Source organism: Oryx dammah, unplaced genomic scaffold, assembly GCF_014754425.2.
Source record: "Oryx dammah isolate SB20612 unplaced genomic scaffold, SCBI_Odam_1.1 HiC_scaffold_23, whole genome shotgun sequence".
In the NCBI taxonomy this organism is placed as follows: domain Eukaryota; kingdom Metazoa; phylum Chordata; class Mammalia; order Artiodactyla; family Bovidae; genus Oryx; species Oryx dammah.
The window spans coordinates 43,982,631-44,054,719 of record NW_024070207.1 but is presented as its reverse complement, the minus strand read 5'-3'; the positions used below and the strand labels follow the sequence as shown (position 1 = coordinate 44,054,719).

The following is a 72,089-nucleotide window of genomic DNA, read 5'->3' as shown; positions in this document are numbered from 1 at the left end:
TACAGATTACTATGCAAAGTATAACCCCAATCTATAATAAATAAAAAATGTGTCCGTGCTATGTTTAGAAAGAGTTTGTTAGTGGGAATTTAGGGGCGTAGGATTATAAGGTAGGAGAAAGTAGACAGTTTCAAAACCTTGCATGTGATTTTGCAGGTTTTTGTGTTTTTTTTTTTTTTTTGCAATGTGGACATACTTTGATAATTCATCTGTATTAATTTTTATAAGAATATTGCTTAAAAGTAGTTTGCATCGTAAAAAGTACAGAATCATATGGAGCAGATTATATGTTATACACATTAGCTATTATATGTGTGCACATATATATAAAACAAGCAAGAAAATGTGAAAAATACAAGGTAAAAATAATGCTTATTTTTATATTGAGGGTAGGGGATCTTAGAAGAAACACTCTTAGTTAGCCATGAACAGTTATCTCTGGGGTTTGGAGTTACAGAGGTTTTTAAATTTTTATTTAATATGTTCTATTTCAACATCATTTGACACTAAGCAGAGGAAAACTGAACCTATTAGTCCTATGGGAATCAATGAGAAGTTCACTGGCCCTGGGAATAAGAACTGGGTTCTGATACCAAGTCTGCCCCCTTGAGTTTCCAGTTTTTATATCTGTTAAGACTGTTAACTCTAGCCAATTTCTAAAATTCTCCCAGTTCTAACAAGCTATCATTTTATGATGGTACATAACTCAAATTTCATTCATTACAAAATAACATTATCAGCATCTGAAAATTGTCTGAAAACGATAACATTTCATAGGGAAAACTTTGAAGAGTTCGCTATTGCCATCCTCAGTTCCTGCTGCACACCAATTTAAAGTCTTTCTCTGAACAATTATCTATATTCTGACAGAAACAGCCAGCAAATAGACACGGGGGTCTGGCACAATAGCATTGACCCCTGGTGGTGTCATATCTAAAAAAGCACAGGTCAAATGAGAAGGTTGTTTTTTGTTATTTTGTTTGTTTGTTTTGTAAATACACAGAAGCTAGATATTCAATTCTCACTCTGACATGGTTCTCTGTATTTAGCACCCCCAAATGCCCCACTTCCACCCCATTCCAACCTCCTCCCTCATAGGTTCCCTTGTTAGCAGCATTCACTTTCAGAGAGATTGTAACGTTACTGAAAGAACACCAAAATACAATTCTACTCACCATTAATCCTTGTCTTCTGCAGTCCTCCACAGTACAATCGTCTCTCTCTTTCATTCACGGCTCCCCCATCTACAACCTGCACGTATTTGCAGTTGATCCGAGAAGTAATTACTTTTGTACTGGTAACACCACAAGCCAACTCTTATTTCCACTGGGCACAAATATCAAGTAAGCATAATGTTCAGTTAAAGACTGAAGTGCTGCAGAACCTCCCACCGAAAAAAGGAAAAAAGCTTGTCTTATTCTTTTACAAGATTTCAGGTTTCATTTGTTAAAAGAGGAAGGGAAAGCAGGAATTCCTTCAAACAGTTTAACTTGTCCAATTTTTTAGTTGTCCAATTGAACATTTTTGGAGCCATTTTCTTGGTTTAAAATCAGATATATATCTGCAAAAATATATCTAGGAAATATAGAAAATAATGTTGCACATTTTTCAGTAGCCCAACAGATGTTCTGTTTAAATCAGATTAAAATTACCATTTGAAGACTATTGCTTGGATAATAATGGCAGAAACATATTCAAAGTAAATGACGGTTGGTAAGAATTAAATCTGTAAAAATAAACCTTGTTCCTGAGAGTGAATTTACTGGGGCCTGCAATCATTTGAAATGCATATATAGAAATCAAATATTGCAAAAAAAAGGTGAACATATATTTCATTACATAAATAATCAAATAATTTATCCTATATTATTATTATTATTGTGTTTCAACTACTTAAAATTAAACAAATGCAAATACGAGAGAAGTCTCCTAAACTAATATTGCATGAGGATATCTTGTCTTGGGAAATGGTCCTCCCCTAACTGTTCCAACTTGTATTATTCTCTTAATGACTTGTGTTTCATTTGAAGTTAGGTGTGTGTATGTGTGTGTGTGTGTGTGTTGTGTGTGTGTTTGTGCATACATCCACCCATACAAAGACAAATGCCCACATACCTGATACAAACAAGAGGGCTGGTCCTTGACTAGTCTGTCTTCCTTCTCTTATTAATATAATTTCTAATCACACAACAGAGCCTATAATCTTGAACTCTGAAAAACAAAATACATTCATCAATGTTTGAAAAGTAACCCCCAAGAAATGCATTCCTAAATCCTTTAAAATAAACAAATTAAAAGTCAAAGAATAGAAATTCAAGGAGATTTAAATTTGAATTAGCTTAACTACTTTTGACAAGTTTACACATGAAAGACACCAAGATTGTATGTACTACTTGCTGCTTTAAGAAGTTTCATTCTGTCTGTCTATATAAAAAGTTTCAGCCAAAGTTAAATCAATCTCCTCTACTGATTTTCAACATTAGACAAATACCCAGCCTTTTTTTTTTTTTTAACCCTGCTTTCAGCCTGACTTTTTCCCCAATTGAAATTCAGGCCCTCAATGGTTGGTTTTTCTTGGTTCAAAATGTTGATAAAAAAGGGTTTTCTCCACTCCCTCAATTTGATGTGACAGGCTTCTGACATGAATAATGGAAGCATTTCTTTCTCAGGCAAATCAACTTAATTTAGCAAGCCTTTATACTCTCAGTGGGCAAGCCACAATCCCCGAGATTCCATGAGAGCCTTTAAGTTAGACGAAATCTTTAGAATTTGCAGAAAATGTATAAAGTAAACAACACTTATTTTGTCACAATACTTGAATAACTTTTATGCAGGAGTTACAGATGAATATATTACTTCCTAATCAGATCTTGATTTACAAGCAATTTACAAGCTCAAGTGAAACTAGCCCTCAGTAAGAAAAATAAGAGAAGCCTTTACACAAATAAATTTTAAAGCCTGAAGACTGAAAACAAAACACAACAAAAAGCTGAGGAAACAAAAAAACCAACATCCTCTCTTTCCGAAAAAACAGATACATAAAAATCAAGGTCCATATATACCTTGTAAGGCTGAGTACAGTTTATAACAGCATTAGAAAAGAATTATTCTGAACAATCCTTTTAAGCCGAATCTGGGAGAACTGAAAGGGTAGCAGCACTTCCTAGCCATCAGATTAAAAGGAATAGATCCTACAGTCATTTCCACTTCCAAATTCAGGACAGTTATTCCCCTGAGAACATTTCAGAACAGAAAGAAGACATGTTAATAATGTATTAGTGAAAGAGGAACGAGGCTCATAAGAATAAAACTAAGACATATGCTTTCTGAGTTGGCCATTGAAGAATGATTAAAAAATGAAGGCAATCAGACTTGGAGTGCAACAGATTTTTGCATTGAAACAGTCTCTAACAGAATATGGCAGTTGGCATTTGCCCCCTGGCCTTTGGTATCATTTATATAAGGGGAAGTTGGGAAGAAAGGAAAGAACACAGGACTGGCAATCTGGAGACCTACTCCCAGCTCAGCCAGAAAATTTCCTGTGACTTTAGACAAGTCCTTTCTCCTTTCTGGGTTTCTGATTCCTCTTTGGTTCAATGAGAAGGTAGAACTAAGTGATCTCCAAGTTTCCTTCAAAATCTAAAATGCTCTATTTCCATAGCCTGGTGACAAAAGTCTAGATGAGTGGTGATTAAAGTACTGAAGTACTACATGTACTAAATAAATCTTAGAGGATGCTTTACAACTCTGGGGGCTTGACCAGGTTTGCAGATCCACCTTGAGTTTCTCTGACAGTTTTCCATCACTTACTGTTACCAAATATATTTTTCTAAACACATGCATGCATCTACAAAGGAAAACTCCAGCAACTGAGTTTCTTGGAGCAAGCACCATTCTTTTTACTCTAAACTTTTTCTTATTATCAACATCTGAGAGTATTTATAAAATGGTAAATCATAATTGAGAAGAAAATTTCACCTACAGGCACACTTTTTCCAGTCCTCAATGTATTATAATTTTCAGCATACAAATAAAAATATAATTCTGTCCCAATAATATATTCTTTTAATAAGGAGAGCTTCTATTTTACTGTGGCTTAAAATTTTTATGAAGCTATGTTCAAGTAAAAAAATAACTGGCTTCCTTAATTGTCAGACTTTTCACATTATATTTCAATCTCAATTTATCAATATGTTTAAGGTTGTGGGATTCATAAATTAGGAGGTAACTATTCCAGTAAAAAAAAAAATGCTCTAAATTTCAAATAGAAATACACCCTTAACTGCAGTGAACTATTTTCACATAAATATTGTTTCAGAGAATAAAAACCTTAAAAAAAAATACATACTACACATCTTTAAGCCTCTCCTCTTCCCTCTCTCAATTAGCTTATCAGCCAATTAGAGGTTCCAACAATTACAAATGTCAGGGAAGGGAGAAAGAAAAGAAAAACGGGAACCTAGTCAAGGTAGAAGAAAATCCTTTATGTTAAAGGGTGTCCACCATTAACCTCTGAAGCATTTTACTCCACCTTGATGGATTTGTTATTCCCAGTCTCGACCCCTCCCACCTTCTTTCCCTATTATAATTGTTAGGTCAGTTAATTGGCTGATTAAGGATACCCTGGAATTTTTATTAACTGGCAATTAGATTCAGACCTGAGGCATATAGGATCCTTTCTTCTTGGGAGTGTCCCTTGAGTTACAAAGATTAATAAAGTCAAACGGGTTTTAAAGTTTGGTTTAGTTGATTTAGCCTTCTTGTATGGAGATTTTAGCATCATCCACAGCTTTAATATCATCTCAGTTGCTTTCAAAGCAAACTGCATACACTGGAGAGCAGCAATCTGGGAATACGGTCAAATCACAAGCCCCAGAAGTGTTTCCATGTGCTGTAATAACAATTCTTATATTTTATTCACAACACTCTTATTTTCTTCTGTCCAGGTCCATTCTAATAGCAAACCCAATTTCTCCATTCAAAAAGCCCACAGGAGTATGATATATGACATCCTTAATCCCCTTGGCCTAGTTAAATCCTCTCAGAGTCTCTTTCCATAACTTCTCTAAGACAAGGTAGCACTTGTGAAGATCCATTACACTAGATGTCCTGTTATGGGCAAGGCAAACGTTCCCTTAAAATCCCAAAACAATTTGTGTTATCATAAGAAAATGGTGCACTTGTATTAAAATTATGATCCAGTGATGCAGAATTTGGCATATCAATAATAACAAGGGCAAGCAGCTGCAGAATGTATTGGGCAGGTTGTCCCAGGAAAATGCTGAAAGCAAGATAAAGGAATAACTAAACCCAAGACCTTTGGCTCATATATGGCTCAAGTAAAAATTATGGCTCTACCAGGTACTCAAAAGTGTGACCTTGGGGGACTTCCCTGGAGATCCAGTGGTTAAAACTCTGAGCTTCCAATGCCATGCAGGGAGCATGGATTCGATCCCTGGTAGGGAACTAAAATCCCACATGCACACACACACACAAAAGTGTGATCTTGGGTTTGTAACTGAACATTGGTTTTTTCCCTTGGTAACATAAACATAATAACAGATGCCATCTCACAGGTGTGATGGGAGGATTACAAGATAACGCCTGCAAAGACTTTTTCTCAGTGCATGGCACGTAGTAAGCGTTCAATAAACAACAGCTGGTCTTTCCTCATTCAATTTACTGGCTGGTTGAGTAAACCAAATGTTTAAGGGAATGTTTGCTATTCTGTAGATACAGTCATAGGACTTGGGAAAACCTACAGGACAGAGGTCAGAGAGCACACAATCGTGGTGTGTGGAGGGTAGAAAGAGTTTGCCCAGGATAGACCCAGGATTGGGGAAATGAAACATTCCTGGGATCTGATTCTGTCAGGCCAACAGAAGCGGGGAGCCATGGGACCTGTCCAACTGCTGAAGCCTGCCACGTATCCACAGAAGCTGCCGCACCTTTGGGGTAAGAGATATACAGAATTACACCAGGCAACTCAGAATCCCGAGCACATAAAGGTTAAAAGCATGGACTGTGGGGGACTTCCCTGGTGGTCCAGTGGCTAAGACTCCATGCTCCCAATGCAAGGAGCCCAGGTTCAATCACTGGTCAGGGAATTAGATCTCACTTGCCACAAGAAAGAGTTAACATGTCACAACTAAAGATCCTGAGTGCCACAACTAAGACCCCATGCAGCCAAATAAATAATTAAAAAAAAAAAAACTCATGGACTGTGGAATTAGACTTTTGGGGTTTTAATCTCTGCTGTTACTAAGCTGTTTCACTTTAGACAATGTAGTTAACCTCTCTGTGGCTCAATTTCTTCCTCTGTAAAATAGGGGACAGTAACAGGTCCAATTTATAATCCATGTTATAAAATTAAATGAGTTAATATTTGTAAAATTTGTAGAAGAGTCAAAAACCCTGGAAAATTTGTTTTACATAAGCTTTTACAGGCTTCCTTCTTGGCTCAGCAGTAAAGAATTGGCCTGCAATGCAGGAGACTCAGGTTTGATCCCTGAGTTGGGAAGACCCCTGAAGGAGGGCATGGCAACCCACTCCAGTATTCTTGCCTGGGAGAATTCCATGGACAGAACTAAATGGGCTTTCGTGATAGCTCAGTTGGTAAAGAGTCTGCCTGCAATATAGGAGACCCCAGTTCAATTCCTGGGTCAGGAAAATCCCTTGGAGAGGGGATAGGCTACCCACTCCAGTATTCTTGGGCTTCCCTTGTGGCTCAGCTAGTAAAGAATCTGCCTACAATGCAGGGGACTGGGTTGGGAAGATCCCTGGGAGAAGGGAAAGGCTACCCACTCCAATATTCTGGTCTGGAGAATTCCATGGACTGTATAGTCCATGGGGTCGCAGAGAGTTGGATACAACTGATCAACTTTCACTAGCAACTAAACAGCAAGTTTTTTTTAAATCAAATTTAATAAATAAAATCTGTAGCAGTATTCACTTCACCCTCATGTCACTGGCATTCTGCCCTCCAAATGGAAAGTGCTTAGGAGACACGATGATGTATTTGATTCTTGTACCAGTTTTGTTAGATGGCACTGAGGTGACCAGAGACCAGAAAGGGAAGACAGTGATGGAGTGAGGAGTTGAAAAGCCAGTACAAGTTTCCCCATGTTGGAAAGCAGAACATTCCTATGAAACTATCTATAAGTCAAAATGGTGTAAAGTGAAGAAGCAATTACCTTAGGATATATCTTGCTAAGAGAGGCACAAGATAAATGGGAAGAAAGCACAGATGCTCACAGACATAGCTCAAAGCTACAGCAGCTGGGTGCTGCAATGCTGACTGTCGAAGGGGAAGGAGCTTGGCCATGACACTCTCATGGCTCCGGGTGCACTGCACGCTGCTGCCATAACTGCTTGTAGCAAAATAAACACTATTTTCGTTTTTCATCTTTTTTTGTAAAAGCAGAAATCCTCTTCAGATTTCTTTGGGTTAGCAAAAACAGGTACCAATGTAAGTTGAAAAAGCAAAGTGGCATAAAGCAAACTTTTGAAAAGCAGGGATACCCATACTCCTTTTTCTTATTTACTGGATTAATACCGCACTGACAAAGTGACATACAGTATCCACCACCTTCATCAGTCCTTTAACCTGAGAGAAAAAGGACATGGAGCAGGTCTAGCACTGGACAAAACTGCAAAGGCAGTGAAGTCTATGTTTGAACCTTAATTCTCTCAAAGCTCCTCTTCATCTTAGAAGTTGCTTTCTCCTTTCCCTTCAACATGCAAATGTTAAATCCAGTTCTTTAAAGAAAAATCCAAATGGAAACACAGACTGTCAAGAGTTGGACAAGTGGGACAAAACTATGCCCAAGTTTTATGCTCTCATTTTATAGATGAGGTCACTGGTGCCCACAGAAAGGAAGTGACTTTAAATGATCAAATTCATACTTTTTTTTCCAATCTCCTCAGATTCAGTATCAAGTTGCATTTAGAGAAGAACAATGGCCTGCTGTCATTCCAACATTGCCGCTTGGATTCTTTGTAGACTGGCAAGCCCTCCAAGAGTTCAAGCCAAATGCCACTTGGTGAGTTCTGATGTACTGTTCGCATGAGGCATTCCAATGCAAATCAAGTGTCTTGGTCATAACATCTTGGTCTTGTTCTTCTTCCAGATTTGCATCACTAATATATGCAAGTGCTGCATAGTCCAGGGGCATCTGGGGGGTAAAACTACATAGGAAATGTTGCCCTTTCATGGTTCTGTTTTCTCAATGGAAATTTAGTTACTATGGCAAGTTTCTCTAAAGTAGCATTTTATTCCAATTGTGAACCTGAAGGACTGTTAATCACATGACCAATGAATAAGTGATGTGGATTATGTGTAGCAGTATGGAAGCAAAGAAGAGGAAGAATTTAGAGATTTAAAAACGAGATTATATGTGGTGACTATGATTGATAACATCATATTGTGTAATTGAGACTTGGTAAGAAAATAAACAATTGTTCACACACACACAGGTAAACAGTCAGGTGATGGACATGTTAATTAACTCAGTGGGGAGGGGGAATCCTTTCACAGTGTGTACATATATCAAATCATCAGGTTGTACACTTTAAATATTTTACAATTTTGCCAATTATACTTCAATAAAGCTGGTAGAGGGGAGTGGAGAAAGATATTGCTGTCTGTTCTTCCCCTCATTTTATCTATGAGGAAACTAAAGTCCAGAGAAGGCAAATCACAGAGTTAGTTAGGACCAGAACAAAGTTGAGAACCCAGTCTCCTAAATCCTGGTCCAGGTTCCTTTTCCTACATGATTCTGTACAAAAGCTTGGTTATGTGGAATTCCTTCAACAATAAATAAAAGACGTGACATGGATATGAACCATGGTATCACAGGGCAGGTTATAGGACTTAGTCTAACAAAGTCACAGTCCCTTCTGTGTTAAACATTGCTTTCTTTTTGCAGGCAGAAAAAATATTATAATTTCAGTTACAATTTTTCCAGAAGCTCTGAGTCTTGGAGATAAATGTTGCTAGGGAATACTAATAATAGGTCAAAATAGCACTCAAAGCCTCTCTGTGTCAGAACAGAAACCCCCTAGAAATATTTACTCAGCACTGCACCTTTCATCATTTGAAAATGCTTGATTGTATTCAATTAAGGGGAGGGCTTTAAGATAACCACACTGCATTTAGAGAAATCCAATCATATAGCATTTTAATAGCACATTTCTTCCCCTAATTTTCTTAGTCATCTGCTGATCTTTATTTGCCAATGGAAACCGTACATTAACATTGCAGTTTGGAAGAAAATGAATAACATTTCTTACTATGTTATAGGTCAACAGTTAACACAGCAGAAGTTTCATTTCTCTCCCATTAAAATTGTTTATTTGCCTCATCTTGACATATATCAAATGAGATTCCCTGGTAGCTCAGTTGGTAAACAATCTACCTGCAATGCAGGAGACCCTGGTTAGATTCCTGGGTTGGGAAGATCCCCTGGAGAAGGGATAGGCTACCCACTCCAGTATTCTTTGGCTTCCCTGGTGGCTCAGCTGGTAAAGAATCCATCTGCAATGCAGGAGACCTGGGTTAGATCCCTGGGTTGGGAAGATCCCCTGGAGAAGGGAAAGGCTACCCACTCCAGTATTCTGGCCTGGAAAATTCCATGGACTGTATAGTCCATGCGGTCACAGAGTTGGACACAACTAAGCAACTTTCAATTTCACTTTCAATAAGAAATGAAATATACAAGGTTGTGACCTATGCCAGTAGATTTTGGTGTTTCTAGGGTTTTATTGTTAATTGGCTGCATTATATGTCAGATCTGATTCTTCCATGCCACTGTTAAGGTTGATGATTCTTCAGAACACCACTGAAAAGAGAAATAGAAGGAATTTCACCAAAACAAGGAACTAGCTCCTATCTATAAAAGATAGTGATTCAGGAGCCTATCAGCATCATTTCATAGAAACACACTTCGCTTGGTACGCAAGAGCCACAGCCAGCTTCTCTGGGAACCTCCAATTAAAAAGCTGAGACCTATTGAAAAAACAAAAACAAGGAACCAGGCACAAAATTTCCTAAGGACAGACCCATAGTTTTTACTTTTATGGTTAGGAAAATAAAATGTATTCCATCCTGAGAAACTCCATGAGTATGAAAAAAAGTGTTTTACCCGGAAGAAAGAAAAAAAAAAAAAACCTACTCAATTGAAATTCTCCACTGATCAGGTTAGAATACATTTCTGGAAATAGAAAACTGACTAATATGAAGAAATTATTCTTGCCAACATCAAGTAAGGACCTGTCCCATGGAGCTGTGTATTTTACTTTGCCTAATAAATGCCCTCTTTAGTGGCTGGGTATAAGATTATTTTTTGGTTAAATTATATGCTAATCTCTCCAGTGGAGCTCACTTTTTGAATTAATGGAATATTGTTTTACAATCTGAATACTCCCTCTCTAATATATCTATTGTTAGTCCAGGGATTTATGTTCATTAAATTGCTAAACAGAGAGCTAGCCTGCATATCCTTATCTCTGGGCACTTGAAGGACAGGACTTGGGGGAAGCAGACAAGCAGGGTAGGAGCATGGTAAGGACACTGGCCAAGAAGTCAAAAGGTCTTGCTTGAATCCAGTTTCACCAGTTACTAGCCAAAGGTCTGGGGCTAAGTCAGCATATCTTTCTGAGCCTCAATTTCCTTACCTGTAATAATGTCACATAAAGAAACTACAAGCATCAAATGTAATCATCCATAGAAAAACACCTGGTAAACTGTAACATGCTCTCAGTCATGTCTGACTCTTGGTGACCCCATGGACTGCAGCAAGCCAGGCTTCCCTGTCCATCACCAACTCCCAGAGCCTACTCAAGCTCATGTCTCTCATGTTGGTGATGCCATCCAAGCATCTCGTCCTCTGTCATCCCCTTCTCCTCCCACCTTCGATCTTTCCCAGCATCAGGGTCTTTTCCAATGAATCAGTTCTTTGCATCAGGTGGCCAAAGTGTTGGAGTTTCAGCTTTAGCATCAGTCCTTCCAATGAATATTCAGGACTGATTTCCTTTAGGATGGACTGGTTGGATCTCCTTGCAGTCCAAAGGACTCTCAAGAATCTTCTCCAACACCATAGTTCAAAAGCATCAGTTCTTCAACGCTCAGCTTTCTTTACAGTCCAACTCTCACATCCATACATGATTACTGGAAAAACCATAGCTTTGATTAGATGGACCTTTGTTGGTAATAATAACTATATGTAAAACAGATAGCCAGTGGGAGTCTGATGTACGATGCAGGGCACCCAATGTTGGTGCTCTGTGACAACCTGGAGGGGTTTGGTGGGGAGGAGGGGTGGGATGGGGGCTCAGGAGGGAGGGGACACATGTATACCTATGGAGAATTCATACTGATGTATGGCAAAAGCCGCCACAATACTGTAATTATCCTCTAAATAAAATAAACTTTTAAATGATATAAAAAACAATACCAATTAATTAAATGCCCTCTACTCCCCCTTCCAAAGCCAACAATGGACATGATATAATCAGTAGCTAACAGGAAAATACCACATCAAAAAACATAATTTTTTATTGAAGTATCATTGATTTACATCATTGTGCTAGTTTCAAAGTGATTCTGTTGTTCGTATTTTTTCAGATTATTTTCCATTACAGATTATTTTTTTTTTTTAATTTTTTTTTACAGATTATTTTATGAGATACTGAATATAGTTCCCTGTGCTATACAGTAAGTCCTTCTTGCTTATCTATTTTATGTATAGTAGCTCATATCTGTTAATCCCAAACTCCTAATTTATTCTTCCCCTCACCTTTCCCCTTTGGTAACCATAAGTTTGTTTTCTATGTCTGTGAGTCTGTTTCTGTTTTGTAAATAAGTTCATTTGTATTATTTTTACAATTCCACATATGCGTGATATCATATGGTATTGGTCTTTCTCCAACTTACTTCACTTAGTATGATCATCTCTAGGTCCATCAAAGAACACAATTTTAATCAAATAGCCTAAGTTTGGAGCCCTGGCTTGAAAAGGAAAAGCCTGCAGTCACAGCGAACATCAGAAAAGGCATGCCAGGATGGAGCTAACTTGGCCTCTGTGGAGTCTCTGGCACCAAGGGTACACTATGGGAATAAAACAAAGCTTCACCCCAGAATGACTCTGTTCAGAAAATGCATGCAGAAAGCCTCAGGGAGTCAGCAAACTTCACCCTGTTAGGATCTATCTCAAATTTGATCCTGTAGAATATGTTGAGAGTAACTCATTAAATTAACTGACCTGAAAATACTGATCCTTTAAGGCCCAGTTTCATTATGTCTTCCATAACCAGCATCTGAATCTCTTCAAATGGAAGTAATTTCTCCCCTAGTCTGTGCCCCAAATAAAAGTGGTACCCCTCTAGTAATAGCACTCAGGCACATTGTGTTTACCTTAGAATTTGTGTGTGTGTGTGTGTGTGTGTGTATTTCTGTACACCTATGTATGCCTACATACTTGTGTACTGCATTACTCATAAGAAGCTGCTTGCAATGCAGGAGACCCAGGTTCAATCCTTGAGTTGGGAAGATCCCCTGGAGAAAGAAATGGCAACCCACTCCAGTATTCTTGCCTGGAGAATCCCATGGACAGAGGAGCCTGGCAGGCTATAGTCCATGGGGTTGCAGAGTCGGACACAGATGAGCGACTAACACTTTCACTTCACTGTCTCACTCACAAGAGTATAATCTAAGCTCATGTCAGGAATCATATAATCCTTCATAGCATCGAGCACACTGCCTTACACATAGTAGTTGCTCAACAAGCACTGCTGACTGTTAAAGGGAATAAAAACTATGCATTTACTATTAAGTATTTTCCTTTTTTCTGTGCCCTGTCTACTTCAGGCTTTAAGGTCTTCCCCTCCTTATCAAATCCTGTGATGAAGGGAAAAAGTCCATAGAATTACAGCTGACTATAGGCATATTTTTAGAAAAATAGAAAAATCAGTATATAGCATAAGAATCATAATCACTGTTCCTGAAGAAAAGTGGTCAATGATCTCAGATCTGAGAGCAGGAATTCTCATTCTGGATGGAGCTGAGTATAGCCCTACTGTTAAACCCCTCAAGGGAGGTCAGTGTCCTTGAATTATCATAAGTCCCCATCCCAACTGTAGCTTAAGTCCATCTAGGATGGCACTGTCCAATACTGGAGCCACTAGCCACATGTGCCTATCTGACCATGTGATGTATGGAGAATGAACTGAGGTATACTGTAGATATAAAACACACAACAGATTTCAAAGACTTAGTACAAGATTCTAAAAATAAGATATCTCATTAGTAATTTTTATATTTGATTACATGTTGAAATGAAAATATTTTCCATATATTAGGTTAAACAAAATATATCATTAAAGTTAATTTACCTTTTTAAATGTGGATACTAGAAAACTGAGAATTACATATGTGGCTTGCATTATATTTCCATTGAACAGCACTAAAATTGGACCCCCTCAAAAAAAATCTATCCTTGAAACAATCCAAATGCTAATAACTAGCATTTCCACCATCTCCTCTTGACACTAACATGACCCTCCAAATCAAAGGACTATGACACAAAGACTACATTTAATACAAGACTACATTTTCATCTTCAAAGTATCTGAGTCTATATCTAAGCTAGTAGTCTATGTTCCAGATAAATGCCTTCCAAGCTGAGAAGAGACTTATAAAATTTTTCAAGAGTTACAAGTAAATAAGAAAAGGCATTGTTGAACTTCCTAAACAATGAAACCTCAATATTTACCAACTCGTGCTGACATGATGCGACAACAAAGCAGAAACATAAAATAAAATCCAAAAGCTTTGCATGAGGTAGCACGGGGCTTGTATCCTAACAATTGTTTGTTGAATTGAACTGAATTTGGAAGAGGCTGTCTAATTGGATTTGATCTTTTTTTTAAACTGAATTCAATGAACCAGGGTATGTCCATACACAACCCTAAAGCTCTCCAGTGAGTCTATTAACATGTATTTAGGGTGGATACTGTGCTTTCTTAGCCCTTTATATAGCAACTACTGGATGCCTGCTAGAGCACTAGCTGCTTTAGGGCAGAATTAGGCATAGGCGTAATCTTCATTGGAATAAGTACCTTCTTACCCTCATGTTTCACCTAAGGTAGGCGAGCACCTGTGGCATGGGCCCTGGGGACAGCATCATAAATGAGCCTCCAACTACTGCCCACACCTGTGGTAGTTAAATTTTATCATCCATAAAGATTTGGGCTCTGTGTATCAGGCACAGATAGCACCTGAAATTGGAGTATTAAAAAGAGACTTTAAGAACTAGGAAGAACTCATTAACTAGGTGGGAGGAACCCTTTCACAATGTACACATACCTCAAATCATCATGTTGTACATTTTAAATTATCTTACAATTTTATTTGTCAATTATACCTCAATAAAAAGGAGAGAAATGGGAAAACCCGATTTTCAAGCAAAGGGAATGTAAATACTGACAGAACAGCCCTGTTAAATTGCACATAATTCCACTTAAAACATGAAAAGCCCAAACCAATATCAACAGGTCTATTCAGTTAATTCAGTGAAATACAAAGAGAAAAACATTCAACCCAGGCATTTGGCACTGTGAAAACAGACTATATGCAGTTGATGGATCAATCTGTTTTCAACAGGTTGTGTGTTCACCCTGTGGGCACAGACTTAGTCTATGACTATTGCCTTAGAAAAGCCAACAGTCTGATCAAATATAGTATTGTGAAGATGGTCACAGTGGTCCAGGAACCCCTGGTCAAACTTTACCCATATTAGGGCACTCTCACACTGGGCTGTTTTGAATGAAACCCAAATCTATTTATGTATTTTCCTAGCCTTCTTTATCACCTCCTTGTGTACCATTGAGCAGTTTTTGAGGAGACAAGCCACTATTACAATGTTGTCAAGGCCCTTCTCGTTTTCTAGTTCAAATCCTTGTTCATGCTGTTTGCTAAGTACTTGTTCCCTGTGACAGCTTTCAGCCAAACAGAACACACTGAATGCTGCATTCCAAACCACTCTGTCCTGCTGGGCTCTGAGTGAAACAAGCTCTTCAAACTTCATCATGTGAACTTTTCACAAGGAACAATCTCCCTCAGACAATTCCATTCAGAGATACTATCCGTGAAACTGGGACTCAGGGAAGGGGTGACATCACAGGCTTCCCTCTCCGATCGGGGTCATGACCACCAAGGTTGTATTCGAGAGGCTCCCACGTGGTGTGGCACGACTTTCTTAATCATCTAACATTTCTCCCAACTTTCCCAGAAGCTTCCAATTTAAGATAGCTACACTTAAACACAAAATTGGGTACTGATGTCAAGAAAGCCTGGGACTTCAAGAAGGGAAGAATGAGAAATTTGCAGCCAGGAACTCTACTAGGGATACGAGAGGAAATGCAAGACACACTATATAATATGTGCCATATGTAGGGGTTTGGGGCAGTGTACTAGGAATCCTAGAAACACAAAGGATTCTATCCAACAAAGAGGCTGGACGGGGGGTGGGGGGAAGAAAAGAAGAAGGTGAGAAAATGGTAGTTGAAATGTCCAAAGCCCAGGTTTAGAGATGAAAGCTTTGACCACGGCAAGAAGGCTTATTTCACTGATGTGGTGAGCCAGCTTGCCGGCAGTTAGACAGGAGGGCAAGCACATGGCTGTAGTCAGCAGAATGTGGGGTTGTTTTCAGAAAGGCCTGCCTGGCAGCTCCTGAAGATGAAGAGAGCAGCTCATGCATTCAGGATGGTTTCTATTTCTGTTCTTGCCAGAGTTGGGCCATGTGGACTCAATGGACTTCCAGGTGCCCCTTTATTAATAGTCCAATGAGTCTATGAACTCATCTCTCTTTGAAACATCCTCCTGCTCGACCTGCTATTTTTGAGAAAGGAAACTGCCCAACTAAGGGGGCATTTGACTCTAATATACCCCTTAAACATTCGATATTGTTTTAACTTCTTGACCTCCTAAGGAAGATGGAACAAAAAGAGAGAGAGAGATAAGCTGCTACATTCCCATCTTACAAGTGGCCAGGCCATTACCACCCAGTGAGTGAAGCTTGGAATTGTGTCAACATGGCAGTCCTGATTTTAAGGAACTCACAGAGCTCAGCTGTTCAGACACTAGATCATTGAAATGAGACTATCACAGAAAGAAGGTCATCACTACCAGTGCCAATTAAACCAGAGATCAGAAAGTGCCAGAGTTTGCGTAGACCTTAAAGATTATCTAATAAAACCAACTCCTTTATTTCATATCAAGCAAAAAAAAAATAAAGGGCTGACTTGTTCAAGGTCAGTTATTAGGAAGGTCAAGGCCTAAGCCAGGATCTTGTGTGCTTGCCACTGAAGCCTGAGACAGTACAATCATATTTATAAGCAAGAAAGAACACTGATAACTTTTTATATGCTACACTTCTTTGGGGAAGCACATTTAATACCTGATTAAAACCACTCCTCCAAAGTTTTGCTTTGAGCTATTCTTCCCACAATGTAATTCTATGATAAAAGTAATTAATTCATTAAAAAAAAAAGTATAGTGTAATGCTGAATATACCTTTTCAGTGTACATGTGCAGTAATGCAGATTCTTACCCACGTCCTACAGAAGAGACCCTCTTGGGGTGAACATTTTAAGTTCTGTTTAACTTTCTGCATACTAAAAAGCAGAGACATAACTTTGCCGAGAAAAGTCCATCTAGTTAAAGCTACTGTTTTTCCAGTAGTCACGTATGGCTATGAGAGTTGAACCATAAAGAAAGCTGAGCAGTGAAGAACTGATGCTTTTGAACTGTGGTGTTGAAGAAGACCCCTAGGAGTCCCTTGGACTGCAAGGAGATCAAACCAGTCAATCCTGAAGGAAATTAACCCTGAATATTCATTGGAAGGACTGATGCTGAAGCTGAAACTCCAATCAATACTTTGGCCACCTGATGCAAAGAACTGACTCATTAGAAAAGACCCTGATGCTGGGAAAGATTGAAGGCAGGAGGAGAAGGGGATGACAGAGGATGAGATGGTTGGATGGCATCACCAACTCAATGGACATGAGTTTGAGTAAACTCTGGGAGTTGGTGATGGACAGGGAAGCCTGGTGTGCTGCAGTCCATGGAGTCACAAAGAGACACGACTGTGCAACTGAAATGGGAATGAACTTGGTGTTTTACGGTCTCCTGGGGCAAAGACAAACTAACAAACACAGTGTTAAGTCCTAAGTGGGAACTCTGGGATAAGGCATTTAATCATAACTTGGAAGGGCGAGGAAGATATCCTAAAAAATAAAAAGGTAATGCGTGAGGTGAGGTGAGCTTTGAAGACTGAGCTGGAGTGAAGTAGACAAAAAGGAATTTAGGGCAGGGCATCAGAGGCCAAGGAAGCAAGAAGGTAAACTGAACCAGAGTCCAGAGATTATAAAAAGTTTAGGAAACTTTAAGTAGTCCAGGTTGGCTGGTGGCTAGAGTGCAGTGGTAGTGGCAAGGGGTGACTTATATTTCCTGAATGCATAACTCCAACAGCTTCCCCCAAACAAACACAACAGATAAAAGAAAGTATGCTTGCCAGGCCAGAGAGGCTTCACAACAGCACAAGTTTCCTAGTTCCACTTGATCATCAACATATTAATTAAAAGGCCCAACACAATATAACTGAGGAAGGTCCAGTGAAGCAAGCAACGGACTGGAACCAGCTAGGGGGTAGCAGTCTTACCAGTAAGTCACTGTGGCCCTCCCTGGTAAGGTCAGTTGTCCCATTTGTAAACTGAATATTGTTAACCCTGCCCAAGATGATCTTTAAGGTCCCTCTTGATCTAAATTTGGGAAGGATTCCAGAGTCCAGAGATGATAAAATGTTTAGGAAACTTTAAGTGGTCCAGGTTGGCTGGTGGCTAGAGTGCAGTGGTGGTGGCAAGGGGTGACTTATAGTCCCTGAATGCATAACTCCAACAGCTTCCCCCAAACAAACACAACAGAGAAAAGAAAGTATGCATATACTACTGGAAGAGGTCGGTAAACCTCCTGATTAACTAACAACAAATCCTCCCCTGACCTCTACTCCATCATCAGTTCACAAAAGGCAAAGTGATCTAAGTGAAATGTTTCCTGTTTGTAATTTTGATTAAGAAGCAGTGGTCTAATGAATAAAATACTCAGCTAGAGGTTAGGAAATCAGAGCCTTCTCTCAGTCTCCTATGAAAGGACCAAATGAGGAAACATCAGTTAATAACGTTTTTCCTCCATCTTCTCAACTGTGCTCCTAGAAGAAAAATGTATGCAATATGCAAAGTCATGATGAAGATAATACGTACAAATGGGGAGATTCACGTTAAGTGGGACACAAGGTTCACCAGCAATAATAATTTAAAACGAGCCCCTTGAATCAATCACAAATCTCACAGTGGGGTCACTGGAGTTTCAGACTTCACTGTGCACCATGACCACCGCCTCCTCCTGAAAGGAGATCACTTCCAGGACCCTCCCACTGAGACTGTAATTCACCGGGAGGGGGCTTCTGAAGTGGCCAGCTTCAGAAGCAACTCAGTGGATTCTCAAGGGAGGTGGTCATGGAACTGACCACACTTTGCAAAATGCTGAATCAAACAGTCAGGAAAAGGCTGCAGAGGAGAATCATCTAGAAATTAGACCATGAGCTTCAGGTGCCTTTCCTGGGCAGTAGATACACAAGAGAAAGAGAGCAGAATAGCTATAACTGGGTCTGGATGAGGGCTTACTCATCCACCAATTAAATGAATATTCATTGTGTGCCCATGGATCAGGCAGTTAGGCTCTGGGGGTTACAGAAGGAAACAAGACAAATGAGGTCCCCGCCCTTGTACTGACATGCCCTCTTGCAACTCTCTAAACCTACCTGTTAAAACTGCTGTGGTGGCTCAGCCAGCCTTGTAGCCCCAAATGCCCCAGTGATTTCCTGCAGGAGGGCTCTCCAATACAAGAAGCAGAAGAATGATAAAAGGCAGGGCTGTTTTGTTTCTCTAAGACTAGCCCATCAAGAGATTCTGCAGCTGGAACTGAAGGCTTCCTCAGCCTAGAAGCAGTGCAGAACACACACGGAAGGTGCCTCCTACCTGCTATAGTCTGAAGTGTGGGAGGTTCTAAGTGAGCAAAGGCTTCCCAGAGAAAGCCCTGTCAAGTCAAACATCTCCACAATCCTGGTTAACCAAATGGCAACTTCCGCAGGAAAGAGCATCCCACGGGAATAGTCTGGTTACCACCAGCTCCAGTGTCTCGCTGCTGGACCAATCTTCCTAAAGCACAGATTGAGTGGTATCACCCTGCCCTAGGACAGAAGCTAAAGCACTAGACCAGGCATTTGAGACCCTCTGCACTTTGGCCCCTATCTACCCCTGCCTCTACATACCCAGCACCTATGATCCCCTGAACACAGTTTACTGTTTTTCTCCTTCCCAAACTTTGTTATATTCTTCCCCTGCTAGGATTACCTGAGCCCTCCCTTCCTACCTGTTCTTCTGGGCACCTGTTTAAACGCCACCTCTTCCACAAGCTGTGACCCTCTGGACAAGGCAGGCCTCTTTTTCTGCAGAGACCTTTGGTTCTTTGCATACAACTAGAAATGCTTTCTGGACTGTATTTTGGCTTCTCAGGTGGCACTAATGATAAAGAACCCACCTGCCAATGCAGGAGATGTAAGAGATGTGGGTTCAAACCCTGGGTCGGGAAGATCCCCTAGAGGAGGGCATGACAACTCCACTCCAGTATTCTTGCCTGGAGAATCCCATGGACAGAGGAGCCTGGCAGGCTACAGTCCATAGAGTCGCACAGAGTCAGACACAACTGAAGTGACTTAGCATGCTGGACTATATTATCTTTCAAGCCAGGATATGATTTTTGAGGGTCAGGATATTTTTTATGTTTTTTAAACATCCCTTCTCAGGGCCTAGCATGGTGCCTCAGTCTGTATTTGCAAAGTGCCTCAATAGCAAGTTTTTAATTCTACTAGGGAATTCACTTTATTTTGTTCTATTATTTCAATGCACTAGTCGATTACAAATCTATTTCAAAGGCCACACTAATGAAACAAAAACTTTGATATGCACCTAAAGGCAAGGTATTACACATCTATATATACTATTTTATGCACTGGTTTGGGGAGAGCCTGAGGAAGATTTGTACATTTTAATTTTCTCCCACCCATTCCATAACCTCACCCCCAACTCCTCCATCCCCATCCCACCCAGTCTACCCTTTCATCACCTCTACTCCACCTCACCCTTATTCAGAACCACTTTGGCCTTTTATGTATCACTAAGACTTTCACTTTCAAATCCTTTCCATCTTTACCCACCTTCTCATAGTCTTCCAGGCCAGAGGAAGTAGATCTTTGACTACTGTACCAGTTGCAAGGTGCATCTCTCAGGCAATTTTAGGAACTACAAGCCAGCCCTAACATCCAGAGTGATGACCCTGAGTACTCACAAGTTAAACACACTTATAATTAATACAAGATCTGGGATATTTAGGCACGTTTTAACTATGAAACAGTAGTTTCCATCTAAAACATAGAGATTCTGTTTTTTTCCTGATTTCTAAACCAATCTTTTTTTTTTTTGCCTTTTGCAAAATATAGTGGATTTTAACATTTTACTGATTTGTATTTATAGAGAAGGGAGAACATTAATGCTTTAGGTACCAGGCATTGTGCTAGATACTTGAAATACGGGCTTTATCTTACCATCACAATGACTTTAGGAGACACATAGTCCCATTTTACAGATGAAAAACTGAGGCCAAAAGACATTAAATGATTTGCCCAAAATCACACAGTGTATCTGTGGAACTACCATTCTACTGTTGATTTTTTGACACAAAGTGTATGCTCTTTTAATTAGATCATGCTATACCCTTAAATGGGGCTTCTCTGGTGGCTCAGTGGAGAAGAATCTACCTGCCATGCAGGAGACCTGGGTTCAATCCTTGGGTCAAATAGATCTCCTGGAAAAGGAAATGGCTACCCACTCCAGTATTCTTGCCTGGGAAATCCCATGGACAGGCTCCCAGAGGAGTCTGGCAGGCCATGAAGTCACAAAGAGTCAGACATGACTTAGCGACTAAACAACAATATAACCTTAAATGGGGCTTCCCCAGTGGCTTAGCAGTAAAGAATCTGCCTGCAATGCAGCAGATGCAGGTTCTATCCCTGAGTCAGGAAGATCCCCTGGAGGAGAGCATGGCAACTCACTCCAGTATTCTTGCCTGGAGAATCCCATGGACAGAGAAGCCTGGTGGGTTATACTCCATAGTGTGGCACAGACTTGGACACCACTGAAGTGACTTCACACACACATACCCTTAAATAAAACCCAGAAACTCATTCTACTTTGTCTTCCACTTCAAAACAGAGATCACCAAAAAGATTTAACCTCAGAAAAAGGGACATTTGATATCCTTAAGAAAAAGGAATACCACCAAGCCACCAGGAATGCCATCTTTGACCTCAGGCTCTCAATTGTTGGCTTAACTTTCCTAAAAAGGGCATTAAATTGACTCAATAGCAACTTATTACCTGTCCAACCATCATAGCACTTTACCTCATCACATAATCACCAAAATGACTATTTTAAGAAAGAAAACTCACAGCCTCATAGGTACACCTTGCACAGTTTCTATCTAGAAATCAGGTTCATGGTACGTGGAGCCAAAACGGAATGTTCCAGATTTCACAAAGATGTCAAGTTTTGCATTCTGATAAAAAGTAACTGAACTAGAAGGAAAAAAACAAAAACGGTTAAAGCAAACAATTAACCAAACAATAAAGGATAAGACTATCCCATACCCAAGCAAACACCTGTTAGTCCTTCTAAGACTTTTAAATAAAGTCACATTTATTCATTCAACAAACATTTATTAAGCACCAGCAACTGTGCTAGATGCTATGGAATATAACTGTGAACAAGATAATCCAGGCTCCCGCTTGACCGGATACTTCTGCATTAAATGGTCTTGCTAACTACTACATGGTACTTGTATTCTGCTAGTATTATAATTCTGGGAAAGTCAGAGTCATAGGAAGCCTCTTCTGGAATACTTTTAAAGTTTTTTTTTTGTTTGTTTGTTTTTTTTTTTTTGTGGCAAACTGATAGAAATCTTTGTTTAACTTAGAGAAGAGATCATCTGGAGGACCCTTTTGACGAGCAAGTTGATGGCCCGGCAAAATGGCAGCTGGCGACCCACGAGGCAGTTCAGACCGGTTTAGGCCATTCGGTTGCGCTTGTGGGTTGGGGAGTCCGTGTCGCCATCACCACACTCGGCCGAGGTGCGCTTGCGGGACCCCCCACTGTCCAGGCAGAGGACCAGTTCTTCACAGTCGATCGGGCTCAAGTCATCCTCGAGGAAGCTACTTCTTCGGCGGCCAGCGCCGGCGACCTCGCTGGCTTGAGGCGGGGAGCCGGGCGCGCCAGATTGCACGCTAATGCTGGCCATGGCGCCGCTGAGGCCGTGAAGGGCGATGGCCTCGTGGAACGGCTGCAGGTCGACGTCCACTGACGAGCCCGATTCGGTGGCGGCGGCCTGGCTGGGGGCCTCTGAGGCCGGCTTCGCGGGCATCCTCGGGGTACGAGGCGGCGGTGGGGGCGCCGGGGGCACCTTGCCACACAGGAAACTGATCAGATCTTCGCGAAGGATGATGCTCCGGCCCTTCTTCACCCATTCCAGCACATCTTTGATGCGACGCTGGTGGCCCACCTGGATGCCCAGGTCAAAACTTCGTTGGTGGGCATGCCCGCTCTCTTTGTAGAGGCTGGTCACGGCCATGGCTGCATTCTGGAAGGGGTCCCACATGGAGAGTCCTGGCTGTTGGCACGCCGCATCCTTGTAGAGCTGGGCCACGGCGGTGGCTGAGGTCTGGAAGAGGTGCCACAGCTTCTGCTGCTCGCTCTTGAGCCCCGCCGTCTCAGGGGCCGCCTCCTCCTGCAGATCCGGGGGCAGCTCCTCTTCCTGCTCCACCTCGGCCAGGCACTGGCGCTCCCACTTAGAGAACCAATGCTCCGCGACCTCGGCCTCGCCCTCCTTCGGCTGCTCCTCCATCCTCCTCCTTCTGGCCGCTCCTCTCCTCCACCTCCACCTCCTCCTCAGCCTCCTCTGGCTTCTCCACCTCACCTCCGGCTCCGAGCTCCCCTCCTCCTTCTGCGACCGCCGCCGCCGCCGCTGCTGCTGCTGCCGCCGCCGCCGTCTCCTCAGCCACCGCGAACACCGCCGCTGCCTCCTCCGCGTGCGCCGGCGGGCGGGAGCGCGGGCGGCGGGGCCCTGAGGCCAACGGTTCCGGCGCGCCGCCCGCGGCCCCGGTGCACGCCCCGCCCCGCCCCGCCCGGCCGGGTCCTCACTACTGCGTGGAGATAACTCCGCAGCCGCCGGCGCCGCCTCGCTGCCCCCTTCCGGCCCCGCGGTGCGCTCCTGCGCCCCCCCCAACCCCCGCCCAGGGCGCCGCGGCCTCCCCGCCGCCGCCGCCGCCGCGGCCCCGCAGCCCGGTCCCAACCCCCGCTCCGCCGCGGCTGCCGCACTGGGAACTCGGAGGGGGGCCGGCTGGAGCGCTACCTCAACGCGGCGCTTGCCTACTGCTTGGCCCCCTTTTCACACATTTTTGAGACTTGTCGGCTTCATCCAATGAGCTGATCAAATTTTACATCCTATGTTGCCAGAGAGGATTATGGGGCAACTTCATGGTGTCGATCACATCCAGGGCGCCGATCCGGGAAGGCCGGGGGTTAGAGTGGAAAGAGCACAGCCCTCGTGAAGTCGGCATCCTGGCAGTGCCCTCCACACAGGAGGTGCCCAAGAGAAATGTTTTCCATGGATCGAAGCAGTCATTTTATGAAGGGGAAAAAAAAAATCAATTCAGGCATTTGCCGCCCCGCCCCTCCCGGCTTTTCCAGCCTCAGTTTCCCCAAGTGCCCAACCAAGCTGTTGGATTTGGTCTCTGGAAAGCACCTGCAGTCGTGATTTAGAACTTTATTGCTGGCCCTGTAAAGCACCTCTTCCAGGCTGGTTGGGTACTTATCAAATTTTAAGAGTTACAGTCAGAAATAGCATTGATTCACTCCTCCCCCCCCATATTCTTTCAAGGTTTTTTTTTTTTTTTTTTGGTCATTTAAAAAAATCGGTTGAGGCGTTTTCTGTGTGGTCTACCTTCAACTATTGACAATTCCAGGATGAAGAAGTGAGAGGAAAGAAAATAGGCAAATGAAATCCCAAACGCGGGATTTTATGCTCTAGTGTAAAATTTAGTACCTTTAAGGAGGTGGTGGTGGTGGGGGGAGTTTATCTAATTTGCAACACTCCAAAAATTCTAGCTAGTTAAAACACCATAATAATACCCAAATTGAGCTAAAATAGTATGCAATACTGAAGTTTTTTCCTTGGGTTCGGTAACAACCTCTTATAATGATGCAGTCCTTTTTTCAGTGCAGACAATTCCAGATCAAACTGTGTTTAAAAAAATATATATCATGAGGTAAGAAAAACTTCAAAAATGGAAGGAACTAACGTAATACTTTTTTTTAATTTAGGGAAAAAAGAGTTTTGCAATTGTTCTTGTAGAATATCTGCTGTCTCCAGAAAGCCTTCCAAAGATAATTGTAGCAAAATATACTTAATAATTCCCAAGTATGAAGATTAGTATATAAAATAAAATGATATAACCATTAAGCTTTATCATCTTCTTTAAAAGAAATACATGTTTCTAAGTTTAATATAAAAGAGAAGAAGACGAGAGGATTGTGCCCTTTCTCTGCAAACCGGGCTTTTTCACGATTCATTAAACCCTTTTTCCATATGTGTAATTGGACTCTTCTCATTTACATAAACGAGGGATGAGGCAAAAGACCTAAGATCAGCCCAAAAGGAGAAATACGTTTCTCATTCTCCTATGTTAAGAAAATATTGTAAAAGAAAACTCCAAGAAGGCAGAGCCTCCTCCCCCCTCCACACCCACATATACTAGCCCTGAAATAGTTCATGGCCAAGGAGATAGCCCTTTGCCAGAGCTTTAGGACTACCCTGAATATGGTGCCTCAGAGTTATTATCAGAGGCACATGTTTTTATTTTCTCTAAGTAAAAAAACTTGGACCGAAATGACCGACAGTAGGTCAGCATATCCTATTTTCTCCCCTCATTTTTGATTGGGTTAAAAAGCAAGAAGAAAGACTGCAGTGTCTTTGAAAGAGCACAACCCTCTGCTTGGGCTTGAGTTGTCTGGCTGGTATCCTCCATTCAGTTGGTTTCAGCACCTGATTAATTAGTTAATTAGTACTTAGAGCTGACTAGCCCCGGTCGGCAATTTTCCTGCCCTGCATGGTGAAATGTTGAATCCAGCATTGAAATTTCTGTGTCGCACGCCCTAATTATTATCACCCCACTACTTTTTAAACCATTGCACCAAATTATTATAATAGACAGAGCCAGACGACTGTGTGGGAATATGTTCTTTCTGAGAAATAATGGTAGACTTAATCAATATTTTTCACTGTTGCCCTTAACACATATAAATAAAACAATTGAATGGGAAAAATTCGAATTCAATTAGCCTCCAACTCCTTCCATAGTGAAAATGATTTTATATGAGAGACAATTCAGAAAAATCACACCAAAAAATTTTTTAATGTTTTATCAGTTCCTCAGATTGCAAAGAGTATGTATGTTTACAAGAATCCTATCTGAGGTTAGTTCTGTCCCTTTATAAGCCTAAAATGCCAGAATTTTTAAGAAAAGTATAGAAAAATGGAAATCAAACTAAAAAACCCAAGATCATTTAAACTAGCTGTAAGGAAGTGATGTTATCTGTGTGTGCTTGGGGTGGAGGTACTTTTAAAATACTGACGTGGCTTAGGAGTGAGTTTTCTATAGGAAAGATATTCCTTAGCTGCTGCCCCATTCTTCCATAATTTTGATGTCGTGGCTAAGGTTAAACATCAACTAGGAAAAATTAGTTTTAGGAAATGTTAGGACACAAACCTAAGAGTCTAATTTTTGGCAGTTCTCAATGTACCATTACTAAAATGGGACCCAGTGTGTCAATGACTTTCAATATTACTCGTAGCTATTTTCACCTGAAACAATCCTTATATATCAGTAGTGGGTTGCCTGTAATTGTAAGAGCTAAATGGTACACAAAACTGGATACACAACCACACAGATCAGTAAATGGGTCGGACTGAAAGCAAAAGTAAACACCAACCTTAGGAAATGAAAGAAGTTAAAAGATAAGTGTTAAGGACCTTATTCTTTTTGGAGAATAAAACAAGATTTAGTAGCTTTCCACTTAATTTAAATGAAAAGAATCACTACCTTACATATTGCAGTGATAATGTAATGGGGAAAGAAAACAAAAAAGTCTTTGTACAAATGACACCTCCTATAGTTGTTGTGAAGAAACTTTTCCCCTTGGTATCTGCTAACAAATTCTAATTAATGCTGCACATTCCTTTACTGAAATCATTTAATGCGTAACAAGGGGGGTAAAAAGAAATGCTGAATGCTCGTGATTGCCCTGTTAGAATTATGGGAGTGAAAGCCTGGGGCCCCAAACTTACTGTCTATTAAAGCCAAGCTTTGAAAAAGAAATGCAACCTACAAAAGCTGTCAATCTCCCTTGCCCCTAAAGCCTGGGTTCACATGGATTCAAGTGACAGCCCTCCTCCCCCATGCACAATACATCAATCTGTCTCTCCCACAAGCACCCACAGCCCATTGTGCTGGCCGCAGGTGCCTATTATGGCACCCATGGCTGCCTCCCACAGCTCCGCCCCTGAGAAACAGGAACTGCAGACAATGGAGCCCTGTGGGAAGACAGAGGTGGGTGTTGGGAGGGATAACAGACAGATGGTAAAGGGTATAGGGTAGTAAGGTAGTTTCAAAACAAATGTCAAACATTCAAAATTATTGCTTTTGCGTGTCTCCCCTTTTGAATTGCCTTTGCTTCAATCACCATCTGCCATAATTATAAAAACATTTACCTGTTATAATGAATATTTGTTCCCCTTTTTGGGTATCTGTGGAGGGGGTGACCTTCAATGCTCTACTTCTGTTTAGCCCTCTAGGTTTCTGAAGGTCATAGACTGAGGAGTTATAGTTAAGTGACACCACTAGACCACAGAGGGGAAAGAAAGGATATTTCCAGTTTTTTGGCAAAGTTTGTCATTTCCCTTCAAGCCTAGTTTTGGGCTCCTTAAGGGGTAAGGGTTATAAAAACTTATTACTTGGGATAATATATTTGTGAAATGAAAGTACTGTAAGACTTCTTACAAATGTCTAATCAGGCAGGTGGAAATTCTTAGGCCATTTCTTTTCTGGCAAGAAGTCACATAAAAGGAGATGAGGTGGATTTAACAATGAAAGTACTGAAGGTTTCTGACTCAGTCTCTTTTCCTATTTCCAAGCATGTTAACAAAGATAAATAAAATTATTTTAAAAATTACTGAATACTATTCACGTCGAGCAGCACTATCAGAAAAAGCACATTTGAAAGATTTCATAAAATGTCACCTGTCTTTGGTGTTTTTAACCTTCTGAGTTATGGACTAATTAAGAAGCAATAAATGGAAGAATTAAAATATATTCCCTGAAAACATATAGTCATTCAAGTAATCTGATTTAGTTGCTTTTACCTTTAATTTATCATCCTAATATACCACCTTATTCCTGCTTCCAAAATAATTTGTCAGAAATCAAAACCAAGCTAACAGTAACTTTATCACCACTACTACTATCTGTCTCAAACAAAAAGCAACCAAGAAAAATCTGGCACAGTTGTAAATCATGGTCAAGTGGATTGGTGACTTGTTGGAATGAGGGTACCACCAAAATAATACCAGGAACTAAAACCAGCCAGTTTTTCTGAAGCAAACAAGAGGGTCTTAGTTTGCTGTCAAAAACTAAAAAACTAGGCTTTAACTAGGGACTGTCAGGGATCCAAGTGAGTTCCTGGCCAGGGAGCTTAATTAGAAGAGTTGGTTTGGGTTTTTAAATCACACAAGAAAAACAACCAATGCAGTATGAAAGCGTGCAGCAGTCTAATGTAGCACAAAATTCACTATTCCATTATGTGTGTGTGTAGTGATTTTCCACATTTCATTAACAATTTAAAGTTAGATTTTAAACATTATTTTTTGTGCCCATTACTAGGACATGTTTCTTTTGTTTTCTTCTTATGCATCCTTTTAGAGATTTTAATGTATTTATTGCCAAATTTGCATGCCCTCTCTTTATACAAGTAGCAACATACTAACATGTTTTTTTTTTTAAAACCTGAGGTATCTTGGGGATCAGTCCATATCAGAACATCAAGAGCTTCTAGGGCATACTTCTTAAATGGGAATAGTTCTGAGTCATCTTTGGTATTTGTAAAAGTTAAGACTCTAGTTCAATGATGGCACGGTATGTCATTCCAAATATTTAGCCACTAAAGTGAACAAGTCATTTAGAGGCTACTCTTAATTTTCCTAACTACAAATGAATTAAGCATTCTATTTCAAAAGCTCAGAAATTAGTACAGCTCATTCCAATTATCCATCAAAATGGAAGCCAGAGAAAATATGGAGCAGGCAGTTACAGATAGCCATAGATACCACCTTTCTTTGAGACGCTTCCATGGAAAAACTTTTAAGATATATATTGGTAGGATTTGTGAATAATTTTTATTGTGTCCAAAATACTCAGAGTTCAAAAGTAATTGTGAAGGTTTCCCACATGACCCACAGTCCATTAGTCATACTTCTGGTATCTCACAAAAATAACCTTGCTTAGTTGATTTAACTGATTAAAAGATGCCAGGTTTTAGCTGTAAAACTAGTTGACAGTACGCAGTCCTAAATCTGTGATCCAACACCAAGTTCTTTTACTTCTCGAGATTTTCCATGAGGCCCTTGGGTCTATCCATTTAAAAATTAACAGTTTGTTGGTTAAATCCAAGATTTGTTGTCAGACAAAACTCAGTTCTGATCTTGTTTCTGGATCTTGAAAGTGGTGTGATTGAACTTTTCTGAACTAAATTTTCTATAAATAGGAATAATAATAGTACCTACCTCACAGGTTTGTTGTAAAGATTAAATGAGACCATGCATTCACTATTAAAACAATGCCTGGAAACATAATGAATCCTCAAAAAACAGTACTTATTATTACTCTTAATAATAATAACAACAGTTATAGGACACTAAGGATAAGCTACATGGGTTCTCAAATATGACTGATGAGCAAAAATTCACCTGGGAGAAACAACAAGGTCCTACAGGTATAGCACAGAGAGCTATATTCAAAATCCTGTAATAAACCATAGTGGGAAAGAATATGAAAAAGAACATATATAAATACATATATATATTTGTACAAATATGTACACTGTATCGGAGAAGGCAATGGCAACCCACTCCAGTGCTCTTGCCTGGAAAATCCCATGGACGGAGGAGCCTGGTAGGCTGCAGTCCATGGGGTCGCTAAGAGTCGGACACGACTGAGTGACTTCACTTTCACTTTTCACTTTCATGCATTAAAGAAGGAAATGGCGACCCACTCTAGTGTTCTTGCCTGGAGAATCCCAGGGACGGAGGAGCCTGGTGGGCTGCCGTCCAATGGGTCACACAGAGTTGGACACTGAAGCGATTTAGCAGCAGCAGCACACTATATATACGTACAAATATAATATATGTACATATATATGTACAAGTGACTCACTTTGCTGTATAGCAGAAATTAATACAACATTGTAAATCAACTATACTTCAATATTTTTTTTTAATCACCTGGAGGAGTTTTTTAAAAAAGCATATACTCCAGCCACACCTACTCCAAGAAACTCCATCTGAACAGATCTGTGGGAATGCCTAAAAATCTGTATTTTAAAGTACTCCAGGGACTTGCCTGGTGGTCCAGTGGTTAAGACTCAGCTCCCAATGTAGGGGCCGGGGTTCGATTGCTGGTCAGGGAACTAGATCCCATATGCTGCAACTAAATTCCATATGCTGCAATGAAAATCAAAGATCCTGCATGCTGCAAGACCCAGAACAGCCGAATAAATAAATATTTTTGAAAAAAGTACTCCAGAGGTGTGCAATTGAAGAAATCCCAAGATGAGAACTGCTAAGCTGACCAAGAAAGCAATAGGTAGTAATTCCCATAAGGATAACAGCTGATCTCTCAATAGAAACTCTTCAGGCCAGGAGGGAATGGCAGGACATACTTAAAGTGATGAAAGAAAATAACTTACAGCCCAGATTACTATACCCAGCAAGGATCTCATTCAAATACGAAGGAGAAATCAAAAGCTTTACAGACAAGCAAAAGCTGAGAGAATTCAGCACCACCAAACCAGCTCTCCAACAAATTCTAAAGGATATTCTCCAGACAGGAAACACAAAAAGGGAGTATAAACCCGAACCCAAAATAATAAAGTAAATGGCAACGGGATCATACTTATCAATAATTACCTTAAACGTAAATGGATTGAATGCCCCAACCAAAAGGCAAAGACTGGCCGAATGGATACAAAAACAAGAACCCTCTATATGCTGCTTACAAGAGACCCACCTCAAAACAAGGGACACATACAGACTGAAAGTGAAGGGTTGGAAAAAGATATTCCACACAAATAGAGACCAAAAGAAAGCAGGAGTGGCAATACTCATATCCGATAAAATAGACTTTAAAACAAAGGCTGTGAAAAGAGACAAAGAAGGCCACTACATAATGATCAAAGGATCAATCCAAGAAGAAGATATAACAATTATAAATATATATGCACCCAATATAGGAGCACTGCAATATGTAGGACAAATGCTAACAAGTATGAAAGGGGAAATTAACAACAACACAATAAGAGTGGGAGACTTTAATACCCCACTCACACCTATGGATAGATCAACTAAACAGAAAATTAACAAAGAAATGCAAACTTTAAATGATACATTAGACCAGTTAGACCTAATTGATATCTATAGGACATTTCACCCCAAAACAATGAATTTCACCTTTTTCTCAAGTGCTCATGGAACCTTCTCCAGGATAGATCACATCCTGGGCCATAAATATAACCCTGATAAATTCAAAAAAATCGAAATCATTCCAAGCATCTTTTCTGACCATAATGCACTAAGATTAGATCTCAATTACAGGAGGAAAACTATTAAAAATTCCAACATATGGAGGCTGAACAACACACTCCTGAATAACCAACAAATCACAGAAGAAATCAAAAAAGAAATCAAAATATGCATAGAAACTATTGAAAATGAAAACACAACAACCCAAAACCTGTGGGACACTATAAAAGCAGTGCTAAGAGGAAAGTTCATAGCAATACAGGCATACCTCAAGAAACAAGAAAAAAGTCAAATAAATAACCTAACTCTACACCTAAAGCAACTAGAAAAGGAAGAATTGGAGAACCCCAGAGTTAGCAGAAGGAAAGAAATCTTAAAAATGAGGGCAGAAATAAATGCAAAAGAAACAAAAGAGACCATAGCAAAAATCAACAAAGCCAAAAGCTGGTTCTTTGAAAGGATAAATAAAATTGACAGACCATTAGCCAGACTCATCAAGAAGCAAAGAGAGAAAAATCAAATCAATAAAATTAGAAATGAAAATGGAGAGATCACAACAGACAACACAGAAATACAAAGGATCATAAGAGACTACTATCAGCAATTATATGCCATTAAAATGGACAACCTGGAAGAAATGGACAAATTCTTAGAAAAGTACAATTTTCCAAAACTGAACCAGGAAGAAATAGATAATCTTAACAGACCCATCACAAGCACGGAAATTGAAACTGTAATCAGAAATCTCCCAGCAAACAAAAGCCCAGGTCCAGACGGCTTCACAGCTGAATTCTACCAAAAATTTCGAGTAGAGTTAACACCTATCCTACTCAAACTCTTCCAGAAAATTGCAGAGGAAGGGAAACTTCCAAACTCATTCTATGAGGCCACCATCACCCTAATACCAAAACCTGACAAAGATACTACAAAAAAAGAAAACTACAGGCCAATATCACTGATGAATATAGATGCAAAAATCCTCAACAAAATTCTAGCAATCAGAATCCAACAACATATTAAAAAGATCGTACACCATGACCAAGTGGGCTTTATCCCAGGGATGCAAGGATTCTTCAATATCCGCAAATCAATCAATGTAATTCACCACATTAACAAATTGAAAAATAAAAGCCATATGATTATCTCAATAGATGCAGAGAAGGCCTTTGACAAAATTCAACATCCATTTATGATAAAAACTCTCTAGAAAGCAGGAATAGAAGGAACATACCTCAACATAATAAAAGCTATGTATGACAAACCCACAGCAAACATTATCCTCAATGGTGAAAAATTGAAAGCATTTCCCCTAAAGTCAGGAACAAGACAAGGGTGCCCACTTTCACCACTACTATTCAACATAGTTCTGGAAGTTTTAGCCACAGCAATCAGAGCAGAAAAAGAAATAAAAGGAATCCAAATTGGAAAACAAGAAGTAAAACTCTCACTGTTTGCAGATGACATGATCCTCCACATAAAAAACCCTAAAGACTCTACCAGAAAATTACTAGTGCTAATTAATGAATATAGTAAAGTTGCAGGATATAAAATCAACACGCAGAATTCCCTTGCATTCTTATACACTAATAATGAGAAAGTAGAAAAAGAAATTAAGGAAACAATTCCATTCACCATTGCAACAAAAAGAATAAAATACTTAGGAATATATCTACCTAAAGAAACTAAAGACCTATATATAGAAAACTATAAAACACTGATGAAAGAAATCAAAGAGGACACTAATAGATGGAGAAATATACCATGCTCATGGATTGGAAGAATCAATATAGTGAAAACGAGTATACTACCCAAAGCAATTTACAAATTCAATGCAATCCCTATCAAGCTTCCAGTGATATTTTTCACAGAACTAGAACAAATAATTTCAAGATTTGTATGGAAATACAAAAAACCACGAATAGCCAAAGCAATCTTGAGAAAGAAGAATGGAACTGGAGGAATCAACCTGCCTGACTTCAGGCTCTACTACAAAGCCACAGTCATCAAGACAGTATGGTATTGGCACAAAGACAGAACTATAGATCAATGGAACAAAATAGAAAGTCCAGAGATAAATCCACACACATATGGACACCTTATCTTTGACAAAGGAGGCAAGAATATACAATGGAGTAAAGACAATCTCTTTAACAAGTGGTGCTGGGAAAACTGGTCAACCACTTGTAAAAGAATGAAACTAGATCACTTTCTAACACCGCACACAAAGATAAACTCAAAATGGATTAAAGATCTAAATGTAAGACCAGAAACTATAAAACTCTTAGAGGAGAACATAGGCAAAACACTCTCCGACATAAACCACAGCAGGATCCTCTATGATCCACCTCCCAGAATTCTGGAAATAGAAGCAAAAATAAAGAAATGGGACCTAATTAAAATTAAAAGCTTCTGCACAACAAAGGAAAATATAAGCAAAGTGAAAAGACAGCCTTCCGAATGGGAGAAAATTATAGCAAATGAAGCAACTGACAAACGACTAATCTCAAAAATATACAAGCAACACCTGCAGCTCAATTCCAGAAAAATAAACGACCCAATCAAAAAATGGGCCAAAGAACTAAATAGACATTTCTCCAAAGAAGACATACGGATGGCTAACAAACACATGAAAAGATGCTCAACATCACTCATTATTAGAGAAATGCAAATCAAAACCACAATGAGGTACCACTTCACACCAGTCAGAATGTCTGCGATCCAAAAATCTGCAAGCAATACATACTGGAGAGGGTGTGGAGAGAAGGGAACCCTCCTACACTGTTGGTGGGAATGCAAACTAGTACAGCCACTATGGAGAACAGTGTGGAGATTCCTTAAAAAATTGCAAATAGAACTGCCTTATGACCCAGCAATCCCATTGCTGGGCATACACACTGAGGAAACCAGAATTGAAAGAGACACGTGTACCCCAATGTTCATCACAGCACTGTTTATAATAGCCAGGACATGGAAACAACCTAGATGTCCATCAGCAGATGAATGGATAAGAAAGCAGTGGTACATATACACAATGGAGTATTACTCAGCCATTAAAAAGAATACATTTGAATCAGTTCTGATGAGACGGATGAAACTGGAGCCGATTATACAGAGTGAAGTAAGCCAGAAAGAAAAACACCAATACAGTATACTAACACATATATATGGAATTTAGAAAGATGGCAAAGATGACCCTGTATGCAGGACAGCAAAAAAGACACAGATGTGTATAATGAACTTTTGGACTCAGTGGGAGAGGGAGAGGGTGAGATGATTTGGGAGAATGGCATTGAAACATGTATAATATCATGTAAGAATGGAATTGCCAGTCTATGTCTGATGCAGGATATGGCACGCTTGGGGCTGGTACGCGGGGATGACCCAGAGAGATGTCGTGGGGAGCGGGGTGGGAGGGGGGTTCATGTTTGGGAATGCATGTACACCCGTGGTGGATTCATGTCAATGTATGGCAAAACCAATACAGAATTGTAAAGTAAAATAAAAAATAAATTAAAAAATAAATAAATAAATAAATTGAGGACTGCTCAAAAAAAAAAAAAAAAAAGGAAGTCAAAGTGCTCAGTAAAGAATATCCCTGATAGGCACAAATTCCATAATCAACTTATATAAGAAACCAGAAGCTATTTATATGTGCTTTTGGTTGACAATATAAATGAAATACAATCAGGAACTCTAAGGAAAACAGAAAGCTGTATGATGATTCTAGTTCTAATAGGAGCCATACTAAGTGTGGCATTGTTGTGAGCCATTGAAGGAGTGTAAGAAAAGATAATCCATTTGGTTTTGACATTTGAAACATTCTCCCATTAGCATCATTTTTTTGTTGTTGTTTTACTGCCACATGATTATGTCTTTTTTATCTGTAAGTACAACCACACTGTTTGGTCCTGGTTATTTGTTGTTGTTGTTGTTGTTGTTGTTCAGTCGCACAGTCATGTCAGACTGTTTGCAAACCCATGGACTGCAGCCGGAGAGGCTTCCCTGTCCTTCACTATTTCCCAGAATTTGCTCAAACTCATATCCATAGAGTCAGTGATGCCATCCAACCATCTCATCCTCTGTTGCCCCCTTCTCCTCCTGCCTTCAATCTTTCCCAGCACAAGGGTCTTTTCCTGATGCTCTTCACATCAGATTGCCAAAGTATTGGAGCTTTGGTTTCAGCATCAGTCCTTCCGATGAATATTCAGGGTTGATTTCCTGTAGGATTGACTGGTTTGATCTCCTTGTTGTCCAAGGAACTCTATAGTCTTCTCCAACACCAGAATTCAAAAGCATCAATTCTTTGGTGTTCAGCCTTCTCTATAGTCCAACTCTCATATCTGAACACAACTACTGGAAAAAGCATAGCTTTGACTATATGGGCCTTTTTCAGCATAGTGATATCTCTGCTTTTTAATACACTGTCTAGGTTTGTGATAGCTTTCTTTCCAAGGAGCAAGCATCTTCTAATGGCTGCATTCACCGTTCCATTGGGAGAATGATGTTTATTTGTTAAATTCTTTAATTGAGCTTCTTATTATGGGATAATTATATGCAGTTGTAAGAAATACTATGGAGAAATCCAGTGTATCCTATACTCAGTTTCCCCCAAGAGCAACATCTTGCAAAGGTAGAAAACAATAGCAAAACCAAAATATTGGCACTGATAGAGCTAAGATGCAGAACAGTTCTATCAGCACAAGGACCCCTCGAATTTCCTCTTCACAGCCATACCTTCTTCCCTTCCACCCCTCTCCTCCCTAATGCATGGTCAACAGTAAACTGCTCTCCATTTCTATAATTTTATTCCAAGAATGTACATAAATAATATAAATACAATCAGACAGCATGTAACCTTTGGGGATTGGCTTTTTCCACTCAGCACAGTTCTTTGGAGATTCATCCATGTAGTTACCTGTATCAATAGTTCCTTCCTTTTTATTGCTGAGCAATAGATTTACCTATAGATTTACCACAGTTTGTTTAACCATTCACCAGTTGAAAGACAATGGGGTTGTTTCCAGTTTGTGAATAAAGCTATTACTAATAAAGCTGCTCTGAACATTTGTGTACAGGTTTTCATGTGAACAGAAATCTTCATTTCTCTGGGATAAGTGCCCAGGAGTACAATGGCTAGGTGGTATAGTGCTTGCACATTTAGCTTTCAATAGAAATTGCCAAACTCCTTCCAGAGTGTCTGTCCCATTTTATATTTCCACCATCAATGTGTGAATGATCTACTTTCATTACATCTTCCTCAGCATGTGTTATTCTCATTAATTTTAGATCCCCTGATAGATGCATGGTGATAGGTCAACATGGTTTTAATTTGTGTATCCCTAATAACTAATAATATTGAACATATTTTATGTGCCTATTTGCCATCTATAAATCCTCCTTAGTGAAATGTCTCTTCACGTCTTTTGCATTTTGTTTTTTTTTCCTTTTTTAAATTAAGCTATAGATAAAGCATACTGAGGATTTAATTAGAATTAGTAAAAACACATTTCATTTTACTTTTAATTTTGCTATTTTATTTTTTAGGTTGACAGTTGAGAAGCACTTACTATGTACCAAATTCACAAAGGCTAACCTAACTTAAGCAAGGAGTTCTGCCAGCAGTTGGCCTTCGGACTTGAACTACAACACTGGCTTTTCCTTGGATCTCCACGCTATTTCCCCAACCAGCCTCCATAATCATGTGAACCCACTCCTTAAAATAAATCTCTCAATTTTTTATTTTTATTTTTCGACTGCACCTTGCAGCTTGCACAATCTTAGTTCCTTGAACAGGGATTGAACCTGGACTCTAGCACCAAGTCCTAACTAAAGGACCACCAGGGAATTCCCTCTCTTTATATATACACATTCTATTGGTTTGTTTCTCTGGAGTACCCTGATTAATACACAAACACACACATACACATGCTCATTCAGAACCAGTCAAACTCATCTTTGTCCTTAACTTATTTTTTGCAAAATATTGTAAACTACTGACTATCCAATCATAGGGAACTGCTTCAATAACTAAATAATATATTTAGTGGTCATATAATGGAATATTATGCAGACATCCAATAGCTAGAGATAATATAAAAAGATATATATATATATGTATATATTAAATGCTTGTATGTATCTCTGAATCTATTCTACTGAAAAAGCAGGTGTAAAACTTTTTGTACAAAGGTGGTCACTATGGTATTACTTGTAAAGATAAATGTTAAAATATAGTAATAAATGGGAGACTAGTTAAATAAACATAGTATACCTATACAAGAGGATATCATACTGTTGTATAAAAGAATAAAGTAGATCTATATGTGAAGTTTGGAACAATCTCCAAAAATATTAATATGTGGAGAAAAGAAGTAGTAAGGAGCAAGATAACATGAAGGGTATATTACCAGTTGTATGTATGTATATATGTGTGTGTATATATATCATCTGAACAGAAACATCCAGAATAATGCTTGACCAGCATTATTTGGCACCATGATCCAGCCAAATTGATACACATAAAATTAACCATCACAATGTGTGTGCATATACAGAGAAGCATATTTAAGGTCAATGGCTACTTAAGAATTTAGAAATTAGACTAATATACACTGGATAATACCCAAAGTATTTGAAAATATACCAAATTCACCATCACTTTTCAACACCAAACTCTAGTCCTTTTTTCCAAATCACAGATACACACTTATACTCTCTTAGAAAAATTAAAGCACCAATAAAATATCTTTTATCTGTTCCCTCAGAGAAACTTAAATTCCAAATTATGCATAAAGCTTTTTTCTGTTCCGCTCCATCCAGCTATAGGTGCTTCACTCAAGTATGGGCTTGGAGTCTGGAACTTTGTTCCCTGGAACTGACATAGATTCTTCAAAATCTTCAGATTTCTATTACTTTAATCCCAGATTTTTCCATCTTTCCAAAGTTCCAAGGAGCTAACAAACCACAGAGAATGTGGTGCCACAAGTTCTGCATCCACAAAGCTCTGAGCAAATGCCATGGTCGAATATGTTTGCTGATATTCCTTACAGTTAGGCAACATTTCTCAACAGCAGCAGTATTTCCACTTCCAATCTGGGTCCACAGAGTTGTTAACAGATAAAGATGGCAGAACTTCACCTCAGTAAAGTACAAGTGTAGAGAGAAAATAGAAGAATTACAAACAAACAAAAAGAAAGAAAGAAAAAAGACAGTTTTTGGAAGAAATGATGCTGAACAACTCAATAGCCACAGGAGAAAATTTTGAGACTTTGCAGTAGACAAAGATTTCTCAGTATGCAAAAAGCATAAACCATAAAAGAAAAAAATGATAAATTAGACTTCATCAAAGTTTAAAACATCTGCTATTAAAAAATTATGATTGGGACTTCCCTGGTGGTCCAGTGGCTAAGACTCCATGCTCCCTATGCAGGGGGCCCAGGATCAATCCTTGGTTGGGGAACTAGATCTCATATGCCATAACTAAGAAGTGGAACACAAAAGAATACACTGGCAGAAAGCAAATCAATGGATGCTTGAGGCCAGGGGTCTTGGAAGAGTATAAAAGGAAATCTTTTAGGATCATGGAACTGTCCTGTAACTAGATTATGGTGATGGTTGTATGACTTTATACAATTACTAAAATTCATCCAACTGTACATTTAAAATGGGTGAATCTTATTGTGAGTAAATTGCAGCTCAATAAGTTGGAAATTTTCTTAAAAAGGAAGATTGTATTATTTCCTCTTCACCAAAGGGCCAATCAATCCATGCTAGTGGTCCAGAGCCCACCTGAGAGAAATCTGTCAAGTAGGCAATCACACTAGAAGGCTACTGCATTTGGGGTGCTGTGAATTCACAACTCATGCAGACTACTTCCTTCGGAGAGGATGGTATGTGGGACTTCCTTTTCTTCTAAACAGCCATCTGAGATGGTGCTGCCTCCAGTCTCTAGGTCTTTTCTGGAGCTTCCTTCCCCACTTCAGAATCTGAGCCATATATATTTAAGCTCCCAATCTCCCTTTCGCTTTTCTCTTGCATCTCTGTGTTTCTCACATCTCAGTCACAAACCTTTTATAGGCTCTACCCAGGGATGTAGCTTCCATTTTCACTTGTTAGCATGGTCCTCTCCACTTACAACATTTGTATATATCCCTCCAACCTCATGCTTTCTAATACCTTTGCCCTCCCCTATACCTATCACTGTTCAAATATTTCTCTCTACCACCTCTTTGAGGAGGTGGAAGGAGAGAGACAAAAGGAGGATAGCATATGCCTAACCCCCATACAAGTTGTTCTCCCAGATAACCTAACGAGCTTAAACATTAAACAGTCCTATGAGGCCACCATTACTCTGATACCAAAGCCAGATGAAAATACCACAAAAAAAGAAAATTACAAGCTAATACAACTAATGAACATAGATACAAAAATCCTCCACAAAATACTAGCAAACCAAATGCAATGATTCATTAAAAGGGTCATACACCATGTTCAAGTGGCATTAATCCAAAGATTACCAGGATTTTCAATATCTACAAATCAATGTGATATACCACATCAACAAACTGAAGAATAAAAACCCCATATGGTGATCTCAATAGATGCAGAAAAAAGCTTTTGATAAAATTCAACATCCATTTATGATAAAAACTCTCCAGAAAATGGGTATAGAGAGAACATACCACAACATAAAGGTCATATATGACAAACCCACAGATAACATATTCAATGATGAAAAGCTGAAATCATTTCCTCTAAGATTAGGAACAACATATGAATGTCCATTCTCATCATTTTTATTCAACATAGTTTTGGAAGTCCTAGCCAGAGCAATCAAAGAAGAAAATAAATAAAAGGAATTCAAACTGGAAAGGAAGGGGTAAAACTGTCACTGTTTGCAGATAACATATTATACATAGAAAATCCTTAAAATGCTACCAGAACACTACTAGAGCTCATCAACAAATTTGGTAAAATTGCAGGATACAAAATTAATATACAGAAATATGCTTCATTTCTATACACTAACAAATATCAATAGAGAAATTAAGGAAACAATCCTATTTACTGTTGCATCAAAAAGAATAAAATACCTGGGAATAAACTTATCTAAGGAAGCAAAAGACCTGGACCCCCCAAACTGTAAGATACTGATGAAAGAAACTTAAGATGACACAAACAGATAGATACATAGTGTTCTTAGACTGGAAGAGTTAATACTGTTAAAATGACCATACAACGCAAGCAATCTACAGTTTCAATGAAACCCCATATCAATATACCAAAAACATTTTTCACAGAATGAGAACAAATATTTTTAAATTTGTGGTGGTTTAGCTGCTAAGTTGTGCCTGACTCTTGTGACCCCATGTAGCCTGCCAGGCTCCTCAGTCCACAGGATTCTCCAGGCAAGAATACTGGAGTGAGTTGCCATTTCCTTCTCCAGGGGATCTTCCCATGCTAGGAATCGAATCTGGGTCTCCTGCATTGCAGGCACATTCTTTTACCAACTGAGCTATAATTCTGTATAGAAACACAAAAGACTCTGAATACCCAAAACAATCTTAAGAAAGAAGAACTCAGCTGGAGGAATAATCATGTTCCCTGACATACAGACTATACTACAAAACTATAGGCATCAACACAGTATGGTACCGGCACAAAAATAAACACACAGGGACTTCCCTATGTGGCTAAGACTCCATGCTCCTACTGCTGGGGACCTGGGGTTCAATCCCTGGTAAGGGAACTAGATCCCACATGGCATAACTAAAGATCACAAGTGTTACAACTAAGACCCAGCACAGCCAAATAAATAAACATTTTAATAATAGGATAGAGAGCTAAGACATAAACCTATACATTCATGGTCAATTAATCTATGACAATGGAGGCAAGAATACACAATGTAGAAGAGACAGTCTCTTCAATAAGTGGTGCTGAGAAAATTGGACAGCTACATGTAAAAGAACAAGAACATTCTCTGACAACATATACAAAATAAACTCAAAATGGATTCAGTTCAGTTCAGTCGCTCAGTCGTGTCTGACTCTTTGCGACCCCATGAATCGCAGCACGCCAGGCCTCCCTGTCCATCACCAACTTCCGGAGTTCACTCAGATTCACATCCATGGAGTCTGTGATGCCATTCAGCCATCTCATCCTCTGTTGTCCCCTTCTCCTCCTGCCCCCAATCCCTCCCAGCATCAGAGTCTTTTCCAATGAGTCAACTCTTCGCACGAGGTGGCCAAAGTACTGGAGCTTCAGCTTTAGCATCATTCCTTCCAAAAACATCCCAGGGTTGATCTCCTTTAGAATGGACTGGTTGGATCTCCTTGCAGTCCAAGGGACTCTCAAAAGTCTTCTCCAACATCACAGTTCAAAAGCATCAATTCTTCGGCACTCAGCTTTCTTCACAGTCCAACTCTCACATCCATACATGACCACTGGAAAAACCATAACCTTGACTAGAAGGACCTTGGTCGGCAAAGTAATGTCTCTGCTTTTGAGTATGCTATCTAGGTTGGTCATAACTTTCCTTCCAAGGAGTAAGCGTCTTTTAATTTCATGGCTGCAATCACCATCTGCAGTGATTTTGGAGCCCCCCAAAATAAAGTCTGACATTGTTTCCACTGTTTCCCCATCTATTTGCCATGAAGTGATGGGACCAGATGTCATGATCTTCGTTTTCTGAATGTTGAGCTTTAAGCCAACTTTTCCACTCTCCTCTTTCACTTTCATCAAGAAGCTTTTTAGTTCTTCTTCACTTTCTGCCATAAGGGTGGTGTCATCTGCATATTTGAGGTTATTGATATTTCTCCCGGCAATCTTGATTCCAGCTTGTGCTTCTTCCAGGCTCCTTCAGGAACCACAATTTCTTGACTCCTCAGTTCTCCAAAGTATTAGAACCATTCCAAATAACCACCTTGGCCGTTTATGAAGCACCAGTTACATCCCAAGTCTTTGATATAAATCAGTGGTTGTCAAACTTGAGGGTGCATCAGAATCACTTGAAGAACTTGTTAAAATGCAGATGGCTGCCCCCCCACCACCACCACCACCACACCAAGCGTGATTCAACAGGTTGTAGAAACACATACAAGTCATGGTGAGTACTGCAACCAAAGGCAAGAAGATGGGGATAAGTGGGACCCACAAGATGGAAACAGTAGGTACACACAATGAAGTTCACAACAGTTACAGCCTCCCCCACAACGCTGCTTCCTAAAACATGGGATCTTATCTCATCTATCCTTGATATGTACCCCCAAGCACACCCAGTCCAGTACTTAGTATTCAGAAGATGCTCTACAGACATTAACAATTCTTTCCTTAATGTCTTCTTTGAGGAGATGAGTCTTGTAAGTAGGGGCATGCCCATTACCCCACTTGACTAGTTTGCTACCTCATTTCGGGACACTTAGGTTGGAGTCTACTAGCACTACCAAAGGTTGGCACTTTTGAGTGAATTTCATTCATTCCTCACATATTTACTGAACACCTATCTGGGTTCTAGACAGATCCCTGAAAGTGATCATGGGTTGTTGCATTAGCCAACATATGCATGCATGCAAGCTCACAGTCACTTAGTCATGTCTGACTCTTTGAGACCCAATGGACTGTAGCCTGCCAGGCTCCTCTGTCCATGGGGATTCTCCAGGAAAGAATACTGGAGTGGGTTGCCTTTCCCTTCTCCAGGGGATCTTCCCAGCCCAGGGATCAAAGCCACACCTGCTGCATTGGCAGGAGTATTCTTTACTACTGATCCCCCTGGGAAGCCAATGCAATGGCCAGACCTGGGTTCAAACACCTGCTCTCCACAGACCATCTCTTTGTACATGGGCAACTTCACTTTGACCTCTTTATCAGGAAAAAGGGGATGGAAATCCTATCAATTTCACAGGATGCTGGTGGGGATGAGATGAGAGGACGAGAGCGGCAGTCTAATGTGGCTGACCACAGTGTCTGGCACCTAGTAAATGCTCCATGGATGTCAGCCATTGTTACCCAAGATTCTTGCCCTCCAGCACTGCTGTGTGAAGAAGGAAGCCCAGGCTCTCTGCAGAGCCACACTTGGCCACTTCCTGATTGGCCAGCAATCAGGGCCATAGGTGGGAGAAGCTTGAGGGGAGGGGATGCTCAAAACCCCATCCTCAGGACCTCTCACTGCTCTAGAAAGAACTAGGTATCAGCCAAGGACCTGGTGGGCAAGCAGAACACCTATTAGGCCAGGGTTGAAACACCTGGGCACCAGAAAGCCTCGTTTTTGAAGGTAAGTAATGGGTTTGCCATGAGGATTCAGTAAATTAATTTATGTAAAGCACTTATCACAAGGCCTGGCCACTGGAAAATGTTCAATAAACATTAGCTACTGTTAGAAGAGCCACGGTTCTCATCCCTTTAGGAGCCAGCTGGTATACAAGCCTGCTCACAAATGGGTCCCTGCCTGGACTTACAGGGAGTGGCCTACAGTGGTGGGATTTGTTGCCAAAGCCTTTGACTGTGGAAAATTCTGAAAAAGATAGGAATATCAGATCACCTGACCTGCCTCTTGAGAAATCTGTATGCAGGTCAGGAAGCAACAGTTAGAACTGGACATGAAACAACAGACTGGTTCCAAATAGGAAAAGGAGTATATCAAGGTTGTATATTGCCACCCTGCTTATTTAACTTATATGCAGAGTACATCATGAGAAACGCTAGGCTGGAGGAAGCACAAGCTGGAATCAAGATTGCTGGGAGAAATATCAATAACCTCAGATATGCAGATGACACCACCCTTATGGCAGAAAGTGAAGAGGAACTAAAAAGCCTCTTGATGAAAGTGAAAGAGGAGAGTGAAAAAGTTGGCTCAAAGCTCAACATTCAGAAAACTAAGATCATGGCATCTGGTCCCATCACTTCATGGCAAAGAGATGGGGAAACAGTGGCCCCAGATGTCACAATCCCACACCATCATTGAATAGATGGCAAATGCATAGCACTTGTTCTGAGAACTCCTCCTCCTTCATGTAGGACAGACATCACTGATGAGGCACTCTGTTCCACCAGCCCACACAAGCATTCTCTACATCGTACATGGGGCAGAAATTGCCAAAACACCTGAGGTGGCCTGGGAGTCCTACCACTTGCCTCTCTGACTTGGAGGTTCTCTCCCATTTCACTTTAAAAAAATTTTTATTTTCAGATTTGGTTTTATAAATATCTATTAATAACATATTTTATTGAAATCTTTATTGAGTAATTGTAGATTTACATGCAACTGTGAGAAATTATTCAAAGAGATCTTATGTATCTGATACCCAGGCTCTCCCAAGGGTAACATCTTGGTAACTATAGTACAAACAACATGTTGACATTAGTACAATCTATTTCTCTTAAGACTCTAAGGTCTATGGTGCCCCCAGTCAGTCCCTCCCCTGTGTGTCTCAGAAAGGTCCATCAGCAGCTCAGGTGATCACAGGGATAGCTGCCTTCCCAATGTGTCTCCTCCTTTCCTTTACTTCTGACCTGTGGGTTTGGGTTAAGAAGCTCATTTTAGAGTCAGGCTCCCAAGCTAAGGATCTTCACATTTCTCTGTTTTTGACACACATATTTTGAGTACTTTGCACAAAGAGCTAGCCTACCTCTATGACACTGAATCTCACATTTTTCTCTTCTTCAAAAGCTTCTCTATTCTGACACCATGGCCCAAATAGTTTTTTGCAATTTTTTCTTAAAACCTATTTGTCTCATTTATTCATATATTTGAAATTTTTATCTTGAGACCCTACTTTTTGCTAAGTACCACGCAAGGCCCTGGGGATAAAGCACAGAATAAGACAGACACAGATTCTGATGTCCTAATGCTTGCATTCTATCTGGGAGAAATTAATATTAAAGAAATTCTTACAGAAATTATCATCAGCTCCAGTCTTGCACCCCTGGAAATTTCTCCTACTTCCACATTCAAACCTGATGCTCTAATGAAACTAAAGTCAATCACCTTTTCCTAAACAGGCATCAGGCTTTCCCTCTTCCCAGCCTTTTCCCATGCTTATCACTCTGGCAATAATTTGTGACCCTATTTCTAGTAATCCTCACTCAGTACGATGTCTATACTGTCCTCAAGGCCCAAGTGAAATCTCACATGGGTTTCTCCACAATTCCTGCTATGTGTCTTTCCCCTCTGTATTCGGAAAGCACTGGGTACCACTCATGACACTACCTATACACACACAGCTTTATGTTCTAGCTATTTTCATATCTATATTGCCTCACATGAAAGACAGTAGAAGCTCTGAGGGCAGGGTTGACTTCTAACATGTCTTCATGCTCTTTGCACATGTGACCATGCCTTGAACACAACAAGCATGAAGTGTTTGCTCAATGGAGGACTGGCTTACCCAGAGCTGTTTGTTTAACAAACACCAGGGTAGCAGTTACTACACACCAGGAATTGCTCACTTAAGTGGTATTTACCAAGTGTCAGACACTGCTTCAACATTTTGACAGACATCAATACCCTGGATGTTGACAAGAACCCTGGGAGGTAGGTACCATTAAGCACCACCTTTGACAGATAAGCAAAAGTAAGAATCAGGGCAGGTCAACATCTTGCCCAAGGCCAATGTATCTCACCTGGTATGTGTCAGAGCCAGCGTTCAGCCTGACCTTCTAATAAGTCCTGGCATGCTTTGCCCAATGTGGAACCTATAGCTGCAGGCCAGCAAATATGGAATTTGTTTTTGGAACTCAAGCTGACTCCATGGACCCAGCTATGATTCACAGGGAAGCACAGTTGGAGGCAGCAGTCATCCATTAGGTCATTCCCATTTAGTTGGGTATATATCTAGCATCCCATAAGTTGTGCTGTCTGTAACACTGTCCTGGCTTCCTTATGGTCTTTGGCCTCACCTGGCTCAAGTCCCACGATATGACCTTCTTATGAAAAATTCAGTCCTCTATTTCATGCCACTTTTCTGCCAACCATGATGCTGGTACCTCAGCCAAATCTTACCTCATGTAACAGTCTGAAGCCAAGAGTCCTAAGCCAACCCCTAGTTTCTTTTTTTTTTTTTTTCCTTTTTGTTGATTTATTTATTTGTCTGTGCCAGGTCTTAGTTGTCACATGTGGGATCTTCCCTGACCAGGGATGGAAACTTGGTCCCCTGCATTGGGAGCATGGAGCCTTAGGCACTGGACCACCAGGGAAGTCCCAAACCCCCAGTTTCTGATGAAGTGTTTTCAGATATGAAAGGGGCAGCAGCACTTTCCCATCTCCACTGTGGCTGTGCCATAGACCTGGGACCAACATGGCCTTGGACTTACCAAGCAAGTTCGTTCCCACTCCAATGTGTAGTGAGGATTTCTCAATTACCCCCTGGGGGTAGCTTGCTGTTTCCATTGAGCCTCAGCCTCTTGGACCAATTCTGGGATATTCGGGTCCTTACACAATTAGACCACAGAGACCCATCAATCTCATCCTTCACAGCAGGTAGTTGAAAGCACATGCTTCCGGGTCTCGGAGTCATCAGCTTCAGACATCCCAAGCTCCTTCCCACCCTTGGAGTCTTGGCACTTGCTATTCCCTTGATCTGAAATGCTCCATCTTCACGTGGATGGCTCCTTCTTATCATTCGGGTCTCTGCTCAGAAGAGCCTCCTTTAAAGATCTTCCCTAATACAGCTCCTCACACACACATCACCATCACTGTCTTTGCACTTACCCCACTGAACTTCTATTCTTAACACTTGTAGCTCCTCAGCCTAATATACTTCTTCCTTTTTTGTTTTTTGCCCATGGACAGATTATCTAGCAGACTAAGTTCTGTGAGTTCAGGAACTTTGTCATGTTCCTGGCACCTAAAACACTGTCTGGCAAATAGTAGGTATTCAGTAGGCATTTTCTAAGTTTACAATTTGTTGTTGTTGTTGTTGTTCAGTAGCTAAGCTGTGTCCAACTCTTTGTGACCTCATGTACTGTAGCATGCTAGGCTCCTCTGTCCTTCACTATCTCCCGGAGTTCACTCAAACTCATGTCCATCGAGTCGGTGGTGCCATCCAGCCATCTCATCCTCTGTCGTCCTCTTCTCCTTCTGCTTTCAATCTTTCCCAGCATCAGGGTCCTTTCCAATGATGTGCCTCTTCCATCAGGTGGCCAAAGTATTAGAGTTTCAGCATCAGTCTGTCCAGTGATTATTCAGGGTTGCTTTCCTTTAGGATTGACTGGTTTTCATTCCAGTCCTAAAGAGGAGCAATGCCAAAGAATGTTCAACCTACTGTACAATTGCACTCATTTTACATGCTAGCAAGGTTATACTCAAAATCCTTCAAGCTAGGCTTTATCAGTATGTGAATCAAGAACTTCAGATGTACAAGCTGGGTTTAGAAAAGGCAGAGGAACTAGAGGTCAAATTGCCAACATTCGTTGGATGGTGGAGAAATTTACAAATTAGTACTATTATTTTTATTTTTGTTATCCACTGGGCTGAAAAAAAGATATGAAGGTAATGGAAGTCGTAATCAGGTTTCCCCTGTCATCTCTGACTACTATTTTATCCCTGAAGATGATGAGAAAAAAAATAAAATAAAACTTGAGCCCCCATCTGGTAGTTTCCAGATGCCCGCCATCCTTTCTGGGACTTGTTGTGACTTACTCTCTCCTCAAGCCCATGAGTCAGCTAATTCTGCCACGCTTCAATACACCCCCTGCAATCCTCTGGAACTCACATGGCTTGTTTAACAAGTTCCCTTCATGACCTAGCCTTAAATGAGACCTGGCTCTTTCAGCAAAGAGAATATAACCCTAGTTGCTGCTTGAGCTGATTGCAAGGCATGTACCCACACTTCTTGGTACAGCAAGGCCAGTTTCTTCTTCATTCTTCAAAGCCACTTTCAACCTACTTCCCCTCCACTCTCTTGTCAACAAAAACAACAAACAAGAAAAACACCCCCCTCCAAATCCCAGCTACTTTTGAGACATACAAGAATCAGTGAACACCAATCAGTGTAACTTTAACCTTCCTGTCGCTGTTATCTCTTGGTCTCCCACATATTCCTCTGTATTCACCAGGGACTCTGGCAGTAGGCCCATTTTTCCATTCTATCCCAAATCTCAACAGACATTCTGGCTGAAGCCAACAGATATATAGGCAACTCATTCAACACCTTTATCTTGAAGTTCCTTGACCTCTACCTCAGTCCCCCATATCTTCCGTCTCATACTGGAATATTTTGGGACCCCCAAATTTGCTCTACCTCTAAGACCACAACGTGAGACATCTCTCCCTAACTACAACTCCATTGCTTATCTATTTACTCAGTCAGTTTCCTCCCATGGCATCGTCCCTCTACTGTTTCCCATTTTGAGTTTCCTCTCCATCCATCTTACATGATAGGGTCCACCACTGTAACTACTCTCTTGTCAATATTCTTTGGCTTCCCAGGTGGCACGGGGTAAAGAACCTGCCTGCAATGCAGGAGACATGGGTTTGATCCCTGGGTCAGGAAGATCCCCTGGAGCAGAAAATGGCAACCCACTCCAATATTTTTGCCTGGGAAATCCCATGGACAGAGGAGCCTGGTGGGCTACAGTCCATGGGGTCACAAAGAGTCAGACATGACTTAGCAACTAAACAACAACAATATTCTTCAGGACCATACTGCAAATATACCAAACTTATTTGTGCAGGGCCTGGCCTACAGTAAGGTAAGACTCTCCCCCACCTCTACTTTCCCACCCCCAAAACATGAGGGGCCACTCACTGTCAGGTGCCAATCCTATACTTCCATGATGTGAGAATGAGCACGTCCTTCAATTTTGTGCCTGGAAGAAGGGTGTGGGGAAAGTTCACTCACCTCACCCACTTACTATCTAGGAAATTTCCAAACTTGAGTGGATTCAATAAAATTATCTACTATTTTTATACCTTTCCTGGTTTGGCTGAGCAACTACCCAAAAAAGGTGATGCAGCAAGGTAAAATCATTGCATTGTAGATTCATAATTATTCACCTCCAGTGGTCCTTTAAACCTAGTCCAGATATTCACTGATTGCCCACTCTGAACAATAACGAGTTCAAATCTCTTCCACTTTCTGCAAACCATTGATCATAATACTTGCCTCTATCTCCACTCTCAGGTAATAACTTATATCTCTCTTCTCATGGAAAATAGAAATCATCAGCCACAGCTCTCTTCAGATCTCTACCACCACATTTGTAATCTTGGCTGCATCTTATTCCTACATTAGGATGAGTGGTCATCTTCCTGTTAAGATCTACCTTATTGTTCTTCTTGTTGTTGTTGTCTATTTGCTCATTCTTGTCCAACTCTTTGTGACCCCATGGACTGTAGCCTGCCAGGCTCCCCTGTCCATGAGATTCTTCAGGCAAGAATACTAGAGTGGATTGCCATGCCCTCCTCCAGGGGGAATCCAGGGGATCTTCCCAACCCAGCAATCAAACCCATCTATCCTGTAAGGTGGGTTCTTTACCACTGAGCCACTGGGGAAGCTCCATCTTTCCCTCCTGCTTTTTCTGGCATCTTCCCAATTGACTGCTCTCTCTTCTGTCTAAAATCTCTTCCTCTCTATCAACTTCTTCCCATCAGCATTTAAACATACACACATCTTTTAAAAATATTGTTCTTTGGTCACATATCTCTTTGCCAGACCACTGCCCTGTCTCTCTTGACCTTCACTGCCAAACCTCTTTTAAAGCATTTCCCACAGCTTGTCATTAATACCCACTTCTCCAGCAACCACAGTCTTGTCTCTGCCCACACCACCAACCACCACCAAGAAACCACTTTCACCAGTGATCTTTTTGTTGCTAAGGCTAATGGAAACTTCCAAGCCTTCAATTACCCTTCTTTTCAGCATCATTAAATGTAACTGACCATGTTCTCTTTCTAAAAATTTTCTTCCCTTGTCTTCCACAACAACATACAATTTTGATTTTCTCACATTCTTTGGATGTTCCTTTGTGGTCTTTGTGTCAACAGCCCATCAACAGTTTCTGATCTCTCTCTGTGTGTGTATACAGCCATTAAAAAAGAAGGAAATCCTGCCATTTGTGACAAGTTAGATGTACCGAGGGCATTATACTAAGTGAAATAAGCCAGATACAGAAAGACAAGATAAAAAAAAAAAAAAGTAACTCTGTGAGGTGACGGATATCTTTACCAAGCTTGGTAATCATTTCACAATATATATATATATATATATACACCTCCAGTTCAGTTCAGTCACTCAGTCATGTCCGACTCTTTGCAACCCCATGAATTGCAGCACGCCAGGCCTCCCTGTCCATCACCAACTCCCGGAATTCACTCAAACTCATGTCCATTGAGTCGGTGATGCCATCCAGCCATTTCATCCTCTGTCGTCCCCTTCTCCTCCTGCCCCCAATCCCTCCCAGCATCAGAGTCTTTTCCAATGAGTCAACTCTTTGCATGAGGTGGTCAAAGTATTGGAGTTTCAGCTTCAGCATCAGTCCTTTCAAAGAACAGCCAAGACTGATCTCCTTCAGAATGGACTGGTTGGATCTCCTTGCAGTCCAAGGGACTCTCAAGAGTCTTCTCCAACACCACAGTTCAAAAGCATCAATTCTTCGGCACTCAGCTTTCTTCACAGACCAACTCTCGCATCCATACATGACTACTGGAAAAACCATAGTCTTGACTAGACAGACCTTAGTCAGCAAAGTAATGTCTCTGCTTTTGAATATGCAATCTAGGTTGGTCATAACTTTTCTTCCAAGGAGTAAGCATCTTTTAATTTCATGGCTGCAATCACCATCTGCAGTGATTTTGGAACCCAAAAAAATAAAGTCTGACACTATTTCCACTGTTTCCCCATCTATTTCCCATGAAGTGATGGGACCAGATGCCATGATCTGAGTTTTCTGAATGTTGAACTTTAAGCCAACTTTTCCACTCTCCTCTTTCACTTTCATCAAGAGGCTTTTTAGTTCCTCTTCACTTTCTGCCATAAGGGTGGTGTCATTTGCATATCTGAGGTTATTGATATTTCTCCCGGCAATCTTGATTCCAACTTGTGCTTCTTCCAGCCCAGCGTTTCTCATGATGTACTCTGAATGTAAGTTAATAAGCAGGGTAACAATATACAGCCTTGACATACTCCTTTTCCTATTTGGAACCAGTCTGTTGTTCCATGTCCAGTTCTAACTGTTGCTTCCTGACCTACATACAGATTTCTCAAGAGGCAGGTCAGGTGGTCTGGTATTCCCATCTCTTTCCGAATTTTCCACAGTTTATTGTGATCCACACAGTCAAAAGCTTTGGCATAGTCAATAAAGCAGAAATAGATGTTTTTCCTTACATAATATCATATGTCAATTCTATATCAACAAAGGTATAAAAAAGATTTTAAAGTTATTTTTATTCACATTAAAGTCTTGGAAGTTAGCATTTTTTAGCTTTGCTGGCACACTGAAATACCCGAGGAGTTTTTAAAATCTCTAGCATCCAGACCAGTATAGTCCAAATCTCCAGGAGTGGGACCCACACGTTCATATTTTTTAAGCCCCTGAGACTGGGACTGAATCAATTGTCCTTTCTTCCCAGCATCCATCATGAAATCATTATCTGGGGATGTTATCATAGCTATTATTAGCTCGAAGCACTGTTGCAAATATGCATTACTTCACTGAAGTGATCCTGAAAGTTTTGCCTCCACAGGGTCAAATAAGGGTGAGAATCCTCACTTACCCTCTCCTCTTAGGGTTCAGTGTTCACCCACATGCAGCATGCATTGACAACAAGGCGACATTATCCCCAAAGAGAGGAGAACATTGGTTCTTGGATGATTGAAAAAAATTTTCACTCTATGTATGTCTGTGTGCTCAGTTGCTTCAATTGTGTGTGACTCTTTGGAACCCCATGGACTATAGCCCACCAAGTTCCTCTGTCCATGGGATTCTCCAGGCAAGAATACTGGAGTGGGTTGTCGTTCCCTTCTCCAGGGGATCTTCCCGAACCAGGGATCGAACCCATATCTCTTGCATCTCCTGAGTTGGGAGGCAGGCTCTTTACCACTAGCACCACCTGGGAAGTTCCACTTTATGTATAAGGCACAGATATACATACAGTCCATAAAAGATAAGCAGTATATCTGTAATATTAAAATTTCATGAGGAGACAACTGAGAAAAAAAAAATGTCTGAAAAGACTGCTGGAAGCAGGAGGGCAATAATGAGAATAAAGTTTGAACCCTAACATAGAGAGCTGGACGAGTTTGGCCCTTCAGAAGGGGTCTGTAAGGATTCAGTTTAACTCAGCACTTTCTGTTATTTAGTGCCCCAGGACCCCTTTGAAGCTTACTTCTTATGAAGAACACAAGTGGAGAACTATGGACTGCCAAAAAGAACTGAATCTAAATTCCATATTTGTGGGACTTCCTTGGTGGTCCAGTGGCTAGGACTCCAAACTTTCAGTGCAGAGGGCCCAAGTTCAGTCTGTGGTCAGGGAATTAAGATCCCAAGCTCCTCTTTAGGTCTCTTCCTCAAGGCTACTCTAATTCTAGACTGGTCATTATTTTTATTCTTCTATCAAGATTCTTCTGTAACTTCTTATTCAAGCAGGGGTAACCATTCTTAACTTTTTTTTTAACTTGGAAACATTGAAAAGAAAGTTAGTGAATATGCATACAACATTCTGGATTGAGGCCAGTCCTGAAGAGAACCAGTGTTCCAGTCATGTTCACTTCCATGATCCCAGCTTCCCTCTTTCATTTTTTTTCTTCCTACTTTCTATAACCTGCTCCTTCACCACTGTGTCCAAGGTGTCAGCTCCTGTGTGTACTCTTTTGATAGCATTATCTAAGTCAGGAGCATTTTCACTCTGAAATGCTGTGGGTAGAGGACACAGGAAAAAAATCCAAGAACCAAAAAAATGGTATCCAGTGGTGTGCTTTGAAAACTCAGAGTGAAAAACAAAACACACTCAGGAACACCCCTGCTGTGATCTTATCTCAGGGGTTACTCCAAAGTATTTCCCCCACCCTGGATCCCCACGGCCCAGCTGAGCTCCCCCCAAAGGAGGCTGAGCCTATTTTCAAAACCACACATTTTGATCCAAAGTTCATAGGAGGAGTTCTTGTGCCAATTCCAGGTGTAAATGACAATCTGGGAGACAGTGTTTGGACACAGATATTTGGGGCTATGCAAACATTTACATGTTTTATGGTGACTGGGGAAAATTTATCTTCAGACTTTAAAATGATCTGGAAAACATCAGGAATAGAGACAACTTAGTAGTACGATTCTATTGCCCAAATGTGAGGTTTCAAATGGGAGCAGAGAAAACCTTTGGCCTTCCTGTTCAGAAGGTTCTAGAAAGTGGCTCCTTAAATCCTCATTTCACCAAGTGTTGTCTTTTGAGGAGCAACAGAAAGTTATTATTATATAATTTTAATTGTTCAGTATACACCAGAATTGTCTTATAATAATGCTATGAGGTAAGCATTATTATTACCCCCCCTTTTATGCATGAGGAGACTAAAGCTCAGAGATGTCACCCTTCCCAAGTCAAAGCCTCATTTCAGTGCCAAGGTTTGTTTGGCTCCAACCAGGTTCATAGGTGTTCCACCAACCTGGGTGCTCTCACAAAGCACCTCACAAAGGTTCCTCCTCTCTGATTGTCTCCTCCCCGACATGACAACCCCACCATAGACCTCTTACTCTCTCAGCATCTCTTCTACCCTTTTGGCAGACAATCCCACACCCTTCAGCTCAGAGATCTTCCTGGTACTCACCCCAACTCTGGGTTCGCCCGGCTCATGGACAAGCTAACTCTCTGCTGCCCCCTCCTGGCCAAACAAGGACCCGTCCCAGTGGCAGCTGCACTGAAAGACACCTGCTCCCAATTTGCTCCGGATCACTCACCCAGCTCACCCACTAATCAGCAGGTCAAGGAGTAAGAATTATTGATCTGACTATCTTACATTCGACCTTGTCAAAGATTTTCTGGACTCTGACACTGACGCCTGTTTCAGAAGTTACACATTCCTACACCGCATCTTAAGAGCACCTGTTCTCTGTCTGCATTCATTGACAATTAAGGGTCAAGGTGACAGTGACTGCGTAAAGTATTTTGTTCCCATAGGACATTGGCAGCACTGAAAAAATAACTTTGTGGTAAATTTTGAGACTCACTGAAAAACTGAATAGAATATCAAGGAGATTTGTCTTGTTTAGATGCCTTGCTGAGAATAACTGAGAGGACGCACTTTTTGACCAGCACATCTAGGAAACACATGGAGGATTGCTCTCACAGTTTCTTGTCCTCAGTACAGTGGATGACACTAGGATGACCACTGGATTGCAGGAACATGAACTAGGACGCAGTAGGTCCTGCCTCGGAAGTGCTCTAAGGAGTTTCTCCTTTGTACTCAAAATGAAGTCCTCAGTACAGTCAGTCTTCTTGACAAGGTCAGGGAGTTCAACAAGATCTAAGGCAGCCAACTTGACTGAAAAAGATTTCTATGTAAAAGGACCTCTAAAGAGCACTGGAGCAGGAGTCAGGGATCTAGATTCTAATTCTGGCTTTGCAACTAATTAGAAGTAAAGTTTTCCAAGTGAGAGAAGAGTTAGGAGTATGACAGGGGTCTTTCTAACTATGGAAGCTACAGGGACACGGATTCCTAGTTCAACATGAAAAAAGGAACATTCTAACAAGTTAGAATTGTTCGAAAAGGAAAACAATCCTTCAGGAAGCAGCAAGGTCCCTGTTGATAGAAGGGTTACAGCAATAGCTGAGCCACTTATGGAATAGGTGGCAGAAAGAATTCTTGCATCGCTAGAAAAATTTACAATCAATGATTTCTAAGGTTTTATCTGCACTCTGCACTTACACAGTGGCTGGCACTTAGTAAAGAACCAGGAAAAGCTTGTGATGGGGAAGAAAGAAGAACGAGAGGGAGGGAAGAAGAGAGGAATGAATCTGTTTAACTGGCTGTAACTAAAAAAAAGCAAGCACACATAAATACTAACTTTTAAAAACCTTACCACAAAGAAGCCATGATTCTAGCATAGGTACTGTGAAAAGAAGAGTAACAGATGTTAGAGACAATTGTATTAGATAAGACTGTTTTAGTAAGATGTAAACTAGTAATGCTCAGCAATGTTTATTGAGCACATACCATACATTAGCAGTCATGCTGAAACCTATTTCTGTCCTCCTATCAAGCCCATGAGGCAGGTTCTCTTAGTTCAGAAAAGGTAAGCAATTTGCTCATGGCTTGTTAACTAGAAAGAGGCAGAATTAGAAGATGAACCTATATGTTTATAATGTGTAGGGTAGGTGTATGTGTGTGTGTGTGTGTGTGTGTGTGTGTGTGTGTGTGTATCTGACTCTAACTCTTTAGAGGCTACCTCTCCACTTTAAAATATGGTAATGAGTTGCTGCTGCTGCTGCTGCTGCTAAGTTGCTTCAGTTGTGTCTGACTCTGTGCAACCCTATAGGCAACCCACCAGGCTCCCCCGTCCCTGGGATTCTCCAGGCAAGAACACTGGAGTGGGTCACCATTTCATTCTCCAATGCATGAAAGTGAAAAGTGAAAGTGAAGTCGCTCAGTCGTGTCCGACTCATAGAGACCCCACGGACGGCAGCCCACCAGGCTCCTCCACCCACGGGATTCTCCAGGCAAGAGTACCGGCGTGGGCTGCCACTGCCTTCTCCGAATGAGTTGCTACTGTTATTTATAATAAAATTATTTACCAATAGGTAACACACTCATATGTTTCCCAGGTGGCCCAGTGATAAAGAACCCACTTGCCAATGCAAGAGACACAGGTTCGATCCCTTGGTTGGGAAGATCCCCTGGAGAAGCAAATGGCAACCACTCTAGTATTCTTGCCTGGAAAATTCCATGGACAGAGGGGCCTGGTGGCATACAGCCCGTGGGGTCACAGAGTCAGACATGACTTTGCGACTTAACAACAACACATGCATATGGTATACAATATGCAAAAAGTTAAAAAAATACAGACAGTGAAAAGTAAGTTTAAAATAAATAATCTCTTTTGCACTCCTATCTCCCAGCCACCCAGCAAACCACCCAGGAGATCCACAGTTACTTTTCAAATTTAATTTTTTTTTTATTTTTACAAAACTGTGGTTTGACACTGCATCATTTCGTAAGTCCATATAACCCTGAACCATGTTATTATGGATTTCTACTCTAATTTTTAAAAATTTTTCTTTGTGAAACATTCTTCAAAACTGATCCCATAAAAAACATGATAAAAACAGCTCATAGTGTATAGCAAATGGTAATGATTTCAGATATTAATTGTTCAATTTTGCTAACCAAGCTTAGTGATACGGTTTATTCTAATTCTTTTACATTTTCTGTTTCAATGACGTAACTTCTTTACACAATAAGATGGAACATCTGTCTGATGAAAAATGGGCCATTATTATTCATCTTAAGCCATGAAGTATCATTCAACAGCTCTGAACTAATGGTCATTACATCAAATAGTTTTTACTCTAATCATTATTTCTAATACATGTGAAATTAATACACAGTGTTTGTCATTACTGAGCACTAGAATATCATTCTAGAAGAAGCAATTAATGTCCATCAGAAGTTTTTTCTGAAATATGATTATCAAATCATATTTGATAATGACTAATGAATCATTTGCATATCTGAAATTATCCCCTAAACATCAAGCACTCCTGTGACAGGACACATTACATTTAACAATGAAAATAAGAGAACGAGAAAGAGATTTTTCATATTAAGTTATACCCACTGTCCACTTCCCCACCAGCTCAGAATTTTTTCTGAGGAGAATCCTTTTTCAAAAGAACAGTTAAACAGCCTCAGGGGAAGGCACTTCTGGGGCTTTTCCAAGAATTGCAATTTTCATTTCTCTTATTTATTTACATGTTTTAAAAGGAGAGTAATTTAGAAGACCTGAACCTTTCAATAAAAAAAAAATGATGGTTAATTGTCAAATTCGATCTCTATATAGAAAAATGCCATCCATTTCCAAATGTTGCTTGTAAACTCTCTCAGCAAAGGGGCAAAGAATAATGCACTGTATTTCCCCTGCAGAGCGATATTGCACGTTCACCTTTAGGAGCATATGCTGCTCTTTTGAAATATGCAGACTCCCCTCTCATTGTACAGGGCCTCTGTGAAAGCACCGAGGGCTCTACAGAATTAACATATGAATGGGCCAACATACCTCCCAAGAAGCCCCTGAGCAAGGGGGGTGGGAATAAAAGGAGGAGGTCCTTTTATTTATTTGGTAGTTAATGAAGAGTAAGAGGACCTTCTCGGACCAATTTTCTTGAGGAGTCAGAGTTTAAACTCAAAATGTTGAGTATTAATAGCAAATACCCATTTAACATTGGATATTCTATTCTTTCCGCCTTCATGACCAACCCATCATGCTTGAAAAAGCAAATGTGTGATGTCTGAAAAGAGTAATTGCTCCTATCAGTATTAATATATGAAAGCTGATAAAGCTGATCATTACCGTTCTTGCCAATTGGCTGCTTAATTGTCATCACTTCAGCAAAAAAAATGCTTTACCTGGAAGAACCAGACCTTCAGGATGAGGTTAGGGTCAGTGTTCTAGGTGTGAGCTGTGGCCAGGGGCCTGTTTAGATTGTTTCTGGAGAATGGAGCCTAGGAAATAGGACTGAAACCAGACACTCAGTCCAAAGGGGTAAGGCTGCAGGTATGATTGCTGTTAGCAAAGGTCTAAGCAGAGCTCAAGACCCACCAGCTAAGAAGATTAGGGTCCCTGAGGCTGGAATTGGCTCTACTACTGGGATCCACATAGCGGTAGGTGTCAGTTCCTCTGGGCACCACCTCCCACGACCTCCATATTCAGTCAGGTGCCCTGCTCTGTTCTCCCACAGACACCATGCAATTCGTGCAGTATGACACAGAAATGCTTCCATGTCTGTCTCTCTTATTATCATGTGGAAGCTCTGTGAAGACCACAACCATGGCCATGATGGTTTTTTGCTGTGCCCATAGTCTGTAGTACAATACCAAGTACATAATTGATGCTCAGTAAGTACTTGAAGAATGTGATCAATGCAAAGAAATAGAGGAAAACAACAGAATGGGAAAGACTAGAGATCTCTTCAAGAAAATTAGATACCAAGGGAACATTTCATGCAAAGATGAGCACAATAAAGAAGAGAAACAGTATGGACTTAATAGAAGCAGAAATATTAAGAAGAGGTGGCAAGAATACACAGAAGAACTATACAAAAAAGATCTTCATGACCTAGATAACCACGATGATGTGATCACTCACCTAGAGCCAGACTTCCTGGAGGGCAAAGTCAAGTAAGTGGGCTTTAGGAAGCATCACACAAACAAAGCTAGTGGACGTGATGAAATTCCAGCTAAGCTATTTCAAATCCTAAAAGATGATGCTGTGAAAGTGCTGCACTCAATATGCCAGAAAATTTGGAAAATTCAGCAGTGGCCATAGGACTGGAAAAGTCAGTTTTCATTCCAATCCCAAAGAAAGGCAATGCCAAAGAGTTCTCAAACTACCACACAATTGCACTCATCTCACATGCTAGCAAAGTAATGCTCAAATTTATCCAAGCTAGACTTCAACAGTACATGAATTGAGAAATTCTGGATGTTCAAACTGGATTTAGAAAAGGCAGAAGAAGCAGAGATCAAATTGTCAACATCTGTTGGATCATAGAAAAAGCAACAGAATTCCAGAAAAACATCTACTTCTGCTTCATTGACTATGCTAAAGCCTTTGACTGTGTGAATCACAGCAAACTGTGGAAAATTCTGAAAGAGATGGGAATACCAGACCACCTTACCTGCCTCTTGAAAAATCTGTATGCAGGTCAAGAAGCAACAGTTAAAACTGGACATGGAACAATGGACTGGTTCAAAATTGGGAAAGGAGTACGTCAAGGCTGTATATTGTCACCCTGCTTATTTAACTTATATGCAGAGCACATCATGCGAAACACAAAGCTGGATGATTCACAAGGTAAAATCGTGATTGCCAGGAGAAACATCAACAACCTCAGATATACAGATGACACCACCCTTATGGCAGAAAGCGAAGAGGAACTAAAGAGCCTCTTGATGAAAGTGAAAGAGGAGAGTGAAAAAGCAGAGTTAAAACTCAGCATTCAGAAAAATGAAGATCATGGCATCCAGTGCCATCACTTCATGGCAAATAGATGGGGAAGTAATGGAAACAGTGACAGACTGTATTTCTTGGGCTCCTAAATCACTGCAGATGGTAACTGCAGCCATGAAATTAAAAGACTCTTGCTCCTTGGAAGAAAAGCTATGACCAACCTAGACAGTATATTAAAAAGCAGAGACATTTTGTCGACAAACGTCCGTCTAGTCAAAGCTATGGTTTTTCCAGTAGTCATGTATGGATGTGAGAGTTGGACCATAAAGAAAGCTGAGCACTGAAAAATTGATGCTTTTGAACTGTGGTGTTGGAGAAGACTCTTGAGAGTCCCTTAGACTGCAAGGAGATCAAACCAGTAAATCATAAAGGAAATCAGTCCTGAATATTCATTGGAAGGACTGATGCTGAAGCTGAAGTTCCAATACTTTGGCCACTTGATGTGAAGAACTGACTCACTGGAAAAGACCTTGATGCTGGGAAAGATGGAAGGTGGGAGGAGAAGGGGAAGACAGAGGATGAGATGGTTGGATGACATCACCAACTCGATGGACATGAGTTTGAGCAAGCTCCGGAAGTTGGTAAAGGTCAGGGAAGCCTGGTGTGCTGCAGTCCATGGGTTTGCAAAAAGTCAGACACGACTGAGCCACTGAGCTGAACTGAGCTGAAGTCCATGCCATTGCCATGATTAGGGACCTGGGCTCAGGAAACCTGGCAAATTGTTTCATGGGACAGATATGTTGAGGAGTCCTGTCTCTGGAGCAGTCAATCTGTTGGACTAGATCAGCACCATTTTGGTTCAGCAGTGATGCTTTCTGCTGGAGCATCGCCTGAGTGTCTCCAATTATCTGAGAGGTTTCACCAAATTCTCAAAACAAATTTTAAACATAATCCTCTGCTTTTTCCCCCAGTGGTTCAGATAGTAAAGAATCTGCCTTCAGTGCAGGAGAGTGAAGTTTGATCCCTAGGTCAGGAAGATCTCTGAAGGAGGGCATAGCAACCCACTCCATTATTCTTGCATGGAGAACCCCTTGGGCAGAGGAGCCTGGTGGGCTACAGTACACAGAGTCAGACATGACTGAGCAACTAATACTTTCACTTTCACTTGTCATGCTTTACCAAAACCTTTAGGAGGTTTTGCAAAGCATATGTTTTGTAAAGCACTGGTAGCCAGGGTGTGATTGGTACTACAAAGAAGGAAATTAAATGGGAAGCGGGGAGGGTGCAGAACCAGATGAGAGTAGAGACTGGAGTGAGAAACAACCTGGGCCCTGAGTGCAGTGGGATGTGGTAGAAATGGAGAGATTCTATGAAACCAAACCAGTAGATACAGGAGGCTGAAAATTCGATTTAAGATGAAGGTCAGTAAACTATGCCCTGCAGCCCACATCTAATCCTCAGTCTATTTTTTACACCCTGGGATTTAAGAATGGTCTTTATGTTATTAAATAGTTGGAACAGGAGAAAGAGGAGGAGGAGAAGCAGCAACAGCAACAGAGGTGGTATGGGACCCACAGCGCCTAAAATGTTTGCTATCTGATCCCTTACTGAAAGTTTGCCAATCACTGATTTAAGTGAATACAATCAAGAGAACAAAAGCATGAATTCCCTGGTGGTCCAGTGGGGCGTCCCCAGTAGCTCAGCAGTAAAGAATCCACCTTCAGTGCACGAGATGTAAGAGACACAGGTTCGATCCCTGGGTTGGGAAGATTCCCCTGGAGGAGGGCATGGTAACACACTTCAGTATTCTTGCCTGGACAATTCCATGGACAGAGGAGCCTGGTGGGCTACAGTCCATGGGGTCACAAAGAGTCGGACATGACTGAGTGACTGAGCACCAGTGGTTAGGACTCCCACTTCCCACTGTGTGCTGGGGGTTGAGGGGAGAGGTTTGACCCCTGGTTGGGAAACTAAGATCTCATAAGCCAACCAGTGTGGCCAAAATGAGAGAGAGAGTGAAGAGAAAGGGAGGGAGGGAATACAAAAGCAGACTAATCGTCAAGCACAGATATGCTTATATGAAAAATTGTACCTGCCTGTGTATGCTGTGCGTGCACACACACACACACACACACACACAGAGGAATAATGCAATACCATTTTGTTATAACTTGAAAATAACAAAGGCATTTTGATATCACATGAAATCTGTAGAAATGGAAATTAACTATTTGTATTCTTTGGCAATTAAACTACCCATGAATATAATATTTTGCGAGGGAGTATTTCTATACATTTTTTGAGGACTGATTTTTCTCTACTCCAGCCTCTCATAGATGGGTGTCTTATCCAGCTTCTGCTGTAATCATTCTGTTGGCTCTTGGAACTTTACCTAATTATGAGAATTTTGCACCTCTGGAGAAGAGACTACATAATGTGAATATATTTGAAAGATAATAACATTGATTTGATCTCATTCAGTAATGTTCTTTGAAATACAGTCATAGAATGTTTCAGAGCTGGAAGATATTTTACAGATCATATGGTCCCCAACCCTTGTTTTATCAAGAGGAAGATGGAGATTAAGTAATTTATCTGAGGTTTAAAATAAATCAGGGTCACACAGAAATCCAGAAATTCTGGCTCCAAGTTCTGTCACTGCTACCTCCCCAGGGGATACCTTGCCTAAACTCTTACAAGGCAGGAACTTATCTGTTAACTCTCCCCAGTGCAGAGCCCCCTGTCTAGCACACAGTTAGTATTCCAAAACAAAAGAATGAATGACAACCACACTAACATTGACTTCACACTTACCCTGCACCAGACACTATGCCAAACACGTCTACACGCATTATCTCATTTGACTCTCACAACAATCCTAGGAATAGATTTTGTTTTTACTATCTCTATTTTGCAAATGACAAAGTAAGGCACAGAGAGGTGAAGTGACTTGCCCAAAGTCACACAGCTAAGAAATTATAAAATTAGGTTTGGAAATTAGGCCTTTATAACTCCAAAGCCAGTGTTTTTAATCACCACCCTAAATGTGTGGTGAGGACCAATGAAAAGATCAGTTCTGAAATTATACTGAAATGCGAAGCCCAAGCACTCACACATCAAAACACAATTTACTCAGCAAAGGAAGACCAGTGAACAGGTCCCTTGGCTTGTTTTTCCTGGCTCTGCCTCAACTCCCTGTGTGGCCCCACACAATCAGTTAATCTCTCAAGTTCTCTAGTTCCCCAAACCCATTACTAGTCCTGCTTTCTGTGACAGCCCAGGGTGTCTCCAATTATCTCAGAGGGGCTGCACAAAATTCTCAAAACAAATTTTAAACGTAATCCTTCAAAAAAAAAAAAAAAAGACTTCCCTCGTGGCTCAGACGGTAAAGCATCTGCTTACAATGCAGGAGACCTGGGTTTGATCCCTGGGTTGGAAAGTTCCTCTGGAGAAGGAAATGGCAACCCACTCCAGTACTCTTGCCTGGAAAATCCCAGGGATGCAGGAGCCTGGTAGGCTACAGTCCACGGGGTTGTAAAGAGTCAGACATGACTGAGTGACTTCACTTTACTTTAAAAAAAAAAATAACATACGCTTCACAACACTTAGGAGGATAGACAGGATTTTCTTCAAACAAAACACAACAGATGAAAATGTGGCCATAGTTTTTAAGTCTGTGTTTGTGCTGAATGTTAAGGGATGCAGCTCCATCTGCTGGACATCAAACACACTAATAATAATACTGGTTAAATATTGATAATGGCATATTTACAGTATATGTAGCATTTTTCAGTCTGCTCTAAACATCCATTTTTCTAAATAGCAAAAAATACATGCCTATTGTCAAAAGTTGTAAACAGAAAATTTATCATGAATAATATAAGCATGACCAACTTAGACAGCATATTAAAAAGCTGAGACAGTACTTTGTTGACAAAGGTCCGTCTAGTCAAAGCTAGGGTTTTTCCAGTAGTCATGTATGGATGTGAGAGTTGGACCATAAAGAAAGCTGAGTGCCAAAGAATTGATAGTTTTAAACTGTAGTTTGACGAAGACTCTTGAGAGTCTCTTGGACTGCAAGGAGATCAAACCAGTCCATCCTAAAGGAATCAGTCCTGCATATTCATTGGAAGGACTGATGCTGAAGCTGAAGCTCCAATACTTGGGCCACCTGATGCGAAGAATTGACTCATTTGAAAAGACCCTGATGCTGGGAAAGATTGAAAGCAGGAGGAGAAGGGGGCGGCAGAAGATGAGATGGTTGGATGGCATCACCAACTCGATGGGCATGAGCTTGAGCAAGCTCCAGAAATTGATGATGGACAGGGAAGCCTGGCGTGCTACAATCCATGGGGTCACAAAGAGTCAGACACGACTGAGCGACTGAACTGAACTGAACTGAGTATAAGAATAGTCTTGCCCCTCTGGGATACTTACCACATTAACAGTTGTTCCTTCTACTTCTACTCATCTGCATAACTTTTAGATAGCTGGGTATATGTACTGTGATATGTAATCTTTATATTTCTAGACATTATATAATGTTTCCTGTGTTATTACTAGTTACCATAGGTACAATTTTTAATAGCTTAGACAATATTCTGTCAAGATTATACAATCATTTATTTCTTTGCATGTCCATTGTTGGACATTTAGGTTGACTGACAATTTGGTAATTATAAACGAGCACCTCTTTGCATAAATTTTGTACAGACTTTAGCTTACTTCCTGGGGAGTGATTGTTATTAGCAGTGGAACTACAGGTCAAAGGATAGGACTATATTTTAGCTTCTGAAACATGTTGCTAAATTGCCTTCCAAAAAGACTGCATCAGTTTCCCCTCCCATTATCAGTAGATGAATGCCCTTCTTACAGCACTCTATCTAACAGAGAGTATTGTCTTTTTTCATCTTTGCTAATTAATAGGTGAAAATTGGTCTCTTGTTGTTCCATTAGCATTTTTGATTACTAGTGCAGGTGAACATTTATTCATATGTTTATTAGCCATTCACATGTCCTCTTTTGTGATTTGTTCGTTAATGTCATTTTCCCACTGAGAGCCTTTGTATTTTCTTATTATTTAGTATGTGCTCTTCAAATATTAAAGAATTCTTTTCTTTCCTCTCATATCTATGGCAAATATTTTTCCAAGCATTGTCTTTTACTATATTTGACATAGCTTTTCATTTTATATTGTCAAATATTTTAAGAGCTTCTTTTACGACTTTTCTCCAACTGTTTTAAAGCTTAACTCATCATTCTCTATAAAGAAGTATTATATTCATATTTTTATGGTTTCAATTTTTGATCTGCTTTTTATAGTTCCATTTTTTATTCACTTGGAAGTAATTTTGATGTGAAATATGAACTATGAGGATATATTTTTAAATATCACCATTTATTAAATTGCTCTTCCCTACTTTACTGAATTGTTAAATTATCACCAGCATATGTTTCACACAGTATTACCTTTAAGGTCTACAGAGAGTTGCAAAGGTTTGAATTTGGTAGTAAACAATATGCTTTGGGCTGACAAAAAGATTCTGGAATGTTGATGGATTGTAGGGAACCATGTAACAGTTTTGAGCAAGTAATAACATGATCATGTTAAAACATGATACATGATTAAAACAAGGTGAATACTGAGACTTCCGTGGTGGTCCAGTGGCTTAAATTCTGTTTTCCTGATTCAGGGAGCCAGGATTCAATCCCTGGTTGGGGAACTAGATCTCACATGCTGCCCCTAAAAGATCACAAGTGCTGCAACTAAATACATACATAATAAATAATTTTTTAAAAAATCACAAACAACAGCAACAACAAAAAAAACCCAAGGTGACTATCACTAACTAGAGAGAACAGAGCAGAGGAAGGGAAAATTGGAGACAGTCATGCCAGACAGTTGACAGTTCTCTGGATGATTTCTGTCCTTCCCTGAATCTTACAGGAATCCTCCTTCTTGCTTTTTAAAATAATTTTGGCATATACTTGGCACAGAGTTAAGCATTTATTATACATTATCTTATTAACTCTCTTCAAACTCCAGTTAGGTAGGTATCATCACCTCCTTTTCACAGATGAAGAAAATGAGGTCGAAAGGTGTCGTGTCAGTTGCTCCAGGTCCCTAAGCTCATGAACTGGAGGAGGCAGGACTCAAAACTAAGGATTTGGGAAAATGTAAATGAATATAAAACACCTAAAAGTACATCTGGCTTGATAAATGGCAGCTTCTCATCCTCGCACCCCTCATCAGTTCTGAAATTCTCATCTCGCCCCTCGTCTGAAATTCTGTATTAAAAATATGCTAGCATCACATTAGCAACATATCCCAGCAATTATAGGAGGCTTATTCAAGCTTAATTGGGAACTATTTCATCCTTCTGACATTTGTATAAAATTAGACGCAGCATAGCAGTCAAGAGAGCCTGGTTTTCTACTCCATCTTCTAGTGCTAGGTGGTTATGTGACCTTGGGCAAGTGTAGTCACTTGACCACAAAATATCCTTGAATGCATAATAACACCAAAAAGTAATCATATCACTCACTGATAAGTGAAGTCGCTCAGTCGTGTCCAACTCTTTGGGACCCCGTGGACTGTAGCCCTCCAGGCTCCTCCGTCCATGGGATTCTCCAGGCAACAATACTGGAGTGGGTGGCCATTTCCTTCTCCAGGGGATCTTCCCAACCCAGGGATCGAACCCAGGTCTCCTGCATTGCAGGCAGATGCTTTAACCTCTGAGCCACCAGGGAACTCACTAGGTTTTTGTATAAAATAAAAGCTAATCTGAAATGGTTGGAAATTTTCAAAATTCTGCATGATTTTATAGATTTCCCAATTAACCTATCAAAATTCTTAGACCATGAAAATACTTATGAAAACAAACTGCAACAAACCATGAATGCAGTCTCTTTATTTTCATTTTTTTAAAAAATTTATTTGGCTGCTCCGGGTCTTAGTTCTCCATGTGGGATTCAGTTCTCCAACCAGGGATCGAACCCGAGCCCCGACACTGGGAGCTCAGAGTCCCAGCCACTGGACCACCAGGGAAGTCCTTCTCTTTGCTTCAATTAGCTGTGTTCTCATTTTTAATTATGTCAGCTTTCAAACACACATAAAAGTAGACAGAATAGTATAATGAATCTCCATGACTGGCTTCAATGATTATCATCTCTGATGTGCTTATTTTATATAGCCTCATATATCTTCCCCATATCTTATTTTTCTATTTGAAAGCAAAACCTAAGACATCATATGAATATGGTTCTTTTATGATTACAAAAATACTGAAAGAATTTTATTTCATTTTATCAAATCCTGAGGAGAAAGTTAATTTTAAAATCTGGCAAAATCCAAGCTGATATTGATTTTACTTGGTCTTTCTGCTTCTGGAATCTCTCAGAAAATGAACCTCCCATCTAAATAATAAATCAATTTGGCAGACCAGGCCAAGGGCTAGTGAATTCAATTGCCTATAGTAGACAAGCAAGTGGGGGGTCCAGCTTGTCTATGCAGAAGGCAGCATTTTCATTTCTGTAATAACAGGATTTATAACAGCACAGTTTAGTACATAAGAGCCGATTTAGTACATGAAACCAGTTTGGCTCACAGGGAATTCTGACCAGAGAGTCAACTATTCTTGACAAAGTGAGTGAAGGCAAGAAGACTAAACAAAATTAAGCTCTTTGAGAAGAAAAAAATTTTAAAAGAAAGAAAAACAAGCTGAACCGCCCACTTAATAAAAAAGGTAGGAGTCAATTTCTCCCTAAATCTGAGTACTTGCAATTTTTCTAATGCGTCTTGTTTACAAAGCTCAGTGACATTCGTGATCCACAGCCTAATTACATATGTAGGGTGGGCATTTGTGCGGGAGACCTGGGTTCGATCCCTGCATATTGGGAAGATCCCCTGGAGAAGGGAAAGGCTACCTACTCCAGTATTGTGGCCTGGAGAATTCCATGGACTATACAGTCCATGGGGTTGCAAAGAGTCGGACACAACTGAGCGACTTCACTTTCACTTTGTACAAATGAGAAAATGAGGCTTCAATGGCTCACTCAAGCTGGAGTGTGAGGGAGCGAGGAACTAGGGCTCAATTCTGTTTCCTATGTCAGGGCTGGCACCCTATGTAAATAAGTTTACCCCTCCAAAAAAAAAGAATTTCTTCACCTTCTATTTCCCATTTCCTTAGGACTTAACAAAAGTACCTGTACTTTCTGGTAGCTCAGTGAATACTTCTTGCCTGTCTGCCTACTTGTCAAATAATGGAAAGAAAAAAGCATAATTATAGGTAGAAAGAAAAAGGAGAAATTAGAGGAATGACTAAAAGAAGAGGAAACAACATTAATAAGCTTAGCCAATAAAGCATAATCTAGGAAAAAATTGAAATATGGGGAGAAACATGTTAAACAGCCACTAAGGTTCATGAAATATATGTGAGCAAAAAAAAAAAAAAAAATGAAGGCCATATACTGAAAAAGTTGATGGTGATGGTAATAACAACTGTAACCACTACCACTTAAATGCCCTAGGCTCTGTGGTAAGACTATTAACCCTCTGAGGTAGGGAAGTAATATTATTATCCCCACTTAATGAGTGAAGAAAGTGGGGCTCAGAGAGGTTAAGCAACTTGCCCAATGCTATAGAGCTAATAAGAACAGAGCTAGGATTCCATCCCAGACAGTCTGACTCAATTTTCATTTTTTTAGACTTTCTCTCCTTTGCAAATTTCCTACAATGAGCACGTATTACCTTTATTTTTTAATCCTGTAGCATTCATCGTGTATAGAAATAATTTTGTCATTACATCATTAACTATAGTTAATTACTATTTCTATTCATCATTTGTATGTCACCTCAATTAGACTGTTAAGAGCCTGTGTCTCAGGGAGTGTCATGTTTTAATGCATATTATAGCTGCTCGATGAATACTTCTTAAATGAATGGACAATGGAGAGAAAAATGTGGGAGTGTGAGGCAAAATAACCATCACCACACACACACAAAAAAAAGATTTACAGAGGTGATGAAAGAGACAGACGAGGAACAGAAAAAGAGGCACAGAAACATAATGATCAAGAACAGGGGAGGTATGTAGGACGTAGGTAGAAAGACAAATAATATCACAATAAAGCAGGGTAAATAAGAAAGGAACTTGCTACATAGAACCCTGTTTTGGTGAACTTGTAAACTAAAATTGGAGCTAAAATGCATTAACAAAGCGAAGCCAGTCACAGGCGAGAAAGGAGACATTTAAGATATGGCACTTTAAAAAAATTAAATAGAAAAATTGTTTCAAAGTACCTTATGAGAGGGAGAAGTACTAAAATTGCTTTCCTGGCAAAGCCTGTCCCTTCATCCAACAATTATCCTAAGATACTTGAGATCTCATCTCCATAAATTCAATAGGCAATTGGGGCCACTTTCTCTTTTGAGGCCAGATGCAGAAACAGAAATTACAGTCATTTCCTATATTGCAGAAATTAGCTGGCCAGTTGAAAGCCACCTGCACGCATAATTCACATCATCAGAGGTTGGCATCTAGAAGGCTCAGAGCCCTGTCCTCTTTGCCACATACTTCACCCACGTAGAGGCCAAGCTCAGACAACCAAAGGTGATGGTTAAGTTTGCCGTTAGCTCCTGTTATGAGGTGGTGATCTCTTTGTGGTTCCCTCTTGGGAATTAAAAAATAACAATTTTTTTCTCATAGTAATACATACTCATAGTTAAACATAAAGCAAAATGAGGCATGGCTGATTGCAAACAACAGCAGTTTTCTGCTCCACCATCCCCTATTATCCTCTAAAGAGGCAACACTTTTGTGGCTTTAGCTGTTTCTTCTGGTTTATCCATTATATAACTTAAATAACATGCCTAAACTTTTATTTAACAAATTTAGATGTTATTTATTGTTTGTCTTTAATAATAGTGAAGAACTTAGCTTTCTTATACTCCCCACCTTCAACCTCATGTCTTCAATGTTCCCCAATCCCTCTATCACAATTCTTAGTCAAATCAGTAACCAAGTTTACATGATTATGACTATATAATGATTATGACTATATAATTTGTTCACTGCTAAGCAAAGTATATTATCGTTAGTGTTTTAATTAAACTAGCCTTAGCACATTATTGTTAGGCCTTTGATTTTTTTTCTCAACTTAATAACTGCTTCAGTATTTCATTGAGATTTCTATATTTCTAATGCTATTTTTATCTAGGTGTTCTAACAGTTCTGAAACATACCAAACACTCCAACCCTTCTAAAATCTGCTGGCTCCATATTCCCCCTGAAGATTGCCCTCCCACAGCTCCCTGTTTCCCTGCTACAAACGAGGCCAGTAATCTCACGGTCTGCAACATGACTGTCCTCCTAGGACTCCTACTCACAGTTTCCTGGATTTGGGTTCTTTGTTACCTGGATCTTATATTGTGATATTCCTCTTGCTTGGTTTACTCCTTCATTTTAGTAGAGTACAGCTTCCAAGATCTTCCAGAGAAAGAGCTGCTAGGAAGAATTTTTTTGAGACCTTATATACTCTAATATTTAACACGAGCATGATTGGATTGCTATATAATTTTAAGATGAAAATCATTTTCCATTAAAAAAATTAGTTATCTTTGTTCAGATAATTTTCAAAAAGGGTGCCAAGAGCGTTCAATGGGAAAGCATTTTTTCAACAAACAGTGCTCGGACAACCGGATATGCACAAGCAGAATAATGAAGTATGATCCTTAACTCATACCATACACATAAACTCAAAATGGATCAAATACCTGAATGTAAGAGCTAAAACTATAAAACTATTAGGAAAAAAAACATAAGTATAAATCTTCACAACCTTGGATCAAGCAATGGTTTCATTTGCCTACATGACCAAAGAACAAATACATAAATGGCACTTTATCAAAATTAAGAACTTTTCTGCTTTAAGAACACTATCAAGAAAGTGAAAGACAACCCACAAAATGGGAAACTATCTGCAAATATACCTCATACAAGACTTGTATTTAAAATACATAAAAATGTTTATAATTCAATAATAAGATAAACAACCCAATTTTTAAAAAATGGGTAAATGATTTGAATAGACATTTCTCCAAAGAATTCATACAAATGGCCAATAAGTAGATGAAGAGAAGCTCAACATCATGAGTTATCATGAAAATTAAGATCAAAACCACAAGGAGACACTACTTCACACTCACTAAGATGGCTATAATCAAGAAAAAAAGAAGAAAAATAACAAGTGTTAGCAAAGATGTGAAGAAATTAGAACTCTTTTACATTGCCAGTGGGAAAGGAAAACAGTGCAGCTGCTGTAGAAACCATTTGGCATTTTTTCAATAACTCAAAGATAGAATCATTATGTGACCCAGCAATTTCACTCCTAGGTATATACCCAAGAGAATAAAAGACATATGTCAACACAAAAACATGTACATGAATGTCCATACATAACAGCATTATTCATAACAACCAAAGAGTAGAACAACTCAAATATCCACTGATGAAAGGATAAAGTAAGGCATATCCATACAGTGGGATATTATTCAGCCATAAAAAGAAATGAAGCACTAAGACATGCTACAATATGGATTAACCTCAAAAGCATTATGCTGAGAGAACGAAGCCAGACAAAGAAGGCCACCCATTGTATGATGCCATTTACAGGAAATGTTCAGAACAGACAGATCAGGAGAGACAGAAAACAGATGATTATTTTCTGGGGCAGTGGGGGGGGCGGGATATGGAGAAAAGGGGAGCAACTGCAAATGCGTTCACAGAATGGAAGAAAATATTTGAAAATCATACATCTGACAAGTTATTTATATCCAAAATAGGAACTGTTGGGCTTCCCTGGTGCTCCAGTGGTTAAGAGTCCGCCTTGCAACACAGAGGACGTTGGTTTGATCCCTGGTTCAATCTCTGGTTTCACATACCGTGGAGCAACTAAGCCACTGCATAACAACTACTGAAGCCCTTGCCCTAGAGCCTGTGAGCCGTAACTACTGATCTCATGCACCACAACTACTGAAACTCTTGCTCTGGAGCCTATGCTCTGCAACAAGAGAAGCCACCGCAATGAGAAGCCTATGCACCACAACTGGAGAGGAGCCCCCATTCACCGCAACTAGAGAAAGCCTGCACTCAGCAACAAAGAACCAGCAAAGTCAAGAATAAGTAAAATTATTTTTAAAAAAGAACTCCTACAACTCAGTAATAAAGACAATCTGATTGAAAAATGAGCAAAAGATTTGAGTAAACATTTCTCCAAACGAGACACACAAATGGCCAATATACACATGAAAAGGTGCTCAATATTATTAGTTACTAGGGAAATGCAAGTCAAAATCCCAATAACAGTTAACATCCACTAGAATGCCTGTAATCAAAAAAAAATTGATAGTAACAAGTGTTGGTGAAGATGTGGAGAAATTGAAAGACTCATACATTGCTAGTGGGAAGGTAAAATGATGCAGCCACTTCAGAAAAAAAAAAAAAACTGGCGGTTCCTCAAAAAGTTAGAGATATCATATGATCCAAAAATTCAACTCCTAAATATATACCCAAGAGAATTCAAATCATATATGCATACAAAAACCTGTACACAAATATTCCTAGCAGCATTATTCATAATAGCCAAAGCTGGAAGCAACCCAATTCGTTGTTGCTGTTTAGTCACTGAGTCATGTCCAACTCTTTTGCAACCCCATGTAGCCTGCCAGGCTCCTCTGTCCATGGGTTTCTTCAGGCAAGAATACTGGAGTGGGCTGCCATTTACTTTTCCAGGGGATCTTCCTGACCCAGGGATCTAATCCCTGTCTCCTGAATCTCCTGCATTGGCAGGAGGGTTCTTCACCACCGAGCCATTCAGCTATAAAAAGGAATGAAGTACTGATCAGTTCAGTTCAGTTCAGTCACTC

At 40.3% G+C, this 72,089-nt stretch overlaps 1 protein-coding gene across 1 annotated transcript; it reads right to left on the bottom strand.

The window, feature by feature from the left end:
• Positions 1-21,836: 21,836 nt before the first annotated feature.
• Positions 21,837-23,090, bottom strand: LOC120881738 (UPF0472 protein C16orf72). The gene has a single exon (XM_040265391.1). It carries the CDS (start codon positions 23,066-23,068, stop codon positions 22,235-22,237), a length of 834 nt encoding a protein of 277 aa, XP_040121325.1. The 5' UTR covers positions 23,069-23,090; the 3' UTR covers positions 21,837-22,234.
• Positions 23,091-72,089: the final 48,999 nt, after the last annotated feature.

Excerpts from the sequence above, each read along its gene's own strand:
- LOC120881738 (XM_040265391.1), bottom strand. The coding sequence starts at position 23,068 with ATGGAGGAGCAGCCGAAGGAGGGCGAGGCCGAGGTCGCGGAGCATTGG.